Below are 72,089 nucleotides of genomic sequence, written 5' to 3' on the forward strand. Positions count from 1 at the left end.
AGAAATAATGGAGGAAAATCGATGGGGGCCGGTTGCTGTTGCATAAACGTGAGGGAGAGGCTGCTGATGGGGAGGGAGGGGGCGGTCACTAGGAGGGAATAGGGTTAGGGTTTGCTAGGGTAGGATTTAAATAAATAAAACATGCACTAATGGGCTTAATCTAAATTTTAAAAAGATAAAAAAGGGTTTTGAGCCAAATAAGCATTAAAACAAACCCATCAAGTCAAAAAACGCTCCCGAAAAATATTTCGTTCAAGTAAGTTTTTGAAAAATATTGCCCGAGCCCTCAAAAAGTCCTCCAAATCGTTAAAATTTGCGTACTGATAAAAAATGACCCGACGAGTAAAAATACCCACCAAGGCCCAATTTTCAAAAAATACCCTTAAAACACTTCAAATTAATTAATTAAACTTAATCATTCAATAAAAATATTTTCTTGTTAATCCCCTGTCTCCGTACCTCGTTCGAGAGCGAAATACAATTTTAAACCCTAATACATGAAACTTTAAAATAATCGTAAAATAAACCCTAATCATGCAATAATTATGCATTAAATACATAAAATTAATAAACACATTATTTAAATAAAAACCCTATATTGCATTCATTCAGGTTACACAGTTTAAATTTCCTGGACTTTTCATTAAGTTTACTCGTATATTACATCAATAATAAAACACTATTCATTACTTTAAAACAACTTTTTTGTGTTCACAATCACCAACAATTGCACAATTGTGGGTATGAGTACATTTTCAATTGTCAAATTGGATTACTATTCATTTAGAATTAGGTACAATTACATTAAAATTTAGTAATATTTGTTTTAAATAGGGTACTATGAATTCATTCATATAGATCACGTCATTTGAAGGTTTGAGTCAAAAGTTATACACTTTCTACCAAAATATGTAAGTGCAAGAATGACGCTAAACACATCACATTTCGGGGTGATTTTAGCCATGTTTCCTAATGGATTTGGACAAAACTCAAAACATAAAAGTTGTAGCTGTACTCCTTGGTTTTCTAATGAACTTGGCCTCTTATATCATTGTTATTCATAGTCAGATCATAATGCAAAAAACCGTAAGAATTGTCATATTTTTCATTTAATTTCCTGCATTTCATTACCAAATTTAATTACACTATTTTATCTACACATCTTACTATCAGTGTTTAGACACATATTCATTCTCAATACACAATGGACAATATAGAAACCATATTCAATCTCAATATCTATCTCTTAATCGATGTCAGTAGGCCCATATGCTTAATACAAGGAGAAATAGCGATATCATTCATGTAAATCATACTGAATTAGGTATACGCATAACAAACGACATAAACACATTAATCATTCGTACGAGTAATCGGGCATTACGTAAAATCTTGTACAGGATGTCCTAGATCACATTGTCCAAGTTAGCTTTTCTTTTGTCTTCAGAGGTCCACTCATCTCGTGGCTTCTCTATTCTGTGTGGTGCTCCATCAGTCAGAGCAACAACTGTATTTGTTTTCATGAGTTTCATCGGTCCAGTTGTGATGACATACCACATATCATCATCTTCAGCAGCTAGATAAGCCTGCATTCTTATCTTCCAATCATCGAATTCTTCTCTTGAGAACATGAGAATTTTAATGAAATAAGACATGGTGATCTATATCAGTTTGAGCGTTTGAGAGTATTCAAAACAAGTTTAAGAGCTCTGATACCACTTGTTAGGATTGATTAGGGTATCTAAGGTGTTTAGAAGGGAGGATTGAATAAACACTTTGGCTTTTTGAATTCTTTCTAAAATGTGAATCAGTTCTTTAAGGAACTGATCTTAGAATCTTGTTGTCGATATATATGAGTCAACTGAAAGTAGTGCAGAACAAGACTGAGTATGAGTTTAAATTTCAATTGTGAAATTGGGTTAGTATTCATTTATAATTAGGTATTATTATATTAAAATTTTGTAATATAAGTTTTAAATAGGGCACTATGAGTTCATTCATAATTGTAGATACTTAAGTTTATGATAATTCAAAAACTTAATGAATAATATTACAACAATAACATGATATAATCACTACTTCAAAACAATCTTTTGTGTTCATAATCACCAACAATAGATTGTGAGTATGATTAGGTTACCATTCGAATATAATTATGTACTATTAGAGTAAAATTAAGCAACAATAAATTAATCAAAATTTTTATAAATGATTGACATCGTTTCAACATAAAACTGTAAAATCATCCATGTCAAGAAAAATTAAAAGATATATTACACATTTTTTAAGCTGTTGCATTATATAATTACATCTATGTAATACAAATTTCCCTTGCAAAATGATTAATCCAAAAATACCATAAATATAATAAAAGAGAAAAAATAGAACATCAACATTAGAAATCTAATCATAACATAAATGATTCATATCGAGAAAATTTGTATAGTTATAGTACACAATTATATACATATAATATTGGAATCAGAGCCGTACCTTAAGCAAGGCCAAAGAGGCCACCGCCTCGAGGTCCGGCCTGGGAGGGGACACAAAATTATTATTATAATTATTTTATTATAATAATTATATGTTGAATTGATATCATAGTAAAAAAAAATCTAACTCAATATAAATAAAAAGACCAATCTCAATATTTCTGTTAATAATTGATTAAACTCGATTTTTTCTCAAGTTCGGTTTGAGCAATTTAATGAAAATCAATTAAGTTCTGGGTTTTGTTGAATCTTTTAAAAAATAAAAGAATTAGCATTTAACTAGTTTGATGAAGTAATATATAGAACTTCAATAATCTTGAGTCACAATGGACATTTATAGATTAACTACGGTGAGTTGTGATCAAAATTGATGGTCATAAGATGTTTTTAACAAATTAATAAACCAAGTGATATAGTACAATGTGTTATGACATTACATTATTTATCCACAAATACTTGTGCTTGTTTGATGACACAAAATGATTTATTCTCAAATAATTATTTTGTTCATAAGATTTTGTTACCCATACAATTTACAACTCATCAGCAGAAAATAAGTTTCTCGAAATTGAAGTTAATAAAAAAAAATTTGTGATCAACAACGTCATATGACAGACTAATGGGCGTGTAGTGTTGTAGAATGACAAAGAAATTATCCGACAACTAAACTATACCGATTTGATAAATATTTTCATGTTTAAACAAATAGACAAATATTATTTATGTAATTATTTCAAATATTAATTTACTTATTATTAATGTAATACATTGTTTCACTCATACGGTGTATTTATGTATTTCTCATTATATTTGTTATTTGCGAACTTTTATAATTATTTTCCACAATAGGAGGGCATTTTTTACTTTTATCTTAGGCCCCATCAAACACGAATACGACTTTGATTGAAATCATATTAAAATGATACACAAAAACAGATCATTTCCAAAATATAACAAAATCAAATAAACAAAAATTATAGTACCGATATTCGACAATACCATAAAATATCCAAACATAGGAGTTGCCGCTTAAATCCCTACAATAAAATACTACTTCGTAATTGAAGTTTAAGATTTTAGTACACAATATAATACATTAAAATGCAATGAAACTATAAACCATCATAACTTAAAAGTTTCAAATTTTAATTATCTCAATCAATATTTGTTGCATGTCTATGCATCTTCCATGCACTGTCCAAAAAACCAGCACACGTGAACCCCATGCATAATTATAAAATTTAATTTAATTAATTAATTATTTAAATGATGTATGATTAAATTATTTTAAATGTTTATATGCAATGTTTATGTAATTTAAGATATTTTTGGTGAGTTTTAGCTTTTTCAGACGAATATTCGATGTTGGACCAGGGAAGGGGACCAGAGACGATTAAGGTGAAAAAATAGAATGTTATATTTTATTTTAAGCCAAGAAAATTAATTATTTTAAATGATTTATGAATTTTAATATTTTAAAGTCTAAATTAATTTAGTAGGCGATTTAAACTTTTAAAATGTTAATTATAAAAATTAAGGATTTATTCCTTAAATTTGGGGTAAAATATTTTATAATGATTTTTATTTCATAATTAATTTTTTTAATTAGTATTTAAGTTGGATTAGGATTTCAAGTATTTTATTTAAAAAATTTTAAAAATAGGAGATTTAATCTTCTTTAAATTTAATATTTTTAAATTAAAGGGTGATATTTTTATTATCTAGTGTGTTAGGATCGATTCGGGTGGCTAAGGTGTTTAGAAGAGGAGGTTGAATAAACATTGTGGTTTTTTGAATTCTTTTCTGAACTGTGAATCGGTTCTTTAAGGAACTGATCCTAGAATATCATTGTCGATATATATCAGTCAACTGAAATTAGTGCGGAATAAGACTGAAATACAGATTGAATACATAGTATAAACTGAAATGATAACAGAAATAGACACATAATTTTTCTGGATATTCGGAGACTTCAACTGCTCCTACGTCACCCTTTCTATCACTATGATAGGATTCCACTAAAAGACTTTGATATATAACAGCAAATTGTAATAATCCACTTCAATTGGTCTTACACACTGCTAAACTGAAACTCTATGTCTAACAATTCTTAAACAGTTATAAAATTGAAAGATGCCCTAATTGTAGCCCGAATGCTACTGATAATTACAATGATTTTAGAGCTTAAATATGTGATCTCTAAACTTGAGAATCTTCCCGTGAATTGTATCGCAATTGATTGGTTTGATTGCTTCATCTGTTCGCTTGTTCTTAGTCACTAGCTTTCTTCAACTGATTCGATCAGCTATATATTGTCTTCTATATCAACATATTGAACGCATTTAATGACAACTTAATGATAAATATCCGTTGAACCGTCGTGTAGTAGATTTATCTGACAGTAGTACACGATATCAGACTGTGCTGTTCTGATACAACTGTTCTGCTTTGGTATGACCCGTCACCTGTAACTGATGTCCTATCGGTTATGAAAACTTCAGTTGATAAGGTTTTTCAGTTCAGCTCAAAACAAAGTCTTCAGTTGCATTTGTTCGATTAGTTAGATTCTTCAGTTCTTTTAAGGATTAATTTGTCAAACTGTGAAATCTATAATATTCAAACAATTTCCCCCTCTTCGATTTGACAAAACTTAGATTTCTTGAACTGATGATAGAGAATAAAACTGATTGTAGATAAAATAATGTATAGATTCGTACATATTCAGCAATAAATTTTTTTTATTTAATTTGAAAGAGGTAAGTACAAATTTGTACGAACATTTCAAATAAAAACTAAACCTCCAGACTATTCAACTGATTTAGGACACTTAGAAATTATTTCTTCGACTTCTTCTCAACTGGTCCTTTATCAGTTGGCTTGTCTTGTTAAGTTCTCTTCTTGATGTGCTAGCTCCCGCTCTTGAAGACTTTGCTTTCTGTTCTTCACCTTTTTTGTCAACACCCGCCACTTTTGTGAAGAGGAGGAATGTTGAACTAACTTAAGCAGATACCTCAGCCAGTTGATGATGCATAGAGTCAATCTTTGTGGAAAGACTTGTGTGAACAAAATCAATCCGGTTGTTGAATTGTTATCGTGAGGAGAACAGAGTAGGAATTGTAACTGATCCTCTTTTAATCTTTTCGACTGAATCGAAAAGAGCTACTCCATCCTTGGCCAGCTTCTTTAAGTCCTACATGGTATGTTATTTTAAAGTGTCCAGACTTAAGGAATGCAGTAGCTGAGTAGATTTAATTTGACAGATTTTTTAATCAAGATTGTTCAATTCTGAAAGAATCGAATCCAGCATAAGATCAGCAGCTTGTGGCATTTCAAGGGAGAATTCTTCAGTAGGAACTTTTTCTCTCCCCTTTCTTTTTTGAGAAAAATTCACCACAGCAAGTTGACCTGGAGCAACATCTTGATGAATATCAGGTGCACATTCTTCTATTGTCGCTTGTTGAACTGACTTACTGCGAGGCTGATCCTGATGATCAGTTGAGGAGCTGGATGCCTTGGAAGTCTTCTGAGCAGCAAATAACTGAAGAGTTGCATCTGTAATAAATAAAGTCTCAGGAAACAACTGATCGATTGATGTCAAAGTAGTTGCAACTGTTGGATCCTGGACCAAGGGAACCGCTTCAGTTTGTAATTCTGCCTCTATTAATGATATCATAACTTGAATTTCAACGTGTTCAACAACGTTATCATCAGCGGAGTCATCTTTGAACTCCATTCGAATATCTAGGGAAACTGATTGCAACAGATCATCTACATTTGGGAGTGACAAATCTTATTCAGAATATGTAGATTATTGACAGCAGGCTCAGAGATCGGTAGGATAATCAATGTTGTAGATGATGATGGTTGTTCATTGATTGAGAGAAAAGAAGTGATTTCTGAAATTAGTTCAAGTGGTTGAACCACAACTGACTTTGTTTCAGATGGAGCCATAAGCTGCTCCAATGTTGTTTTAGTTTGAAAGTTCTCAGCAGCTGACTCAGTTGGAATTTCTTCCTCAACTGCTTTTGAACCACTGGTCTGTAATGGAATATGTAATTGTTGGTCTATCTCCCAATTCTTCACTTTCATCTGAAGGGAGATGAGATCAGAGTCCAGTTGTTGAAAAACCTCTATGTCTTCATAAGCAGTAGGACCACCTGGATCATAATTGGACTTCAGTTCAGCTGTCACTACAGCCAACCTTTTGATTCTCATAAGATCAAAGAGATATGATCTTCTCTCCATGGATTGGGAGACTGTAATAGCTTTGACAGCATTCATGACAGCTGATTCCAAGGAGATGAACTTCTTCAAAACCTGTTTCTTCCTCAGCTTTTTGGCAAGGGTGACTTTTCAGAAGTTCACCCATTCATCAAAGTATTCAAGCTTGATTTCAGCATTCTCATTGATATATTGCATAATAAGATCAATTTGCATCTAAATGGCATTGATGGGTCTTGGTTCCTAAATCATCTTTGCCTTGCCCTTTGGATCAGTTAGGGCATGAGGCAAGTCCAGTGCTGAACCAGTTGTGTCCACAGCTTCACTGATAATTACGCCTTTTGAGCGTACTGGAGGTAGTACTATGGGACGAACAACAGTTGTAAGATGAGTGGGGAATACTGTCAGTTTCAGCTTTTCTCCAAAATCAGCCAGTTGTTGGTATTCTGGCTTCAGCTCTTTCTTCAGGTAAGATATTTGATCTTTCCCCAGTTGCAGACATAGTAGTCTGAATTTATTCAATGGCAGCAGATGAGATCTCCAAGAAACTCGAGAGGCCTTCAGTTGGAATTTGAAACAAATTTGTGAAGTAGTTTTCATCCACAACCAGATGTGGCCATTCACAATCATATAAATCTTCCCATCATCATTACCTGAGCTCGATTCATAGATGGAGATGATTTCAACAGAGTAAATTTTCTTGGTTGTCAACCCTAGAAAGGTGCGAATTCCAGATGCTTCGATTTTCACAAACATGCTGCGAACAGATTCTGCAAAATGTGCAAAGATATATTCGAACTCAATTGCAATAGCATTGGGGAGATAAGCATGTGTCTGAGATGCCATTTGATTGATTTATGCTGAAAAGAGAAAATAATACAAGTGGTTTGCTCTAAAAATACGAGAGTTGAAGCTTTAGAAAAGATGAGACATTTTCTGATAGGCAGTTTCTATTTATATCCGTGACTGTTCAAATTCTGGACATGTGGCATTCCGTGAGAGGTTTTGACCAAATAAGTAAAATATTCAACCGTTGGATATTTAAATTTAGTTACTGGTTTAAGTAGTTAGATAAAAACGGAAACACGTTTGAAATTCAAATCTAAATAGGTAAATTGTACTTGGTCACGTATTTAATGAAGGAACTTAAAGTGAATTAAAGTTAGTCAATGTATGGAATAAGATCAGTTTATTCAGATACTAATTGACCAGTTCGAAGCTGATTAAGTTCATTTTATGAACAACTGATTGATGTCTTATCAGTTGACCTACTGAAATTCAAAATCCCCCCCAAAATTAAGCATACTACAAAGTAAAATGAACTTAACCTTGGAGAATGATCAGTCGGCGAGTGGCAGAGGTCTCTTCACATTCTCCTGTCAATCTAACATACATTATAATGATTGCGACCTTTCACATGGTCTAAGTGAGTCTATAAATAGAAGCAAACAAGTTAGAGATGAAATAACTTAAAGCTTTTTTAAAGACGAATAAAATAAAATCAAAACAAGAGATGGACAATGCTAGCAATTCTTCGGTGCCGGATCTTGCAGAAGAGTTCTAGAGAACCATAATGGCCAATCAAAAGAAAAAGTATGAAGACAATGCTTTGGAGAAGACGCTGTCAACCTGGTCCAAGCTCCAGGATCTCCAGTTCTATATGGAGATAGGTCTCCCTTGTGGAGGACTTGTTGCCACAAGGAAACTGGTGGCATGGGAGAAGAAATACCAACGGCATCTCGGTGTCCCCCGAGCTGCAGAGATCTTCAGGGGTGAAGGTGTCTACCTTCTAATGCTCTACAAAGAGCAGAAGGTCTTGAGAAGGATTGCCTTCTCAGATGACTTTGAGAGGTCTTGCACAAGTGGAATGGGCACGTGTATGGCTGTGTGGAGGGCAACTATATATAGGAAAATAGATAGTGTGCAAGCCTGATTTTATGAATAAAATTTAGATTATTCGTTCTTATTAGGACTAAGCTGCGGAATCATCCATTTCACCAACCACGATGGTGCAAAGAGATTTTTCAAGAAAATTAAGAGAAGCATTCTAGTAGTTTATTTTCTACTGTAATATAGAACACTAGAGTTGATTCTCATCATATGTACTAGTCGCAGAAGCCTGATTTAATGAGCAAAATTTTATTTTGTTTATTACTTGTTTCGTGTTTAAGTTTTCTGTTATCCTTTCCAACACTTAATTCCGGAAATAATCAACATACTAATATGTAAAAAGAATCAGGATAAATCAACTAATTCAAGATTATTTGAGAAAAAAGAAACATATCATCCGTAAGAGGCTTGGTAAAGATATCTGCTGCTTGTTGTTCAGTTGACATATACTCCAGTCTGATGTCCTTCTTGAGAGCATGGTCTCTGATGAAATGATGTCTGACATCAATGTGCTTGATTCTGGAATGAGGACCAGGATTGTATGTAATCGCAATGGAGCTTGTGTCGTCACAGAAGATCGGTGACTCTGCAGTTACTACTATATAATCTTTTAGTTGTTGCTCAATCCAGAGCAGTTGAGCACATCAACTTCTAGCAGCTAAGTATTCAACTTCAGTTGTGGAAGTAGCAATGAATGTTTGCTTTTTGCTCAACAATGAGATCAGTCAATCTCCTAGAAACTGACATGATCCACTAGTACTTTTGCGATCAAGCTTACATCCTGGAAAGTCTGCATCTGAATAACCAAATAAATTGAAAGATGAGTACTTATCATACCATAAACCCACTTTTGTTGTGCCTTTTTAGATATTTCAATGTACGTTTGGTAGCTATGAAATGCGATTGTTTAGTATTAGCCTAAAATCTAGCACATAAGAAGACAACAAACATAATATCATGACGGATAGCAGTTATTGTAATGCCCCAGATTCGACGACTGAACTCACTGTACCAAGACGAGTCTTTCTAGCGTGCTTCTGTCCTCACTTCACACGCACCCTATGAAACTTCCTTGGGGGTCACCCATCCCAAAATTGCCCCAAGTCAAGCACGCTTAACTTTGGAGTTCTTATGTGATGAGCTACCAAAAAGAATATGCAACTTTTTTATATGAGTAGTACATATCAAATCTTTTAATCTCCCCTCAACTGCACAAGTCTCATACCTGAATAGTTTAAGAATCCCTCTCCTTCCGGTGTAAGATCGGTTCATTCATGTTCCCTCCGCCTAGAAGCCTGCCAGGAGCATCTCATTGTCCATGCAACCTCATGGCACCGACAATCACTCTCGCCCTCTTCAGACCTGAGACTCACCAGTCCACCAGCTTCCGCTTGGTTCGTCCTCGAACCACACCGTACTAGGAGAGGTTGGCTCTGATACCAACTGTAATGCCCCATATTCGACGACTGTCCTCACTGTAACAATATGAGTTTTTTCAGCGTGCTTATGTCCTCACTCAAATGCACCATAGGAAACTTCCCAGGGGATCATCCATCTCAGAATTGACCAAGTAAAACACGCTTAACTATTTAGTTCTTATGTGATGAGCTACCGAAAAGAAGATGCATCTTCTTGATATGAGTAGTACATATCAAATCTTTTAAGCCCTCCTCAACTTCACAGTCCCATACATGAATAGTTTCGTAATCCCTCTCCTTCCGGTGAAGGATCGGTTTATTCATGTTCTCTCTGCCTAGAACCCTACCAGGAGTCGCTCATTGTCTTTTTAACTTCATGGCACCGGCGATCAAACCTGCCCTCTTCAGCCTCGGGTCTCACATCATGGGCCATTAAGCTGAACCAACATGGGCCTCGGCCCATACCCATGCACCTCAAATGATCATGGGTCGTTAGGATGGTCCAGCATGAGCCTTAGCCCATGCCCATGCACCATCACTTATAGAATATCCCACCCCTGGAAAGTGGTTTTTTTCGCCTCCTTAAACACTTGAACCAAGGACCTCTATAATTAAGTACATAGATTCTTAAAGTGTTGGTACCAGTTGAGCTACTTGCCCAACTGGTACCAACACTTTATGAATCTAGGTACTTATACCTGGAGGTCATGGGTTCAAGTGTTGGGTGAGACGAAAGAAACCACTTTTCAGGAGTGGGATATTCTATTAGTGACGGTGCATGGGAATTGGCTAGGGCTCATGCTGGACCATCCTAACAACCCATGACCAGTAGTGGTGCATGGGTATGGGCCGAGGCCCATTTTAGTTCAGCTTAATGGCCCATGATCATTACAGTTATGTATAATAAAGGACCTATTAAACTTCTGTATAGTGCCATATCAACTGAAATTCTCCCTTGATCTTTGTCTAGTTTAACTGATGAGCTCATGGGAGTGGATGCATCTGAACATTTTTCCATGCCAAATTTCTTTAGCAATTCCTTCGTATATTTGATTTTACTGATAAAAATACCAGTCTCAGTTGCTTCACGTGCAAGCCTAAGAAGAATGTCAGTTCACCCATGATGCTCATCTCGAATTTCTCCTGCATCAGCTTAGCAAACGTATCACATAATTCGGGATACAATGTGGCCCAACAATGCCAATATGTCAAGCCAGAATTCGCACTTACTGAACTTGGCATACAGCCGTATGTCCTGTAAAGTCGGCAGTACGGTCCTCAGATGCTGATTGTGCTCCTCTCTGCTCTTCGAATAGATCAGGATGTCGTCAATAAAAACTATAATGATCTGATCCAAATATGGCTGAAACACGAGATTCATGAGATCCATGAGATCCATGAAGATCACTGCCGCCTTAGTCAGACCGAAGGGCATCACCAAAAACTCATAGTGCCCATAACGCGTCCTGAATGTTGTCTTATACACGTCAGACTCTCTTACTTTCAGCTGATGGATCCGAATCGGAGATCTATCTTTGAGAATGCTGATGCTCCCTATAGTTGATCAAATAAATCCTCGATCTTGGGTAATGGATACTTGTTCCTGCCATCCTTCTTCTTAAAAAATAGTACCGATGCGCACCATGGAGCAAATCTAGGGCAAATGAAACCCTTATCTAGCAATTCCAGAATCTGATCCTTCAGTTCCTTCATCTCTGCACGTGTTAAACGATAGGGCGCCATAGAAATAGGCACGGTACCTGGCATGAGCTCAATATAAAAGTCCACCTCTCTGCTTGTGGAATGCCTGTAACATCGTCAGGGAAAACACTTCTCTAACCACTTCGACCTCTTCTAGCCTCTCGCTGATTGGCTCAGTCACTGTCACAATACTGGCCAAAAATGCCTGGCAGCCTCTCCTAATGAGCTTCATAGTACAGATGCAAGAAATGATTTGGGGCATCTGCTAGTGTCTGGCTTCCTCAAATATAACCACTGGGGGATCGGAAAGATACTAACCTCCGAAATCTATGACAGCTCTGTTCGAAGATAGCCACTTCATACCCAATCAAAAATCTGGAATTTTTATCAAAAAAATTTTGGAATTTGCAATTTGGCCCTTAAAGTTTCGAATTCCTTTCGATTTGGCCCTACCGTTTCTTGAAAATTGCACTTTCGTCCCCAACAGATTTCGAATTTAGCCCAAAATAATTCTTTAAAAATTTCAAAATTTTATATTTGATCCCCCAAAAATTCCAAAAATTTGACAAAAACTCTTAAAATTTCGATTTTTGCAATTACGTCCTTAAAATTTCTAACTCATTTATTTCAATTACTAAGTCTAACTGGGTAGAGCATGTAACCTAATTTATTCTAGGTTCTCCATTACAAAGTAACTCAACCACCAACATAATAAATAATTCATGCATTTGAGGCAGTAAATAAATGAACTTTTAAACTGTAAAGGTTACCGGTGATCAACGTAGAGTCTGGCTCGACTTTTTCCTCCTCGGCATGCATCATGTAGGCCCTGCCAGTAGTGGGGCCCTGATTCCTCGAGCAGTCAGCTGCATTATGGCCTTCTTCTTTTCATATGAAGCACCTGAAAGTCACCCACATACACTTGCCATAGTGAAGTTTGTTGCACTGCTTGCACGGCAGTCCTTCCTTCGGCTTAGGAGCCCCTGGTGCTTGAGGTGGCCGCTGCTGCCCCGGCCTCTTGAACTGACCCTAGGGCTTCCGCTACCTCTGTGGCCCTGAATATTGCTTCTTCTGTGGCTGTGTACTAGCCTGAGTCTGATGCCTCTTTCTCTGCATCTTCAAATTGATATCTCTCAGAGCTTGCTCCGCCTGAAATGCACAAGCGGTGGCCTCATCATAGCTCGCCTGCCTCATCAGCATCACATCCCGACGTAAACTAGGTCAGAGGCCACGCATGAAATGCCTCAGCTTCTGTGCAGCGTCTCTCGCAATAAAGGGCACAAAGTGACATCCCCTGTCGAACATCCGGATGAATTCTGCCACCGACGAGTCCCCTTGTCGGAGACTCATAAACTCCCTCGTCAAGCGGCCCCTGACATCTGCTTGGAAATACTTGTTGAAGAAGATCTCCCTGAACTGGCATCAAGTGAGGGTAGTCAAATCCACCCCATGTGCGGCTCCCTCCCACCATAGGGATGCGTCATCCCTCAGCATATATGTGGCGTACCTGACCCGCCCGCGATCCCTCATATCCAAGTACTGAAAGTGTAGCTCCAAGGATCGAATCTAACCCTCCGTCACAAAAGGATCCGTGGTGCCCCCGAACTCCTTTGGGTTAAGCCGTCTGAACTGCTCATAGATGTCGGTCTAGGGTCGAGGAGCCTGCTGCACCTGCTCCATAAGCCTGGCAATACCCTCTAGTACACAAGTAGCTGCATCCCCTGGTGGTGGTGGTGGAGGTGGAGGTGGGCCTCTGCCGCCTCTCCTGAAGTATCATCTTGATGGTTTGCATTGGGGGCGCGTCTGGGAGGCATGATATCTGAATACAGTTCAAATTCTAAACGTAACACATCATGCATTTTAATCTAGTTTTCAAAACATTTAAATCCCTAAATCATGAAAGCATCTAAACATGTACTGTAAATCACTGTAAAACATGTATCATGTAAACATGCAGGTGATAGCATTAAAACATTTAAAATCATACAAAATTACAGACTTGAGGCTTGAAAACTGAGCTGCCGGAGCTGGCGGTGGCACAACCCTACACATGACCCTTGCTCTGATACCAACTGAAACGTCTACTTTTTAAAATACTACTAGAAAATTTAATTTAAATTTTTTTTAAAGATAATTCTCGAAAATGAACATTTACAAGCATGCATGCAATAACTGCAGAAACTCACACATTTTTAAATAAGAGGAATTCCATACGGAAAAATTACTGTAGTTAGAATATTTCCAAAACTCCTATCAGACCATCAACATATAAAAGACAAAATATGGAAATGTCCAAAACACTCCAATCTCATAACCATGATGTATGGAATAAATAAGGTCCTCGGGTTAGCGTGGGCACATCCATCCCCGCCTACTCAGTCTTCGGCGCCTCCAGTCTCATCATCGATATGCTCACCTGTATCATTCACACCTAGTGACTCTAAAGACTCAACACACCTGTAATGCTATAGCAAGTACATATACATAACAAGCAACAGTTAAAAGTACTATAATGTAAATACATTTCATGATCGTAAAAATCGCATGCATAATAAAACATTTCAAAACATAAATATTTTAATAACATATTACATCATATCATCATATTCGTGTTTGTTTTTCTTAATTTGAATTATGTTAATTAGTTGTGACTTTCGTATCATCGTGTCAGTCGATGGACCCATTTACATGTAACAGTGATACCCGATGGCTGGGACATCAGGGACAACATTACCCATCCGTTGAGCCTTGGCCTTATCTGTCATCGTGTCATCGTATTAGTCACAACCAACTCTCATCCTTCAAACATGTCATCATATTCATCACTTAATAAAATCATGCATATATGTAAGTTTTTCTTATAATCAAGCATGCAACGTATTTGTTTCTTAATTACATGAAAAATCATATGTGTGATAACATAAACATTTAAAACATGAAGCTAGTTTTAAGAGCGCTGCCAGGACTACTAACTCAACCCGAAGATGACCACGCTTAAATCATAATTCAAAGATTCCTAATCAAGCTCCACATGACCTAATCTAACCCTCACTAAGCTCGGTCATAACCACGTATTAATACCAAAACGAGGCAATAAAACTTAAACTAAGAGCTCGTAAAACTCTGGACGAGTTCCTAGGCGCTAACACTATGGCGCTGCGGCGCTTGATTGGCGTCTAGGCGCCACGACATCAGCACTGCATGTTCAAAGACCAAGTGTTGCGGCTGCCTAAAGGGCAGCACCGCAGCGCTAACCCTACAATAGAAAAACATCCAAGCCCTTCTATGCCACCTTCTACCCTACTCCCAACCAACCCGAGCCAGCATTGAAGTAACAGTTCCTAGACCACCCTAGGACCCTCACTACAAGAAAATATGCCTTCAACAACACTCAAAAGACAACGGTTTTTTTGAAAAATCATTGTCTTTTACTTTTTAACAACGGTTTTAGTGAAAACCGTTGTTAAAAAGAACTTTTTTTAAGCAAAGACAACGGTCTTCTAATAATCGTTGTCTTTGACCCCCAAAAAAACGCTAAAAGACAACGGTTTTAGAAACGGTTGTCTATTAGCGTCTTCTTTTGCACAAACGACAACGGTTGTCTAAAATCATTGTTGATTAGCGTGTTTTTTGGACAAACAACAACGGTTTTGGTAAAACAATTGCAATATTTAGCGACGGTTTTGCTTAACCATCGCTATATTTAGAGACAGTTTTATTAAAATCATCGCAAATTTAAAAATATCGACGGTTTAAACAAGAACTGTCGCAACATCTAAAATAGCGACGATTTATACAAAAACTGTCGCTAATTGCAACGGTTTTGGATCAGCGACGATTTAAGATTAGCGACGGTTTAGTGAAAAACAGTCGTTAATAGCGACGATTTTTTATAAAACCGTCGCAAGCTGTCTATAAATATTCGCGTTTTCGGTCCATTTTCCTCCACAACGCTTCGCATCTACGATAAATGTTTCTCTCTTAGATGATTTTAGTTTCGATTTATGGTAAGTTTTTTCGTTTTAATTCTTGATAAATTTTTAAGTGTTTGTTAAGATCATGAATATTATTAGCTTAGTCAGCTTATAAGTTTTATGGTACATTTATTAAATTATAAAAGTAATTTTTTTATTTTATTTAGAAAATTACCGAAGGATTATATCTAAATCGTCGCTAATTAGCAACGTTTTTTAGATAAACAATGTCGCTAATTAGCGACAGTGTTCGCTAATTAGCGACGTTGTTTCTCTAAAATGTCGCTAATTAGAGACAGTTTAGTCAAAAACAGGTCGTTAATTTTAGCGACGATATATCTTAAACCGTGGCTAATGAGCGACGGCTTTCTCAAAACTCGTCGCTAATTTATCGACGGTTTTTTCCGTCCTCAATTTTAAAAACCGTCGCAAATGGTAGCTACGACAACGGTTTAAAACCGTTGTCGTTTAGCTTTTTTGTTGTAGTGCCTCCTGGACCGACCTAACCCAAGCTCACAGCCCCATGCACGCCGTTAGGTGCAAACACTCGCTAGCCCTCAAACACGCATAACCGTGACACCTTCTTCTCTTGTTTCCCTTGTACGGCCCTAAGGTTAAGACCAAGGATGCTCGAGCTCTTCTAGGCCATGACTCAGACCCACCAGAGTCTGGTCCAAGGCCTGGAGTCACCATCGCACCGTCGGCTTCCCCACCTATTATGCGATCTACCCGACAACTTGAGCAAAGCTATCGATCCGGACGATTCCCTCGTAAGCTCGACAACTCGAGACTCCAGCACCTAACATATCTTGATCCTTGACATGAGCAGCCCTTTTAGGTCATAATACTTGCATCCCTTTGCACCATAGTCTTAAAATGTTAGTTGAATGCATAAGCATGTGGATTTCATGAACAAATCGAAATCATAAACGTAAAACCGTGCAAGGGTCAAGCATTATACATATAAAGCACACATATCAACCTAAATACAATATGAATGATGCAAAAATAAAGATACATGGCGTGCCTTGATGATTATGCGCTTGAAAGCCATAAAAACTACGCGCGGGACGTGAATCGGAGAGGCGGGAAGGAAGCTTTCTTTGAAACCTGAAGGGGCCGAGGGTTTGCTGTGGTTTTGCTGCTGAAAACTCAAGGGGTGGCTGCTGATGGGGGGGGGGGGGGGGGGGGGAGGGATGGCTGCTTGGGTGTTATTAGGTTTAGGGTATGTTTAGGGTAGTGTTTAAATAAAATACCAAACACTAATGGGCCCAAAATTGAATTTTAAAAGGATTAAAAGAGTTTTGAGCCCATTAAGCAATAATACAAACCCAAAAAGTCCAATAATACTCCTGAAAAATATTTCTTTTGGTACATTTTTAAAAATATTGCTCGAACCCTCAAAAAGTCCCCTGATTCGCTAAAATTTCCTTACTAGTTAAAAATATAGCCCGACGAGTAAAAATACCCAAACAACGCTCATTTTCAAAAATCATATTTAAAATACCTCATATTAAATAATTAAAATTAATTATTTAATAAAAATATTTTTCTGGTTGTCCCTGGTCTCCGTTACCCGTTCGAGCGCGAAATACAACTTAAAACCCTAATGCATGAAGCTTTAAAATACCCATGCAACAACACCTAACCATGCAGTATTCATGCATTAAATGCATAAAAATCATTAAACACATATTTTAAATAAAACCCAGATCAGTTTTATCTCCAACTGGTTTATGTAAACCCTGCATTTCATTCAGTATAACTGACGACTTGCCCGAAGCGTGAATTACTTCAGCCAGTTTAGATTTTTCAGCTCTTAGCTGGTGATAAACAAATCGCTTTCATCTCTTTTAGCTTTCAGCTCAGCAATCTTCTCTTTGATATTTAATCTTTCAACTTATTTAATACTATCAACTGTGTCAGTTGAGGGGTCATCTTTCTTTGCTTTAGCTTCCTCAAAGGAGATTGCCATTTTGCGGTACTCATTTACCATGTCGTACAATGTAGAAATAAGCTCTTCTCTGGTAAAATTAATTGATCTAAAGTCAAATACCTGATCACTGCTGGACTCCAGCTCAGCATCATCAGCCATGAGGCATTTCACCTCTTGTTCATCATTTGAGCTGCTAGAACTTTCAGTTTCTGATGCTTCGATATCTGAGTCAGCTCATTTTGACTTGTTTTCTTCTGCTACCAAAGCTTCATGCTTCTTCTTAGATGACTTCTTTTCATCCCGGAACGTTCTTATGTGCTCGAAGGGATTTTTACCCTTCTCAACTGATCTCCTACTATCTTTTTTGGGATTTGGATAGTCAACAATAAAGTGACCAGTTTGTCCACTGTTGAAGCATGCATTCGGTTCCTCCTTGGGTTCATCCCTATGATAGTTTCTTTGATAGGAGCCTTGGTTCTTTCTCATGAACTTCCCAAATTTTCTTATAAACAATGACATTGCATCACTACTTAACTGTTCTGCTGACTTTTCAGTTGAAACTGATGGTTCCAGTTTCATTGCACTTGAAGCAGTTGTAACTGGTGGAACAGTTGGCTCGCCTTCTCTGGTCTGCATTTCAAATTCGTAGGCTTTCAGATGTGCAAATATCATGTAATTCCACCCTGTTCAAATCCTTGGATCCCCTAATAGTCATGATCTTAACATCTCATTCCTTGGGAAGACCACGCATAATTTTCAATGAAATCTCTTTATTTGAGTGCACTCTTCCAAGTGAATTCAGTTCATTTATTATGCAACTGATTCTTTCATCAAATTCACTTATCGACTCACCAGCTTTCATTTTGATATTGTCAAATTTCAGAACAGGAACTAAAAGCTTGTTTTTCTTTGTCTGCTCATTTTTTTCGCATAACTGAATCAGCTTCTCCCATATTTCTTTGGCTGATTTGCACATTTTGATCTTGCTAATATGTTTTTATCTAGAGTGTAACACTTTTATTCTATTCTTGACGTGAATAAAGATAATTATGCTCATAACTAAAATAGAGTTTGATAAATATACATATATCATGGAACAATCCAACCTATGGACACTAATTTGATGGTTTATAAAAATTTGACATGATGTCCCTATATTTCGGACGATAATCCAAGCAATAGTTAAATTCATATAACATTTATTCTACAACTTACTTACAAACATAAACACATCTACATTAACATTATCACAAGACAAATATTTCGTCTATAGTTTTTCTCAATCCATTCTATATACGAACATACACCATCACCGTTATAAATATAGACATAGACAACGTAAAAATTATTTCAAACCCTAACGTAAAATAAACTATAATACATATATGCAGAAGCCATGACAATAGCATGTCTAGGTTCGTGTCAAGGTAAGACACTTCACAAGCATCCATTGGTGAACCGGCATTCTACTCACCTTCATTACTTGATCCTGTAATACATGAGCTACGTGAGTTTATAAAACTCAGCAAGTTGGCACTTATAACATCAATATGCATAAAAGGAACGTACATATCATAGTCGTGATCAACAATCAATTATTAAATCATTTCATATCATAAATTCATCAATAACATGCAAACATGTTCTTTTTTGTACTTGAGCCCCATTATTTGACCTTTACTACCGTTCTTGCTTTATTATATATACTGTTGTGATGACCACTGGGTGCCCATAACAAACCCACAATCCATGAACATATATTGGCCAATAGAGTTGGTGGACTTAAAACCACCCATAATGTCAACGAACTCATATATATATATATCATATAATAACCTGTTGCATTCATTTCGTACCATTTTCATGTTCATGACGTAGCACATCTCTTGAACATTCATGATCTTTCATCTCTAATACACAACAATGGTATATGGTCTTATGTTTTCATCAATAAACGTACTAACAAAGTACATATAATAATAATCAATAGGAAACATTTGAAACTCATAATATTACTCATGTATTATTTCAAGAACATGTCAACTTACTTTCAAAGCGTAAGAACACTTGTGGAATAAAGTTCCTTGGTCCTAAGTTGTAAAATACATCAATAATTCAATCACTACTTTTATATTTAAGCATATGGTTGAAAGTCACCATATATGGTCTTCTATATATTAAAACAAACATTCAATAGATGAATACTTACAACCCTAAGATGCTCTTGTGGTGGAGAATTCAATTCTACCTTCAATTTGAAGAAGAAAAAGAGGTGGAGAATCCATTGACGGAAGAATTTGACAAATCCTTGTTTTCTTCATTGTTCCTACCTTGATTTTTTTATTGTGAAATGGTGAAAATGGCCGAAGCAATCGGTCCTTAGCCATTTAAATAACAAAAATCGTGTTTCAAACTCACACTTTCTCATAGGAGCGCTAGGGGGGTATAAAAGGACCGCCCGAGCATGAGCCTTTCTGTTAAAATACCTAAACTTTGGTACAGGGGAACTAGGGCGGTTGAACTCGACCGCTGGGGCGCGCCCTGCACACAGCCTCATCGGTGTTTTCTAAAAATAGACATCTTTCCATCATAATTTGAAATAATGATCAACATGAAAGTTGTAGCTCTACGTCATGGATTTTATTTTCAATTCTTAACGTCATTTGAAGGTCTGAATCAAAATTTATACTATTTCTACCAAAATATTTCAGTGCAGAAATGACGCTACACACAACATATTTCGAGGCGATTTTAGCCTTGTTTCTCAATGGATTTGAACAAAACTCAAAACATAAAATATGTAGCTATACTCCTTGATTTTCTAATGAACTTAGCCTCCTATCAATGTGATTCACAGTCAGATCATTATGCAAAAAACCGTAAGAACTGTCATATTTTTCATCTCATTTCTTGCATTTCAATACAAACTTCGATTACACTACTTTATCTACACATCTTACTATCACTATTTTGACACATATTCATTTTCAACACACCATGGACAATATAGAAACCATATCCAATCTCAATATCAATATCTCAATCGATGTCAATAGGTCCATATGCATAATACAAGGAGCAATAGCGGCATCGTTCGTGTAAGTCATACTGAATTAGGTAAGCACATGACAAACGACATAAACAAATTAATTAGTCCCTTTAATTTTCCATGTTCTACGATTTGATCCATATAATTTATTGTTCAAAAGAAGTCAATTCCTTAAACCCTAGAATTTTGAACATGCAATTCTAAGTCATCAAGTTCCATGCACCTCAATTCAATTCTAGCAGTCATGCTTATTATTTCAAGAGATTAGGCTGTTTTAAGTACTTGAATAGTCGGATTAGCTTTAATAAGTGTTGTGTCTGGCTCCGCTTGCTCAGGTTGCAACACATAAGCCCTTTCAGTCGTGGGTTGCTTGAGCTTTGGGTAATCACCAGCCTTATGCCTCATTTCTCCGCACTTGAAGCACTTGTAGGTGCCCCACATGCACTTTTCATAATGATGGCGATCACAGTCCTTGCACAGTGGCTTTTCAGTAGTCTTCAGTACATTTTCTTTTATTGGTTGTCCTTGTGGTTCCAACTATCCCGGACGCTTCGGTGGCCCTGTATAAGGCTTCTTATTATGCTGACTAGCTTCCTAGGCGCGATTTGTCTTATGCTGCATCTCCCAATCAATATCCTTCAGTGACTACTCGGCTCAAAAGCTTTGGTAGCAGCAGTAATATAATCGACAGGATCTGTGAGCATCACATCACGACGGATCGTGGGCCTCAATCCATCAAGGAAGTGTCGTAATTTCTCCGTCGCATCATTAGAAATCAAGGGCGTAAATGACAGCTCTATCAAACTTCTGCACAAACTCGGCAATAGATAACTCCCCCTGGTGGAGACTCATGAACTCCCTCTTAAGCCTAGAACGGACATTAGAAGTGAATTATTTATCATAGAACACCTTCTTGAAATCCTCCTAGGTCAATGTTGCTAGATTCACCCCTAGCTCCGCTCACTCCCATCATAAAGGAATCGTCGCCTTTCAGCAGATAGATGGTACAACGAACTCTGTCAGCGTCTAACATATCCATGTAATGAAAAATAGCTTCCAAAAATCGAATTCATCCCTCAGCAGCGAATGGATCCGTAGTACCAGAAAAATCCTTGGGATTCATCTTCCTAAAACGCTCATAAACTGCTTCCATTCGAACCCTCGCAGCATTTCCAACAGTGTTGCTCTAGTAAATGTGCCATGCCCGCTAATACACGAGCGCTAGCGTCCTGATTAGGAAAAGGCTGTGGAATCTCCTCCTTATGTCTACCCTCATTACCACTACGAAGAACTCATCTAGGAGACATCTCTGTACAAGTCGTCCCAACTACGTAACCAACATGCACTTAATATTTAAAATATCATATACATAGCCTCTATATCATGCATCATGAAAGTTTAAAAAGAATTTTAGAAAATGAAATAAAAAGCAGTAAAAACTAACATACTTGAGGCGTGACTCCTTGAGTTTCTCGGAGTGGCGGTAACACAACCTTTTGGGGATCCTTTGCTCTGATACCAATTGAAACGTCTTTAAAATCCGACTTTTTTTTATAAACATTATTTCAAAAATTAATAATTAAAACCATTTAGCCTTTCCATAAATCAAATTAATTTAATATTTGAAATCTCAAGTGTATAAAAATCCCTAAATCGTTAATTAACAAAATTCAACATCCACCTCTTAACATGATCGACACTATCCTCAAAATATAGCATAAAAATTTATAATAAATCATTAACAAAAATATTTTAAAACTCTAACTATCAAGCTAATGCGGAAAATAAATATCCCCCGGGAGTGTACTATCAGACCCGATCCACTCAAGCGTCAGCGCCTCCCTCGATAACATCATCACTTGCAGCATTCAAACCTAATGAGTCTAATGACTCGACATTTTCGAAACATGAGTATCAAATAATACATATACAAGCACATGCATTAAGATCATATATTTATTCAAAATAAATTTGTAAGCATAAATAAATAGTAAATCGTCAAATCATAAAGCTTTCAATCATTTATCATTTTGGGTGAAGTTAGATTCTTGAAAGTGACTAGCCTTTTATCCTCTGGTCGATAGATCAATCTTAGCTCACCATTTACGCATGGGTACGGACAATAAGCACCGAAGTAAAGTGGAAATATGGTCGTCGGGCTCCCTTTAGGGACTTTCCCGTATTTGGGCTCCCTCTGGGGCCTTTTCTCTCACGATATTCTCAAAAATCACATATCATATCCTCTTTGTCACAGTCAATTCACATACTTCAAAAAAATTTTCCTTTCCATTTTAAATCATAAAATATCACGACTTTCCAAAAATAGAATTTTTACAGTAAAAATTGCACAGATCATAAATCATAAAATTTCATATTTTCTTCAAAATCATCATAATACATCATTTAACATGCATTATGACACTCCGGGACGTTGCAAACCTTTTCGTACTACCTAGATGTAAAATGACCGTTTTGCCTTTGGACGTAAAATTTCTCGATTTTGACTTTTTCTTACTTTCATTGACTCTAGACCATCCCAAATAATTATTTAAACTTAAATTTAATTTTTAATATTTTTATTTAACGTAAATTCGAGAGTTTTCGATTTAATTTTTTATTTACTAATTCGTGAAGCCTTTAATTCTCGAATTAATTCAACTTTCATATTTTCTTCCCAAATTTTAAACATAGACTTTTCATTCTTAAAATACCCTCGTGAACCATGAACCAACCCCCATGTACCATGGTTCGAACCCCTTTCCTTTCCTAACCAATTTTGAACCCTAATATTTCTAGGTCACATTTTATTCCCACAACCTTCGAACCATCCTCGAGCCGCCTAAGACCAGACAACGTCCAACCCCTCCTAGACCTCTCTGAACCATCTTGGACCAGTGCACCTAGCCCCTAGCCCAGCCATCACCAAATCTGAACCCTTTACTTCCCAAGAACCATTCGCCTCCCTAAAATCTCGAGCCACCACTGAACCACCCTGGACCTAACCTTGACCAGACCCACCTGGACTCTACCTGAACTCTTCTTGACCAACACCGAGCCAGCCCAAGTCCTAAGCCAAACCCGCGAGCCATCTCTTCTCTTCTCCAAGTCACGACCCCAACCTTACTCGAGCCACCATGAACCCTGGCTGCACCAGGCCATGTCCCAACACCGATCCCTCTTCCCTAGACCATACTGGACCAGCCTAGACCCCTACACCAGCTGCAAGCCTCCCCTCTCCTGGACCTAGACACGCGCGCACATGTGGAGAGCCCTATGGTTGTGGACTCTCCCATCTCCTGCAGCAGCCTGGTCCAGCCCTCCATGAACCTTTCCACGACTGCATCAGACCTTGATGAGCCAGCCCCGACAGTCCTAGCCCTCACACGTAGCGGCTCGCTCAAACTCCTCCATTGTCGAGCCTCGTATCTCAAGGAAATCCTAGGTTCGACACTCCTTTACCAAGCTCGACACCAGCCCTCGTGTTGTCCCTTAACGACTATTTTCCCAGCCCTTAAATTTCTCATATTTGCCAGCGTGTCCTTAGGAATCATAACATTTTTCCAACAAGCTTAAAATCATCACAACTTTGAAAATATTTATTCTATCATTGAACGGTTCATGCTTCAATATTTTTCATGATAAAATAATTAAAACAAACATAATATGATTTGAATGTTGCGTCAAAGAAGTTCAGAAGCATGCCTTTGCTTTTTAGAACTGCTCGAATATGCGATTGTTGGCGTGGGGTGTGAGGAAAAACGAACAGGCGACGAAGAATCCTTGTTTTTATTTCTCCTAGGTTTTTTCAAAATTTAGCGTGTGTTGTGTTCGGATGATATGGTGCAAAAAGAACTAGGTTGTCTATTTTATCGATTTTAATTTGAATGATAATAGACTTGGGTTTTGGGTTTTTAAGTGTAGGAGCAATTGAAACTACTCATCCTAGGTAAATTAGGTACAATAACACCTATTTATTTGAAAAATAAAAGTTTATAAAAATTTGTTTTCAAAAATAGTGCATTTGAAATTTTAAAAGTCCCTCGTTTGCCCAAAACCGGTTCCCGGATAAAATCGTTCTCGTTTCGTAAAATAATTTGAACTCTATAATTTTTAGAAAAATGTAATCACTTTCAATCATATTAAGAAGCCTGAAAATATTTATTGAAAAATATTCATTTTGTCTTGATCGTCTCCGCTCTCCTTTCCCCAGCTTATTATCGAATATTTCGATAAAATCTTTAATTTCAGAAAATCATGCAATTAGAACCTTAATCATATAATATGCATCATGCAAGCATTTAAAATCAATTAAATAAAATAATTATGCAATTTAATTTATTTGCATGCATGTGGTTTACGTAGGTTGACTTTTTGGATGTTACACATTTGTACGAATAACCGGGCATTACATAGAGTCTTGTACAGGATGTCCTTGGTCACATTGTCCAAGTTAGATTTTCTTTTGTCTTCAGAGTTCAACCCATCTCGTGGCTTCTCTATTCTTTGTGGTGCTCCATCAGTCAGAGCAACAGCATGTATTTGCTTTCATGAATTTCATCGATTCATCTGTGATGACATACCACATATCATTATCTTGCGCAGCTAGATGAGCTTGCATTCTTATCTTCCAATCATCAAATTATTCTCTGGAGAACATGGGGATTTTATTAAAAGAATACATGGTGATCTGTATTAGTTTGAGCATTTGAGAGTATTCAAAACAAGATTAACCGCTCTGATACTACTTGTTAGGATTGATTAGGCCAGGGGCGCTAAGGTGTTTAGAAGAGGAGGTCAAATAAACACTTTGGCTTTTTGAATTCTTTCCTGAAATGTGAATTAGTTCTTTAAGAAAATGATCCTAGAATGTTGTTGTCGATATATACGAGTCAACTTAAAGTAGCGCAGAATAAGATTGAGTATGAGTTTACATTCTCAATCGTCAAATTGGGTTACTATTCATTTATAACTAGGTATTATTATATTAAAATTTAGTAATATTAGTTTTAAACAGGGCACTATGAGTTCATAGATAGTTGAAGATACTTAAGTTTATGATAATTCAAAAACTTAATGGAAAATATTACAAAAATCAACATGTAATATTCACTACTTCAAAACAATCTTTTGTGTTCATAATCACCAAGAAGTGATTGTGAGTATGATTAATTAGGTTGTCATTCGAATATAATTATGTACTATTAGAATAAAATTAAGCTAAAATAAATTGCATAAAAATTTTAATAAATTATTGTCGTTGTTTCGACATAAAACTGTAAAAACATCCACGTCAAGAAAGATTAAAAGATATATTACACATGTTTCAACCTGTTGCATTATATAATTACAACTATATAATACAGGAAAATGTTCAGATGGTACCAAAAAAATTGAAATCCCAGATCAAATCCCTTGCAAATGATTAATCCAAAAATACCATGAATCTAATAAAAGAGAAAAAAATAGAACATCAACATTAGAAATCTAATCATACCATAAAAGATTCGTATGGAGAATAGTTAAATAGTTGTAGTACACAATTACATACATATAATATTGGAATCATATTAAAATGATACACAAAAAGTGATCATTTCCAAAATACAAAAAAATAAAATAAAACAAAAATTATAGTACCATAAAATATCCAAACATAGGAGTTGCCGCTCAAATCCCAACAACAAAATACAACTTCGTAATTGAAGTTTAAGATTTTAATACACAATATAATAGTTAAAATGCAATTAAACCATAAACCATCATAACTTAAAAGTTTCAAATTTTAAATATATCAATCAATATTTGTTAGCATGTCTATGCATCTTCCATGCAGTGTCCAAAAAACTAGTACACGTAAACCTCATATATAATTTTAAACTTTAATTTAATTAATTAATGATTTAAATGGTGCATGATTAAATTATTTTAAATGTTTATATGATCATGTTTATGCAATTTAAAATGTTTTCACGAGTTTTAGCTTTTTAGATGAATATTCAATGTCGAATTGGAGAAAGGAGACCCGAGACGATTAAGCTGCAAAAATGGAAGGTTATATTTTATTTAAGTCAAGAAAATTAATTATTTTAAATGATTTACTAATTTTAGTATTTTAAAATCTAAATTAATTTAGTAGGAGATTTATAATATTTTAAACTTTTAAAATGTTAATTTTAAAAATTAAGGATTTATTCCTTAAATTTGGGGTAAAATATTTTATAATGATTTTTATGCCATAATTAATTTATTTAATTAGTATTTAAGTTGGATTAGAATTTTAAATATTTTATTTAACAAATTTCAAAAATATGAGATTTAATCTTGTTCAAATTTGGCACTTAATCTTTTTAAATTAAAGGGTGAGATTTTTATTATCTAGTGTGTTAGGATCGATAGGGTGTCTAAGGTGTTTAGAAGGGGGGTTGAATAAATACTTTTTTCTTGAATTATTTTCTGAAATGTGAAGTAAGTTCTTTAAGGAACTGATCCTAGAATCTTGTTGTAGATATATATTAGTCAACTGAAAGGAGTGAGGAATAAGACTAAAATACAAATTGAATACTTAGTATAAATTGAAAGGATAACTTAAATAGACAGAGAATTTTTCTAAATGTTCGGAGACTTCAAGTGCTCCTTTTCAACCCTTCTATCACTAGGATATGATTTCACTAAAAGGCTTTGATATATTACAAAAAATTATAATAATCCACTCCAGTTGGTTTTACACACTGCCAAACTAAAACTCTGTAATGACCCGAATCTTTTTTTGAATAAATATAAATTAAGAGATAATGCTAATTAAGTATTATTAAAGAATTGATAATTTGAGATCAAGCTGCTGGGATCCACCGAATTTAAAAAAGGATAACCCGATCTACTTCAGATTACATTATCCCGAAAAATCCAACTAGACAAATGAGATTCTGACACGTGGGCAGATAAGATTGGTTCGGATTTTCTGAACTAGTCCGGATGCAGCCTATAGATGGAAGCTGATTTCTAGCCAGTTTCTAGGGCACTGTGGTGTCGGGGGGTTTCGGACCTAGTGTCGACTCGAGGAGGGGTCGGTGAACTGAGATCGAGACATCATCAACGCACTTTGGTGTCGGGAAGTTTCGGAGCTAGTGTTGACTCGAGGAGGGGTCGGTGAACTGAGATCGAGACATCATCAGCAGGCTGACGACGGACGCAGGTATAATCCTAAAGCCTTAAATAGTGATTTACAGATCATTAGGGAGAACAGATCGAGACATCATCAGCAGGCTGACGACGAACGCATGTATAATCCTAAAGCCTTAAATAGTGATTTACGGATCATTAGGGAGAAGCTTGTAGCATATTTGATATGGTTTGATAGTGATTTAATTATGTTGGTTTTTTCTAGGTTCAAAGCTCTCTGTCAGATTGTTTTAGTGAGGTACATGATGTACTGACTGAGATATCCAAGCGTATTATACACAGTTATTTGCTGCATATTTATATGTTGCATGATACATGTTTTACTACTTTGGCATATTATGGATGAAATATCATGTTGAGCCTGATATCTTTTGATATATATCTCGTTTTTTGGGGCCGCTCAGCCCTATTTTGTATTGTGGATGATGAGGCATGGAGAGCTACAATGTACAACAGGACCCGCGGGCTCTAATGACTGGACATTGTAGGTCCACGTCTTGATGATGAGTGTCGGAGCCAAAACATGCATAGGACAGATCAGAGAATACACACTGAGACGCCTCTAGACTGAGCATGAGATTCTTTACTTGATCCTTTATATCCGAGCATATTGCATTTCGCATGCATCATATCAGTTTGTATACTCGTACATTCTCTTATTGGGCGATTGTCGCTCACGTCCTTGTTTTCATCTTGGGCACCCCATTCCATGGGGCAGGTCTTAGGTTGAACGGTTTGGATGACCAGGGCAGTGGCTAGAGAGGTTGGGTTTTCGGTGGTGATCTAGTGGAGGTTTTATGTGGTTTATTGTTTTCTCGTTCAGAATTATGTTTTCGTTATGGTTGTATTAATCTATAAGACTGTTGTTATTGTTCTATTTTCGTTTGGGTTGTAAGATTATTAAGTTTTTTGTTTCTGCTGTTTAATTGTTGTTATTAAGTTTAATGTACATGTTTATTAGTCAGTTTATTAGTGGCTCGGGTAAGGGCGCTACATTTGGTGGTATCAGAGCATGCAAAGATTTTTGGGGCATTAGTATTTTTGTTTTGAGGATTTAGCGGGTATTTTGGTTTCCTTGCAGATGTCAGGAGTTGGAAAGCAGTCACGGAACTGTGGGACATAGCCGTTATGGCGAAGATGAGGCTGGCCGAGAACATCGTTGTAGAGATCGTGTCGGAAGGCGTCACCGAGATCATGATGAAAGGAGACGTAGGAACCGTGTCAACATTATGGATTTCATGAAGATTGGACCTCCATCGTTGATCGGAGATGAGAATGCTGATGTTGCTTAAGCTTTGGTCGATATCATGGAGCAGTGTTTTCGAGTGCTGCACTATGACGAGGATGAGAAGATGGAGGTAGCCGATTTCATGATCCAAGGAAAAGCTCGGAAATGGTGGAAACTTGTATTTACCATTCTAGTTCAGCATCATGAGTGGATTCGTTGGGAACATTTTTGTCAGGCCTTCATAAATCATCACTTTCCGCCAACTCTTTTTCAGGCAAAGAAGATGGAACTGTTTACCATTAAGCAAGGAGATTCGAGCATTGAGGATTATCATAAGCGTTTTACGGATCTGTTGCCGTACGCTCCTCAAATCAGTGAGAATTCTGCAGCAAAATATTCTCACTTTTTGAATGGTTTGAACTAGGAGATTTTTTATCGGGTTTCTGTCTGTGACGATCCTACTTCGTACGAAGTATTATTGAATCATTGTCGTCAAGCTGAGATCAGTATTGCTAAGAGGAAGGCTATGCAAGCTAGCAAAAGTTCTAGTTCGTTGAGACCGAGGGGTCAGTCTTTCAAGAAATTTGTACCTTCTTCTTCTTCCGGTTCTGGAGGGGTTCACAGCTTTGGTAGGAAAAAGCTGCAATGTGACCACTGCAGAGGCAATAACTAGACGGAGAATTATCGAAAAGTAATAGGTGCTTGTTTCAATTGTTGTGGCTTTGGTCACATGAAGAGGGATTGCCCGAATTTGGAGAATTAGAGTGGAGGTAGAGGTTCTATGACAGGGTCTTACAGTGGAAAACCGTCTAAGACCACTGTGCAACAGAAAGGTTTTTCTGCTCAAGGTTCTCGTCTTGGTGGAATATGACAGGGATCTCAGCAACGGCCACGAGTTCAGGGGCAAGTGTTTGCCCTAAACCAAGAACAAGCTGAGGAGAAAAACGAGAGAGTCATTGCAAGTAATTTTCTTTTATGTGCTATTCCTGCATATGTATTAATTGACACTGGGCATCACATTCATTCATAACATCAATGTTTGTTAAGAAGCATAAACTACTCTACGTGTCATTAGATTTCTTGATGTCAGTGTCTACACCGATGGGACAGGAGGTTTTAGCTAAGCGACTTATAGTAGACTGTTTGTTAGAGTGAGGGAAAATACTTGTCTTCCAATTTGATGATATTGGCTATGGAAGATTTCGATTGTATTATGGGAATCGACCTATTTACTAATTATAGAGCGACTGTAGATTGTTATCAACTTCTCGTTCAATTTCGTCCAGAAGGAGACGAGAATTGGTTCTTCTTCGGTGAGGGAGATTGACCTCCAATGCCAGTAGTGTCTGCTGTAAAGGCACAACGGGCTTTAGCTAAAGGAGGAGACGGATACCTCATTTATATTGTTGAGGTATCAAGGGATGTAATCGACGGGAAGAACATTACAGTTGTCAATGAATTTGCTGATGTTTTCCCCGATGAAATTCTTGGATTTCTTCCGGAGGGGGAAATGGAAGCGGAGATACAGTTGGTACTAGGAACCGCACCTATCTCCAGAGCGCCTTATAGATTGGCACCAACGGAGATGAAAGATTTGAAACAACAGTTACAAGATCTTCTTGACAAGGGGTACATTAGACCCAGTGTGTCACCTTAGGGAGCACCAGTGTTGTTCGTTAAAAATAAGGATGGTTCTACGCGACTTTGCATAGAATATCGACAGTTGAATCGAGTAACAGTTAAGAATAAATATCAGTTACCACAGATCGATTATTTTTTGATCAACTGCAAGGGACTTTAGTGTACTCGAAGAACGATTTACGGTCTGGGTATCATCAACTTCGAGTTCATCAATGTGATATCCCTAAGACTGCATTTCGAACAAGGTATGGGCATTACAAGTTTCTAGTGATTCCGTTTGGTTTGACGAATGCTCCAACAATATTTATGGATTTGATGAACCGAGTATTCCAGGAGTATCTTGACAAGTTTGTCATTGTCTTTATTGATGAAATACCGGTATACTTTCTTTGCCTTAAAGAACATTCACAACATTTAAGGATTGTGTTGCTAACCTTAAGGAATCACAAACTGTATGCTAAGTTGAACAAGTGCAAGTTTTGGCTTGACAGAGTTGTCTTCTTGGAACATGTTATATCCAAAGATGGGATATCAGTGGATCCTAGCAAGATTGAAGCAGTGTTGATTTGGGCACGACCGGAATCAGCTCAAGAGATGAGAAATTTTCTAGGTTTTGGCAGGTTATTACCGGAGATTTATCTCAGGATTTTCAAACCATTGACACAACTGACGTGTAAGAATGTGCAGTTCAAATTGACACATGATTGTGAAAATAGTTTCAATGAACTACTTCAACGTTTGACAACTGCACCAGTTTTAGCTCTGTCCTCTGGATCAGGAGGGTACATTGTGTACACTGATGCATCACTTCAAGGACTTGGGTATTTTTTAACCCAGAATGGTCATGTGATTGCATATGCATCGAGACAGTTGAAGAAGAATGAAGAGAATTATCATGTTCATGATTTGGAATTGGCAACGATTGTGTTTGCTTTGAAGATCTGGCGACATTATCTCTACGGAGAGAGATTTGAGATTTTTACATATCACAAAGGTTTGAAGTATATCTTCACTCAAGCAGAGTTGAATATGCGCCAAAGAAGATGGATGTATGTGTTAAAGGATTATGATTGCGAAATCAAGTATCATCCAGGATCAGCGAATCTTACAGATGATGCTCTTAGTCGCAAGGTGAGATTATCTGTACTTCAGAAAAGTTTCATATCAAGTGTAATCCAAGATTGTTGTTCTCTGGGATTTCACTTTTGTCATAAGAAAGGAATGGAACACATTCGAATAACGAGCATTTTATCTGAACCGACGTTGTATGCCAAAATCAGAGAAGCTCAGTTTTCTGATCTGAAGGTGAAATATTTATCAAGGTTAGCTAACGGAGACAACACATCTAGCTTTGCGTTCCAAATAGATGGAACCTTGTGTCTGTCAGGAAGAATCGTAGTTCTAGAAGATTCTAAATTAAGAGACGAGATTTTATCTCAAGCCCATAGGAGTAAGTTGAGTATCCACCCTATAAGCATGAAAATGTATAAGAATTTGAAGACCAAGTTTTGGTGGAAAGGTATGAAGAAAAGCGTTTACCAGTTTGTAGCCAAGTGTTTGGTTTGTCAGCAAGTGAAAGCTGAACATCGACGACCAGGAGGATTACTTCAGAGTCTTCCTATTCCTGAGTGGAATTGGGAGCATGTGACGATGGATTTTGTCATTCACTTGCCATTGTCTTCCAAGAATTGTGATGCCATTTTGGTTGTTGTGGACCGACTGACTAAGTCAGCACATTTCATTCTGTATAGTCTAGAATATAGCTTCGATCGCATGGCAAGAATATACATCCAAGATATTCTTAAATATCATGGTGTGCCAACAAGTATAATTAGTGACAGAGATCCACGCTTTACCTCAAGGTTCTGGGGAATATTTCAAAAAGCGTTGGGAACGACATTGAGTCTGAGTACTGCCTATCATCCTGAGACTGATGGTCAGTCTAGAGGACTATTCAGACACTCGAGGACATGTTGTGTTCTTGTGCTTTGGATTTTGGACCAGCATGGCATGATCATTGTTGCGACTTTGATTGTTGCACTCCCAAGAGCAGGTTGTCAACAAGTAGTATAATTCGGTGAGTCCGAATATCGTATCCACAGGGAAGCTAAGGTAATTACAAGTCCACTATAATGTCTTTTTGTTTTTTTTTTCCTTTTAATGGTTTGAATCTTTAATTGGTAATTTTTAACTGTTCATATTTTAATTTAAGTAGTTGAGATTAAAGGATCCACTGTTCGTATTTTAATAAAGTTAACATTCATGAACATTATTGAAATCACTTAATAAAATGGTTCCAATATATATTTAATAATCATATTTTTATTTTGTTATATATTATTATCTTATAAATATATAATATATACTAAAACTTGTAAATGTTTTCAAGTATTTATTGTGCTATATATATATTTGTAAACACTAAATCGAGATTCCCACTTTAAATGGTTGGTAAAACCAAACAAACATTTAAATGGTACCAAGAAATTAATATTATGATATTAATATATAATAAATCAAGGCATCCACTTTAAATGGTTGGTAAAACCAAACAAACATTTAAATGGTACCAAGAAATTAATATTATGATATATTCATATATAATAAATCAAAGCATCCACTTTAAATGGTTGGTAACCCCAAACTAATATTTAAATGGTTACAAGAATTTAGTGTAACATATAGCAACAATAAATCAAAACTCCCACTTATAAGTAGGGTATAATAATACTTAAAAAATAAATATAACATAAACAATAAATAATGATTAAATAATATAAAACATAGATTCTTACCTTTTAATAACCTTATTATCATGCCAAGAGTTTCACCTTTTCATCTCAACTTTGGGAAGTTAGCTACTCATTATTCAAAGTGTAAAACTTTGAATATGAATTTATCATGCTATTATATTTAAATGAAGAAATAAAGGAAAAACAAAGAGAGAAATATTATGAATTCAAATGTTTGTTCATAAAATGATGGATATCTCAATACATTACAATGCACCCCTATTCATAGCCAAATTTGGGGAAACATCCTCAAATAAAATATTATTTTTTACACATAAGTCTTCATTGGTGTTCCAAGAAATTAATATTTTAATACACATCACTTTTGAAAATCTTCTCATCTGAATTTTCTTCTCCACATAAAATAAAACATGTAGATATCTGAGTTGTTTGAATTGTGGTATTTTTTTTTAACCATTTGACCAAGTAATTTGAGAGATATGGTCAAAATACTAGAGCATGGTAAAACTGCCACTTCTTTGGTAACTTTAATTGTTGCTTAATTTGATCCCACTTGTGAGAAGATTTTTATCTCATGCTTGCCACCAATATTGTAGTTATTAACATCAACTTTCTACAGGTCCAAGAATCATCTTAATCCCATTTGCAACGCCAAGTTTATTCTTGTTTTATCGAACCTGTAAAAAAAAGTAAAAACTTATAATTACACAACAACTTATATTTTATACAATTTATTATAAAACATATAATATTTAAACATTTAATAAAACAAAAACTATATATTTATATTATAAAATATTTAATTAATATACAATTTTTTATCTTTATCACACTCCCCAACTAGCTTATTGTTAGTTCCTAGCAATTTAAGCGTTAATAGCAACACAAAACATATTGATTAATTTAAACAGAAATGTAATCAGAACTATCCAAGTGTTTAAATTAAATTTGAAAACTGTCAAAGTAATATCAAGATCATTATAATTATAATTTATGAAATAATATGAACTGATCAATTCAAAGCTTATTTTCAGCTAGTTAAATGTACATGGCCTTCAGAAATTCCTACTAAGAGTCTCAACTTCATATTCTCACCGGTTAATAAGTGTTTCAATTTATGGGAATGATTTCTCTCATGGAGTTGGAATACAGATAAATGCTCAGAAAAATGGTTTACAGAATGCAGACAGACAAACGAACCAAACTAATCAAAAGATAGGAAATCCATAGATTCAAAATCCAGTTGTTCTTATTATATATTTTTTTCCTGATTTTTTTTACATCATGGAATCAGACTAAGTTTATGCTTCTTGACCACATATTTATTTAATTTGTACAATGTATTTCTCTCTTTCTTTCTTTCTTTTTTTTCCTTTTTTTATTTGTATTTTTATGAGAGATAAATGGGTCGCAGCATAAAACTTAGAAATTACATAAATCTTCAACATCTTTCTTTTTTTTTTCTTTTTTTTCAGGAAATATCAATTTTTTTTTTTCAAAATAAGAACACAAGATCTAAACAATAGATAGTCCTCTCTGATGATCAATAAAGGCTCGCAAGCTGTTTTCTCAATCCTCTCCACTCACTCACAAAATATGTGTGAGTTTAAAAATTTTAGGCACTCTTATCAGGTATATCTTGGGCTATATACTTTAATAACTGATTTTATCACAATGGTTAATCATTCAAAAAAATTTCATAAATCATATTTTTATAGTGATCAAAATATTAAAATTGACTTTTTTTTTCAAATAAAAATTTAAACATCCTTAGATAGATTATTACAATTTCTAATCTAAACCTTTCAAACATGTAATGTATGATATTTTAGCAAAAATTACTAAGATACGAATAATAAACATTTTTTAATTTTAAAATAATTTTTTTTTATTTTTTTTTTTAAATTTTAAAGTTTGTTCTCCCCCCAATCAGAATATGACATTGTCCCTAATATCAAAATAACTATTAATAAAGAGTACATAATGAAAGAGATATCACCTGGAATTTTATTGAAGATAACAAACTGAAACAAACGCAAACCAATCCACGATTTTTGAATCAATGATCCAACTTTATTTTCTTACTGCTTGATTGCGACCAATTGATATTTTTTATCATCGGATCAGGCTTATGAACAAAAGCTTCCAAATCATCAATTAATTGGTCGGCAGTCAAAGCACAGATGAGCATCTGTCGTGAATTTTCTGAAATGAAATTCTGTTCCACAGCTTTAGCAAGAAATGTCAACAAACTATCATAATAATTATTGATATTCAACAAGCCCACAGGTTTATTATGGATATTAAGTTTTGCCCAAGAAACAGTGTGAAAAATTTCTTCTAATGTACCAAAACCACCTGGTAGTGCGATAAAAGCATCAGAATTGTCAATCATTTTGGTGATTCTTTCATACATAGAAGAAACTTTTAATTCCTCCCCAATCGTAACACCTGTAATATATCCTACAGCTAAAGCTGTAGGAATAATACCTAAAACCTGACTACCTCCAAGATGAGCAGATGTTGAAACAGATCCCATTAACCCAATATTACCTCCCCCATATACCAAGTGAATTTTTCTCTCAGCCAATATCTTTCCAAGTTTATTCGCTTCTTCTACAAATACTTCATTTTTTTCAGAACTCGACCCACAAAATACACAAATATTTTTCAATTTTTGTGAAGAGGATCCAACCATGTTTTTAATTTCTTTTTGGTCGGCGAAAATAGAGAGAAAGATGAGAAATTTTATCGGGGTAATATGTTATCATGACAAAACTATGGGTCATAGCTGTAAGCAGAATAAATAGTAAAAATAATAATGACACACATGCATATAAACAGTAGTGTGATTGTAGCTCACAATTTTCCTCTGATTTTACGTCCAGAAACGGCTTCAACGCCTTCTATGAGTCGACGATATGCTTCCCATCCAATTTTCTTATAAATTGGCAAACATGGTCTTTTTTAGTCGGATTCCCAAGACTATGACGCTCATCTTGAAATTGTTTCCATAAATGGAGAAGTTCAATTTGCACATGTCCACTAGAATGCGTCTCAAGAGTCAATAAGATGTTATCTAAAGACTCCTTACTCAGCCCATTCTTAATGAAACCAATTTTATCTTCTCTGTTATCGGAAACACACCCCAAAGATCTGCATCATTAGTCACAAGTCCATCTTGCACACTTATGACAAACCCCTAACCTTTTGGCTCTTCGTTTTTTCGCATAAGTGCTTTTTCCTAATCCAGGCAAATACCGAATGAGCAATGATTGTGGAACTTCTCCTCCTAATCGGACCTTAGCTTCTATTACAAGACGAATATCTTCTGGAATCCTTTTTGCATTAACAATCTCAATCTTTCACACCTACCTGCATAAATTTTTCTTAGAACATTTTCAGAAATAGAGGGAAAATATTTACAAATTTTTGAGAGATTTTCATCCATTTTGAAAAGAAAAGAAATGATTTTTTTATTTTTGTATCAGCAATTGTGGGAAAGTGATTTAACCGACTATGAGAGTCACGGAGTACCGTTATCCGCCATTTAACCGGGAAAATAAAAAGATTAAGGAAACCTGAAATAAAAACAAACAAAATTAAATGCAACATAAAAATTTAAGGATCAGAAAGGGAAATAAACTCTTTTTGAAAGATTTCATTTTCCAAAAATGGTTTAAGACTTTGTCCATTCACTTTAAAAACATCATCATTTTTAGGATTTTCAATATCCAAAGCTCAATAAGGATACACATGCTTTACAACATATAGGCCTGTCCATCTTGATCGTAATTTTCTTGGGAATATGTGAAGTCGAGAATTATAAAGCAAAAATTTTTTACCAATCTCAAAAGATTTTCTAAGAATTGTTTTATCATGAAATGATTTGATTTTTGCTTTATAAATCCTTGAATTCTCATACGCATCATTTCTGAGTTCATCAAGTTCATTAAGTTGCAAGTTGCGCAATTTGTTGCAATCATCCATGCTTGAATTAAAATTTTTGATCGCCCAATAAGCTTTATGTTCCAATTCCACAGGCAAATGGAAATGTTTTCCGTAAACCAACCTATAGGGAGACATATTCAATGATGTTTTAAAAGCTGTTCGATATGCCCAAAGTGCATCATTAAGTCGCAGAGACCAATATTTTCTATTTGAGTTAACAGTTTTTCCAAAATTTTATTTATCTCCCTATTTGCTAATTCAACTTGTCTATTTGTTTGAGGATGATAAAGAGTAGTTACTTTGTGAGTAATACCATATTTTTTCATTTATGAAGCAAATGATTTATTAACAAAGTGAGTTCCCCCATCACTTATCATGGCTCGAGGAATTCCAAATCTACTAAAAATATTTTCTTTCAAAAATTTTATGACGATTTTATGATCATTTGTTCGACATGGAATTGCCTCTATCCATTTGGAAACATAATCAACCGCAACTAAAATATACAAGTATCCAAACGACGGTAGAAAAGGTCCCATAAAATCAATTCCCCAACAGTCAAAGATTTCAATTTCAATGATAGGATTCAAAGGCATCATGTTTCTTTTTGAAATCGCACTCAATTTTTGACAATTTTCACAGATCTTACAGATTTCGTGGGTGTCTTTAAACAAAGTGGGCCAATAAAATCCACACTACAAGATTTTTGCAGCCGTTTTCTTTGAAGAAAAATGTCCTCCGCATGCTTCTGAATGACAAAATTTAATGACACTACTTACCTCATTGTCGGGTATGCAACATCGAAAAATTTGATCTGCACAATACTTGAACAGATACGGATCATCCCAATAAAAGTTTTTTTACCTCATTCAAAAATTTTCTTTTATCTTGGGAACTCCATTGCGGTGGCATTTTTCCTGTCACAAGAAAATTTACTATGTTAGCAAACCAAGGTGTAGTAGTAACTGAAAATAGATGTTCATCAGGAAAATTATCGTTAATTGGTGTCATTTCACAAGATGATCCTGTTACTAGTCTCGATAAATGATCGGCTACGACATTCTCGGTTCCTTTTTTATCTTTGATCACAATGTCAAATTCTTGGAGCAACAAAATCCATCGTATCAGTCGTGGCTTTGCATCCTGTTTGGTCAACAAATATCTAATAGAAGAATGATCAGTAAACACAATAGTCGTTGATCCAATCAAATAAGAACGAAATTTATCTAATGCAAATATTACAGCAAGTAGTTCTTTTTAAGTTGTGGAGTAATTCATTTGACCATTGTTTAAAATTCTACTTGCATAATATATCACGTAAGGCTTACTGTTTCTTCGTTGACCCAGTACTGCACCGACTGCATAATCACTCGTATCGCACATGATTTCAAATGGTAAAGATCAATCAGGAGGTTGCCTGATAGGAGCTGATGTTAAATGTCGAATGATTTTATCAAAAGCATTTTGACATTCTTGAGTCCACTCAAATGCAGTGTCTTTTGTTAAGAGGTTACAAATGTGTTTAGAAATTGAACTAAAGTCCTTTATAAACCTCCAATAAAATCCAGCATGTCCCAAAAATGAGCGAATTTCTTTAATGGTTTTTGTAGGGGGTAAATTGGCAATGACATCAACTTTGACTTTATCAACTTCAATTCCATGAGATGACACGACATGTCCCAAAACAATCCCAGAAGTAATCATGTAATGACATTTTTCCCAATTTAAAATAAGACATTTTTCCCAATTTAAAATAAGACATTTTTCCTCGCATCTTTTTAAAACTTTTTCCAAAATTTTCAAGACAATTCTCAAATGTATTTCCAAAAACAGTTAAATCATCCATGAAAATCTCTAAACAATTTTCAACCATGTCGCTAAAAATGCTTAGCATACATCTTTGAAATGTTGCTGGGGCATTGCATAATCCAAATGGCATCCTTCTAAATGCAAATGTTCCAAAAGGACATGTGAATGTAGTTTTATCTTGATCTTTGAGTGCAATGGAAATTTGATAATAACCTGAATATCCATCAAGAAAACAGTAGTATGGATGACCTACTACTCTTTCTAAAATTTGATCCAAAAATGGTAATGAAAAATGATCTTTTCTAGTGGCGTCATTTAATTTTCTATAATCAATACACATCCGCCAACTAGAGGGGACTCGACTTGTTATCAATTCACCTTTTTTATTTTTTATCTCTGTGATGCCAGATTTTTTTGGCACTACTTGTGTTAGGCTTACCCACTTACTGTCAGAAATAGGGTAGATAATCCCAACATCAAGTAGTTTGAGAACTTCAGTTTTCACAACATCTTTCATGTGTGGATTTAATCTCCTTTGTGGTTGTTGAGATGTTTTTGCATTTTCTTCTGAGTAAACTTTGTGAGTGCAAATTAGTGGATTAATGCCCTTGAGATCTTTTAGTGTCCAACCAATTGCATTTTTATGTCTTTTAAGCATATCAACTAATTTACCTTCTTGATCACTTGCTAGTTTGGAAGAAATTACCATCGGATATGTTTCATCTTCTCCAAGAAATGCATACTTCAATTCTTCTAGCAAGGGTTTTAACTCCAATATGAGTGGTTCGTCTTTGTTCTCATATTTTGCCTCAAATTCTTTCTCTGATCCTGGTAACGAGTGATACCTGATAAAATCATCAAGATCAATTTCAATATTTTCTTTAACAGTTTCAATTGAACAAATATCTAATTGATCACGAGTACTCCCTTCTTGAATGTTTTCTTCCACAAGAGTTTCAATAAGATTTTCATCTTCACTTTCATCTCCTTTGTCATGTGGTTGCTTACAAAGATTAAAAACATTGAGCTCCAAGGTCATGTTACCAAATGACAACTTCATTATTCCATTCCTGCAATTTATAAGAGCATTAGAAGTTGCTAAAAATGGTCGACCCAGAATTACAGGAATTGCATTACAAGCTTTGATAGGTTGTGTATCTAAAACTATGAAATCGACAGGATATACAAAGTTATCAACTTGGACCAACACGTCTTCTACCATACCTCTTGGCACTTTAACATATCTATCAGCAAGTAAAAGTGTTACCGAAGTAGATTTTAACTCGCCTAGATTGAGTTCTTGATAAACTAAATATGGAAGTAAATTCATACTAGCTCCAAGATCAAGCAAGGCTTTTTTAATCTTTCGTTCTCCAATAATACATGAAATAGTAGGACAACCAGGGTCTTTGTATTTCAAAGTATTATTATTTTGAATGATTGCACTTACTTGTTCGGCTAAAAATGCTTTCTTTTTCACATTCAATTTTCTTTTCACATTGCACAAGTCTTTCAAAAATTTGGCATATGATGGTACCTGTTTTATTGCATCTAATAAAGGAATATTAACTTTTACTTGTTTAAAAATATCATATATATCAGAATTCAAATTTGATTTTTTTGTATTTTTCAATGCATGAGGGAATGGTGGTGACATTGTCTGTTGAACCTCCTCTTCGCAAGTTGTGGGTTCCACATCCTTATCCTTTGGAGTTGATTTATCATCATCTTCACAAGGTTCAGGAATGGATTTTTCCACAACCTTACCACTTCGAAGGGTAATAACAGATTTTACCTGATCCATCGATTGAGTTCCAGAAGTTCCAGTTTGTGAATGATGATCCTTGGGATTAGGCTGTGGTTGTGAAGGAAATTTACCTTTTTCATGAACATTAAGTGCAAATGCAAATTTAGCAAGAGTATCTTTCAAATCTGTCATGGTTTGAGCAGTTTGAGTATTGATAGACTCTTGCTTTGCAATGAAAGAATTCAATAAATCTTCCAAATTCCTTTTAGGTGGAGGAACATAAGGTGCATAATTTTGAAAATTTTGTTGATTTTGAAAATGTTGTTGCGAAAATTGTGCAGCATTATCATTTCTCCAACTAAAATTTGGATGATTTCGCCAACCTGGATTGTAATTTTGAGAAAATGGTTCAAAATTTGGCCTTTTGAAATTGTTCAATACATTGACTTGTTCATGGAGACATTCTTTAAAAAAGGGCAAAGTGGGACAATCTTTTGTAGAATGATCACTTGTATCATAGATGTGACACGCAATTTCTTGAATAGCTTTTAATTGACCATTTTTTTTCAATTCAAGTGCCTCAACTTTTCTTACCAAAGATGTAAATTTAGCTTGGAGATCATGTTCATCTTTGAGGGTGTACATACCTCCACCAAATGTGGGAGATTGAATCTTGTTTGATGGTTCGATTGTACCTATAGTGTCCCAATTTTGAGCATTTTCAGCTAATAAATCGAGATACTCAATTGCTTCATTTGGATCTTTATCTTCAAATGTTCCATTACACATAAATTCAACCATTTGCCTATCTTTAGGTGTTAAGCCTTCATAAAATTGAGAAACAACTCTCCAAATTTCAAAACCATGATGTGGACAAAGATTAAGCAATTCTTTGTATCTATCCCAACACTGATAAAAAGTTTCTCATTGTTTTTTATTGAAAGTGATGATTTTCCTTTTGAAAGAATTTGTTCTATGAGATGGAAAAAACTTTTTCAAAAATTGTTGTTGCAATTCATCCCAAGTTCGAATGGATCCCGATCTAAGATTTTGTAGTCAAGTTTTAGCTTTATCTTTTAAAGAAAAAGAAAAAAGCTTAAGTCGAATGGTATTCATGCTACAATTTAGATCATTATATGTGTTGCACACTTCTTCAAACTCTCATAAATGCATGTATGGATTTTCAGAATCTAAGCCATGAAAATTGGGTAAAATTTGGATAATACCAGGCTTAAAATTGAAATGAGATGCATCAGGGGGAAAAACTAGACATGAAAGTGCACTAGTACGTGTAGGATTCATGTGATCTCTAAGTGTTCTTCGTCTATCATGATCATGTTGAGATTGAATTTCATCTTCATTTTCTTGGATGGGTTCTTCCGCCATGTTTTGTAAAAATAAAAGGTTATTTCGAATGAGTCGACCACTAAGTGTACGTGACCAAATGCTCATGCAAATGCAAATGCAAAAGAATAAAAACATACAAAAGCAATAAAAATTCAAATAAAAAAATAAACTATAAACAAAATTAAATAGACTTGAAATTAAATTATACTTTTCCGGCAACGGCGCCAAAAACTTGTTGCGACTTTGATTGTTGCACTCCCAAGAGCAGGTTGTCAACAAGTAGTATAATTCGGTGAGTCCGAATATCGTATCCACAGGGAAGCTAAGGTAATTACAAGTCCACTACAATGTCTTTTTATTTTTTTTTTCCTTTTAATGGTTTGAATCTTTAATTGGTAATTTTTAACTGTTCATATTTTAATTTAAGTAGTTGAGATTAAAGGATCCACTGTTGGTAATTTAATAAAGTTAACATTCATGAACATTATTGAAATCACTTAATAAAATGGTTCCAATATATATTTAATAATCATATTTTTATTTTGTTATATATTATTATCTTATAAATATATAATATATACTAAAACTTGTAAATGTTTTCAAGTATTTATTGTGCTATATATATATTTGTAAACACTAAATCGAGATTCCCACTTTAAATGGTTGGTAAAACCAAACAAACATTTAAATGGTACCAAGAAATTAATATTATGATATTAATATATAATAAATCAAGGCATCCACTTTAAATGATTGGTAAAACCAAACAAACATTTAAATGGTACCAAGAAATTAATATTATGATATATTCATATATAATAAATCAAGGCATCTACTTTAAATGGTTGGTAACCCCAAACTAACATTTAAATGGTTACAAGAATTTAGTGTAACATATAGCAACAATAAATCAAACTCCCACTTATAAGTAGGGTATAATAATACTTCAAAAATAAATATAACATAAACAATAAATAATGATTAAATAATATAAAACATAGATTCTTACCTTTTAATAACCTTATTATCATGCCAAGAGTTTCACCTTTTCATCTCAACTTTGGGAAGTTAGCTACTCATTATTCAAAGTGTAGAACTTTGAATATGAATTTAACATGCTAATTATATTTAAATGAAGAAATAAAGGAAAAACAAAGAGAGAAATATTATGAACTCAAAGGTTTGTTCATAAAATGAGAGATATCTCAATACATTACAATGCACCCCTATTTATAGCCAAATTTGGGGAGACATCCACAAATAAAATATTATTTTTTACACATAAGTCTTCATTGGTGTTCCAAGAAATTAATATTTTAATACACATCACTTTTGAAAATCTTCCCATCTGAATTTTCTTCTCCACATAAAGTAAAACATGTAGATATTCGAGTTGTTTGAATTGTGGTATTTTTTTAACCATTTGACCAAGTAATTTGAGAGATATGGTCAAAATACTAGAGCATGGTAAAACTGCCAGTTCTTTGGTAACTTTAATTGTTGCTTAATTTGATCCCACTTGTGAGAAGATTTTTATCTCATACTTGCCACCAATATTGTAGATATTAACATCAACTTTCTACAGGTCCAAGAATCATCTTAATCCCATTTGCAACGCCAAGTTTATTCTTGTTTTATCGAACCTGTAAAAAAAAGTAAAAATTTATAATTACACAACAACTTATATTTTATACAATTTATTATAAAACATATAATATTTAAACATTTAATAAAACAAAAACTATATATTTATATTATAAAAAATTTAATTAATATACAATTTTTTATCTTTATCAATCATCTGCCGCTTGTGGAGTTTGCATATAACAATAACTACCACAACAGCATATTTATGGCACCGTTCGAAGCATTATATGGTAGACGTTGTCGTACTCCATTGTTTTGGGACAAAGTAGCAGAACGACAAGTGCAAGGACCTGAATTAGTGCAACAAGTGATCGATCAAGTGGAATTGATTAAGAAGAGAATTAAGACGCCACAAGATCGTCAATCGAGTTACGCGAATACCAAGCGTAGACATCTACAGTTTCAGTCAGGGGAAAAAGTTTTCCTTAAAGTTTCACCACTCCGCAGGGTGATGAGACTTGGACTCAAGGGAAAATTAGCCCAAGATTCATCGGACCTTTCGAGATCTTGGAATGTGTTGGAAAATAGGCATATCGATTGGTTGCCGCCGTATCTGTCCAGCATTCATAGTTTCTTTCATGTATCGTTGCTACGACGGTATGTAGCAGATGAATCGCACGTTCTTGGTCCGACAGATGTTCAACTTGAAGAAGACTTCACTTATGTCAAGCAACAGCTTTAATCCTGGGTAGGAAAGAGAAAAAGCTCAGAAACAAGACCATTCCACTTGTTCTAGTGCAATGGCAATGCTGAGGTACAACAGAAGCGACTTAGGAGTTAGAGAGTCGTATGCGCTCAGAGTATCCACATTTTTTTTGAGTTGTATCTTTGTAATCATGAGTTGTATTTTATTCAGTTGTATTGTTCTTCAGTTCTTATTTCGAGGAATCTTTGTAAGGAGAGGAGAATGTAATGACCCGAATCTTTATTTTGAATTAAGTATAAATTAAGAAATAATTAAAGAGTTGTTAATTAAGTATTATTAATGAATTGATAATTCAGGATCAAGCTGTTGGGATCCACCGAATTTAAAAAGGGATAACTCGATGTACTCCAAATTACATTATCCCGAGAAATCCAACTAGACAAATGAGAATCTGACACGTGGCAGATAAGATTGATTCGGATTTTCTGAACTAGCCCGGATGCATCCTATAAATGGAAGATGATTTCTTTTGTTTCCTACACCGCATTCTTCAGAGAGAGTTCTAGCCATATACCTTAGGTTTTCTAGCTAGTTTCTAGGGCACTTTGGTGTCAGGAAGTTTCGGAGCTACTGTCGACTCGAGGAGGGGTCGTTGAATTGAGATTAAGACATCATCAACGGGCTGACGACGGACGCAGGTATAATCCTAAAGCGTTAAATAGTGATTTAAGGATCATTAGGGAGAACCTTATAGCATGTTTGATCTGGTTTGATAGTTATTTCATTATGTTGGTATTGTCTAGGTTCAGAGCTCTCTGTCAGATTGTTTTAGTGAGATACGTAATGTACTGACTAGATATCCAAGCCTAGTATACAAACTTATATGCTGCATATTTATCTGTTGCATGATAAATGTTTTACTGATTTGGCATATTATGCATGAAATATCATGTTGAGCCTGATATCTTTTGAGATATACCTCGTTTTTTGGCGCCGCTAAGGCCTATTTTGTATTGTGGACAATGGGACATCGAGAGCTACAGTGTCCGACGGGACCCGTGGGCTCTAATGACCTGGACATTGTAGGTCCACGTCTTGATGTTGCGTGTGGGAGCCAAAATATGCTTATGGCATTTCAGAGACTACACACTCAGGCGCCTCTTGACATGAGATTCTTGACTTGATCCTTGATATCCAAGCATATTGCATTTCGCATGCATCATATCAGTTTGTATACTCGTACATTCTCGTATTGGGCGATTGTCGCTCACGTCTTTGTCTTCATCTTGGCACCCCATTCCACGGGGCAGGTCTTCAGTTCCTTTAAGGATTAATTTGAAAAACTCTAAAATATATAATATTCCAACATAGTGCTTGTTTAAATTTATTGATGAAAGTTTTAATCTACCTAAATAACCCTCAAACTCACGTAATTTTACAACTCTCGAATAACCACATATCTCACACCACTTTACACCTAGAACAGACACAAGCTACAGACACAAATCAGCCGTGAACTTTTCAAGCTTTGGATACTAGGATTTTTACATTTTTTTCTTTTGCCTATCAACACTGATCACTCACCCACACATAGCGCGGTTGACTCACATCCATTTTACATAAGAAAAACAACTGAAACGTCATTTTGATTGCCCACCGACTTCCCCGCGGTGATATTCGATGATTCGAGCGTTTAAAAACGTAAAGGCATGTTTTAATCCTTCTTTACACATAGATCTTGTTATATTATTTATTTTGGTACAAATTATGCATGAAAATTCATTGGTTAAATGAAAATTTGGTTCTAAACAATTCGAAACCGTTTCTGAAAACTTGAAGCATGGAACTCACGTATTCTTCCAAATTTGGTGGTGTGTGCTTCAGCTGTACTCATGGGATGTTGCTGTCATGTATGGCTATGATAGGGGATGTTTTTAGAAATAATTAAGTGATCTGGTAAGGGTTAGAAGTGGCCTTTGTATAGTAAGAAGCCGTAAGGATCACAGCTGCGTGCAGATGCTGGTTCTGGGCTTCAGGTGTTTCAGATCTGGGCATGACTAGGTTAGGGCATGTGGCTATTGCTTAGACAGTCTCTAGGGTCCTAAGATGAGACTAGTTAGGGTGGATCATGGGCTGGTTGGTCAGGTAGAAGGCTGGAACCAGAAACATTAAAGCTGCGCTGAAGGAGAGTCATGCATAGGGAGGCTCACGGCTTTGGCATGTTTGGGGACTTGGGCTGCGGGTCTGAGCTATAAATGGCTTAACACGGGTCCTATAGGATGTTTAAGGGTCGAGTCTAGGGCCTGGTCCGGGTCCGGTTCGTGTTGGTTTAGGCGTGGAGTCGTGAGAAGCATATATGTGTCATATTGTGTTTCCTTAGGCTATTTCTTCAATAGGCTATTAATCACGTTTTTTTTTTTTCGTTTTGGTCATGGTTCGGGCTGGTTTATGGTCTTGGACAATAGGTTAGGATGTTGGCTATGTATGGTTTGAGTCTCGAGTCGTTCGGTAGGTCGTAAGCTATTTTATTTAACTTGAGAATCGTAAGTGTCCGAGTGCATCTATGGGTCTAGTTTGGTTATTTAAATTATGAGGTTCGGGACAGCATGTCCAGGGCGATCCAACGAAGTCCACGATGTTTGTAAGTATGTATCATGTGCAAAATAATTACTTTTGAGCTATGTGATTTGTCTTGTGGCCAAATTATGTGACAGGTTTGGAAGACGGTGAATGTGTTCGGGGACCTCTCCGATTCCTTAAGGAGATTATGTTATTGTTGGGTGCAATAATTGTCCGTGCTTAGTAGATCGGTCGAACCGTGGTGCTTGAGCTGCTGTGCGGTTTAAAAGATTTGAGTTACACCATTACCACCAGCTATAGTGTATGGTAAAACGATAAACACTCGATCCTAAAATTGGTATCAGAGCCAAGGTCACGGTTTTGATTCACATTGATTGCAAGGAGTGCAATTATTGGGAGGGAGATTGTAATGTACACTAATTGTCCCTGCTTGGTAGAAGATCGAACTGCGGTGCTTGAGCTGCTGTGCGGTTTAAAATATTTGAGTTGCCCCATTACCACCAGCTATTGAAACGTCCACTACTCGTTTTTCTTTCAAATGTACTAGAAAAATATTTTTTCCTATTCTATTCATTCAGCCGAATCCATACTTATATATATAAATATAATTTAAATACTTTGGCACCATTTAAAAATAAACCAGCCAACTATTTATTTGAAAATCCAAAAAAAAAAAAGAAATTCAAAGCTTAAAATCTTAAATCGTCAACCTAGCCTAATTTTAACATTTTCAAAACTAACTTAACTCTAACATCCTCTCAAAAACCTCTCAAAATCATCATAAGTCATAAAATCTTAAAAGTAACTCAAATCATTTAGCATAAGTCGTAAACGAATTGCGGAAAAACTAGCGCTGGTTCTCGGGTTGTGTACACCTTCAGTCCAGCAAGATCAACTATCAAGTCCCTCATTAACATCAACATCATGCTCACCTGAATCAATTACACCTATTGAGTCTATCGACTCAGCAAAATTTAGCCATGACAACAAGTAATACATATACAATCACATGCAACAGTGAAAATACTTTTACTTAAAATAGCTTTTCATGAACATGCATAAACTTAAACAATTTTTCCTTTCATCATATCATTTCATATTTCCTTTCATCATATACATATACTTTTTTCTTTTATTGAATTTGGATCGATAATTGTGACTTTCGTATCAGCGGAAGGTCGATGAATCAATCTACGTAAAACCATGTTACCAGGAGGCAGGGACATCAGCGACACTCTCACCCGTCAACTGAGCATTGGCTTATCATATCATGTCGATGGAAATACGATCGTCGGGCTCTATCTGGGGCCTTCTCCCGTTAACCGGCTCCTTGTGGGGCCTTTTCTCTCACGATATCTCCAATCATATCATCATATCATCGTATTAGTCACAATCACTTCACCTCCTTCAACTTTTCATATTTTCATCACTTACAAAAATTCATGCATATATAAATCATTTTTCTTTTAGACCAGGCAAGCAACATGTCTTTTAACATTAACATTTCATCATAAAATTCAAAGAACATTTAAAATAAACATATTAACATTACTTACAGCATTCAAGGCACTGTTAGGACGTCTAATATTTTTTAGGTGTAAAATGACCGTTTTACACTTGAACTTAGAATTTCTTGATTTTGACTTTCTTACTTTCATTGACTCTAGACCATCCCAAATAATTATTTAAGCTTAAATTAAATTTCTAATATTTTTATTTAGCTTAAATTTGCGGCTTTCGCTATAATTTCCTATTTATTAATTCGTAAACCGTTTAATTCCCGGATTAACTCAAACTTTAATATTTTAATCCCAAACTTTTATCATGAACTTTTTATACCTAAATTACCCTTGTGACCCATGAATAGACCCCCGTGGACCATGGTTCAACCCTTAAACCATTCACTTCAAAAACACGAACCCTAGCTAGTTTCCCTTCGAGCCATATTATGTTTTCTTCGAACCACTCCCGAGCCATCTCGAGCGATCCCTTGACCAGACCACCTAGGGACACTCCTGACCAGCACTGACTCGTTAAACCAGCACCTAGCCCACGCTGGAGCCTCTTGCTCGAGGTGAGAGCCGCGCGAGTTCCTTTCTTGTGCTCCTAGGATTCTACAATCGACGAGGACCCTTCTACCCGAGACCTCACCCTCCTGACCCTCACTGGACCCTGTTCCAACCCTTGCCCTCCAGCCTAAGCCAGCACTGACCCCCCTGCAGTTGTGCAAAGCCGCCTGCATGTCCATGGAAAGAGCCCTACCCCTACGGGGCTCATCCTCGGTTACTATCCAAGAGTCCTAGCCGTGCTAGGACTCTTCCAAAATCCAAGCCATGACCAGCACGATCCCTGGTCGGACCCTAATATAAGCTGGAATTCGTGTCTATCAAGGAAGCCATGCTCGAACTCTAAGACATGCAAATTCATAATTTTTGTGCAAGCTCCATCCCAACCCGTGCATCCCTTGTCTAAGCTTACATGGAACCTTATTACAATGGAAAAGCGTCCCTCCTAAGTGTCCTACCACGACAGCCCCTTCATGCAATAATATCATAGGCTTCGGATCATGAAATAATAAATTCTTGATATGGCATAGCATAAAAACGAAAATAATTTCAAGGGAAACATATTTTTCATGCAAATTGTTAGGATTGGTTGGGAGTGAAAAAGTGTTTAGAAGGAGGGTTGAATAAACAATTGACAATTTTCACAAAATTTTCGAATAATGAATCATTTTAGTGATAAACTGAATTCAAGAATATTGTTTTCGATGTTAATCAGTTAACCAATGAAAGTGTGGAAATAGACTGAGTGACATATAGAATAAAACTGAAATTAAGGGACTCTAGATTTGTGGATGTTCGGATATTTCAAACACTCCTACGTCACCCCTTATATCTTGAAGATAGGATATTTATTAAAAGATTTTGATCTATACAAATATTTGTACAAACCCACTTCAGTTTGGACTAAACAATGCCAAAACTGAAACTCTTAGTTTCAATACAATTTATCAGTACTCAACTGATGTGTAACTTCTTAGCACAACTGATCTTTAGAAGATCGAATAATACAACAATGATTGTTTGTGCTTTTATGCTCAAAGCATAGCCTGAAAGCTATGAATGTGTATAAGAAGCGTGAGCTTTTCATAGCTTTTAAACTTGAAAGAATATGCACAGAGTTCTGCTTGATAACTTGAACACTTTTGTAGCTTGATTCCCCAAATTTTTATTACTTTACTTCATTTGTTCTTCTCGGCTATTTATAGGCTTTGCTTCAAACGGTAACAGTGAATGCATTTTGAATCTTTATATCTATTGTATACCCATGTCAACATTCTTCTGACAATCGTACACTGTAGCTTTTCTGAAATGCGGAGTTCCCACTAAACATTACAGTCTGATCTTGTACAATTGTCGGTTGAAAGTTACGTTCCTTAACTGATGACTTGTCAGGACTGATTTATCAGTTGACATAGCCGCTTAACTGATTGCTCTCAACTGACTGTAGTTTAACTGATCAGTTTCAATTGATCACTCAATTGACTACAAAATTCAATTAGCTTAGTTCAGTTGCATCTGATTATATTCACACTAATTTTTAGTTCAAGAAACTAATCAGTTTACGAATTTTAAGATCAGTTACTTCAGTCTTCTTGATCAGTTATTCAATCTTTTCACGCTTAATTTGTCAAACTCCGAAAATAAATTTCGAACAATTTCCCCATTTTAGGTGTTTGACAAAACATAAAATATACGAACTGATCAAACTAAACTATTCATAGATAAAATAATCTTTTATTGACAACTCTTTCAATGTACAAATTCGTACAAAGAATGAAAGAATAAAAGAATCTTCTACTGACTAAAAATCTACCAAATTTCTCAACTGAATATAAAGACTGTTTTCTAACTGATCTGGATTTATTATTTCTTTGCTCTTTTATCAGATGATTCTTGATCAGTCGTTTGACTAGGTCTCTTCTTAGATAGCTTATGCTGTTCTTCTATCTCTTCCCCCTTTTTGTCAAACTCACCAAACCTGCTGGATAATGCACGAACTTCCGAGGTGACATTAGATATTGCATTCATTATTGTTCTTGCATCAGATCCATTCTCTTGGTCACTACTGTTTTCAAAAATGCAATGCGATTTTTGAACATGTCTTGAGTCTGGAAATGTGCTTGAACCGTCACTCGGTCTTTCTTTAATTGATCTAGTTGAAGAAATAAGGAATAGATATCCTTTGTAACCTGATGTAGGTTCTTCATAGTATTCTCCTTCATAGAATCAATCTTCATTGTGTGCAGCAGTTGGGTTGACTTGATTTAAGAAACAGATGAAATCAAATGGAGAAGGTTGGACTGAATGTCTTCTATTATGGAATCAGTAGCCATTGGTATCTAAGGAGACAAATCTTCAGAGAATTCTGGTTCTTGCTCTTTGTCTTCTTCATTAAAAATTACCAAGGCCTTATCAGTTGATTCAGTCACAAGTGTAACCATTTCTAGAACAATTTTTGCAACTACTTCTTGTTGAATTTCTGGAGGAAGAGTAGAAGTCTCAATAGCAGTTGAGCTGGTAGGCTCTTCAATTGGTTTATCAGCTGATACTTTAGTCGGTTCTTCAGTGGGCACTTTATTTGGCACTTATTCAGTTGGTTTCGAGTGCAACTGAGCCATTTCAGTTTCAGCTTGAACTACATGTTCACTCGTGGCAGGAAACTGAACTGGTTCTTCAATAACCTCTGAGGCTTGTTGTTCAGTTTTGCTCGGGTCTTCAACTGATTCTCTAGTTAAAACATTCAGCATCAGTGTAGAATTGAAGACCTGCGGGAGGAGATTGAAGAGCAGAAGACTCAGTTAGTTCAGCAAATGCTTCCTGGGATGGCTCTGGCTGATTAGTTGATGGTTCAGCCTGCTCTTCTGAGGATGAAATTTGGGAATTTGTTGGAATAGGTAACTGTTTACCCATTTCCCAATATTTAATCTTAATTTGCAATGATAATAGATCTGTGTCCAACTGGTCATAAATTACTTTGTCATTGAAGGCAGTTGGACTGGAAGGATCATAGTTTTTACGTAGCTGAGCAATGACTTATGCTATCTTCTTGGCACGCATCAGATCGAAGAAATATGTCCTCCTCTCCAATGCTTGAGCAATAGTGGTAGCTTTGACTACCCTTAGGACTATAGTTTCCAATGCAATGAATTTATTTAAAGTTGACTTCTTTTGTAATCACTTGGAAAACACTTCGATCCTAAACCTGAACTATTCATTATATGTTTTCAACTTCGATTCAGAAAACTCATTTACCTCTTTCCATATTAAGTCGATATGAGTCTGAATCAGGTTGGTCGGTCGGAGCTTCTCTATCATCTTGCCCTTACCTTTTGGGTTAGTGAGGACATCAAAAATACTCAGTCTTGACATTGTTGCATCCACCTTTTCACATATCACTACTCCCTTGGTTCTGGAAAAAGGTAGTGCAGTTGGGCCGGTGATAGTGATTAGTGGTGCTTTCACTCCAGCTTGTTTTTATTTATCACCATATTCGGTGATAATCTTCTTTGATGGAGCAGTTGGAGGCGGTAACTGACTTTCATTTGATGATGCAACTGGAACTATCCTGATTGTTATGGCACTGATAGTGTAACGTCCAAAAAACCAAGCTACGTAAACCACAAGCAAGCAAAATTACTTGAATTACTTAATTGTTTTATTTAATTGATTTTAAATTCTTACTCGATGCTTATTAAATTATTAAAGGTATGATTACATGATTAAATGATTATATGACATGATTTCATGAAGTTGAAGGATTTTACCCGAATATTCGATAATAGGCGGGGGAAAGGAGACTTGGGACGACCAAGACAAGAATATTTATTTTTTATTAAATTTTTGCAAGGCTTCCTAATATGATTAAAAATGATTTAATTTCTATAAAATGTTAGAGTTTGAATTATTTTACGAGTCGAGCTCGATTATTCCCGGGAAGCCGATTTTGGACAAACAAGTAGTTTTTAAAAGATCAAAAATATTATTTTTGGATAATTTTGTAAATTTTTATGTTTTAATTAAATAAGAGTTATTGGACCCAATTTAATTAAATTGGGTAGGCTCAATTGCTCATATACTTGGAGGCCCAAAACTAAAATCCATTAACTTGCAATTAAATCTATAAATATGATATCTAAGCTTCCCAAGAACCCTTATTCAGCCGATTTTCACACAATACACACAACATATTTTCAAAAATAGGAGAAGGAAGAAAAGCTAGTATTCTTCGTCATCTGATCGTCCATCTTCTCACCCTCGCCAACGATTGAATATTCGAGCGTTTTAAACGCAAAGGCACGTTTTCTAAACCCTTTGACGCATCATTAAAATCATAATATTCATGTTTTAATTTTTTATGCATGAAAAATACGTTTCTACTATTGGTTCATCATTTTGTCAAATATTTTCAAAAGTTTTCAACATTTTTACGTATATGTGGTCATGGCATGATTCCCAAGGAGTACGCTGCCAATGTAGGATGAAATATAAACGGAATATGAATAAAATTAAAAGAAAACAAGGCTAGAAACCAAGGGATAACAAGGGAGAGGAGTCCTAGGGTTTTCAAGTCAATCCATGTGCACTAGGAGGGTCATGGGGTCGGCTAGCTTGCATGTGTTGTTGGGGCTCGGCCACTGCTGGTTCAGGGGCCGTGATGGCTTTGTTCTATGGCTAGGTTGGGTACTAGGGTTGCTAGGGTTCGAGGGAGTGGCTAGGGGAGAGTCCTAGTGAACTAGGACTCTCCCCACACTCACGCAAGGGCAGCAGCGGCCAAGGTGAGGGGGGTTCGAAGATGGCTAGGGCTGGCTAAGCTGGTCCATTAGAGTCTAGGGAAGGTGGTTCAGGGTTGAGGCTGGGCCTGGTTCAAAAAGGAGTCGAGGCGGCTCGAAGGGAAGCAAGGTAGAAGGTCGCGATCTAGGGGCAGCACATGCATGGGTGTATGCGGCTTGGATCAAGGCTGGGGGTTAGGTGCTGGTCTAGGCTAGGTCGGTGAGGGTCCAGGGGTGTTTAGGAGGTTGTTGGCTAGGTGGTTGATAGGCTAGGAGAGTCCTAGCTCGACTAGGACTCCAACAATTCAAGGGGATGGGAGTCACGTGTGTCATGGTTGTGCGCAGGGTGATTTGCGTGGTTAGGGGCTGGTTCGAGGGCTTGGGCTAGTGTGGGACGAGGCTGAGCATGGTCCAGGAAGTGAGGGGCAGTGCTGGTTGTGGATTAAGGAGTTGGTTGAGTCCTAAGCTAACTAGGAGTCCTAGTGAACCTAGGAGACTTTCGCACCAATCGGGCTTAGGGGAAAGAGGCTTCTCGATCGGCCCAGGGATGGTTCCATGGATTGGGCTCGGTCAGTTGGTTCCTAGATGAGTTTGCTCGTGTTTGGCTCGAGGTGACTCGGGCGTGGCTCGAGTAAATTGAGAGATGGCTCGGTGGATTCTAATAAGGGTTATATTTCAAAATTTATGAATAAAAAATGGAACCATGGGTCCATTGGGGTGGTTCATGGCTCACAAGGGTAGTTTAGGTAATAAAAAAATTGTGGTTAAAGTTTGGAAGGAAAATATTAAAGTTTGAATTTAATCGGGAATTAATCGCCTCACGAATTGTTAATTAAAGAATTAATTAGAAAGACTCGTTTTAAGCTGAATAATATTATGAAAAATTAGATTTAAGCTTAAATAATTATTTAGGATAAGTCTGTATCATTAAAAGTAAGAAAAAGTCAAAATCGAGAATTTTTACATCTAGGGGCAAAACGGTCATTTTACACTTGGGTAATTTCGTAAAAGCTTGGTAGCGTCTCGAAGGGATCATAACGCATGTTAAATGATTTAAAATGATGATCTTGATGAAATTATGATATTTTATGATTTATGATAAAGCTGTGCAATTTTTATTGTTAAAAATGTTATTTTTGGAAAGTTATGATGTTTTAAAAGAAAAGGAAAAATATTTTGAGGGACGTTAATTGACTGTGACAAATGATATATGATATTTGTGGGGACCCGGCTTCTGACTCACTTGTCCTTGGGATTAATTGGATCTTTGCTAGAAAATGTTGGTCAAAATTTTGCTTTTAATATAAAAAACAACTGTATATAAATCATACATCCAGGTTAACTCTATTTTATTTCAACAAACGTAAGTACATGTCTTGTTCTATTTAGTTTATACAAACCAGTGTTATTAACAACTTACATAGTACATGTAGAACATCTAGTTGTCTTCTACGCCCGAAATCACCACGTTTTCTCGATCTCTCATCTTTGTCTCGACCCCGATCCTGTCCCATCTGTTGTCATGCACACATACAGACACAACAACAGCCGGAAACTCCGGTGAGAACAAATCCCAGTATAAAACATGTACACATGCATATACACAATATAAATCATGAATATACAATCATGAATGTAATCAATAGCACGACGTCCCATAGTCTATGAAACATAATCAATATAAGGCACGCAACTTAAATCATACTCATATCTTTGACTCGACTCGTATCTAAGTCTAGGGATCACGGTGTGAATAAGACGTAACAAGTCTCCCATCTACTCTCCCAATCGGGGTGGCGGTACATCTTATTCCTAGACTTTGGCCCTGTCTATATCGAATATCTACAATCGGAGTCGATCTTCTCCTATGCCTCGATACCACCGAACGTCTAGAAACTTGGCATATCTGCCAATGACTCTCCTATCTCAATGCTTGTATATAAATCAATATAAAGCACAATCATAGCAAGGTATAGAAATCTAGTATGTGATTTGTGGGAAACTCAAACCGGATCTGATTCGAGTTATATTTCCCCAATCAAACATTGAATTATACCTTTCGTTGTTCAGTCTTTGTCGATGTCGAAATCTCGATGTTGAAGTTTGTCAAGACCAATCTAAAATGCCATATTCAAAATGCATTCTATCAATCTCTAACTCAATTCAATACACATATGTATCAATATTCATTCCTGGTACATTTCGACGGCATAACGGCATAATCTCGCGATACCGATCAACTCAAACATCAATAATCAATAACAATAACTCATAATTCTCATCATAACCCCATCTACCATGCTGAAATTTGCATTATCTCATACACATATATGCTGGAAAATCGTAATAATCGCATACGGTAATATTTCTTCGATCCGGTTTCGGTTCTACTTATCTCGACATATTAAGAACACATAATAGAAATCAAATCTGATTTCTCTCAACATCTCAACTTCAAAACATGCTGAAATGTAGCAATACTTACTTTCTTTTGTATCTTGTAACAAGAGGAGTACGGAACCGAAGTCAGATCGAAATTCGGGTGGTTAGATCTTGTACAAACTAATTTCTAAGCCAGGAACATTCTTGAGGTTTTCATGGAGGTTTTATCTCGTTCCTGTATGTGCAATGGTGAAGAAATGAAGACTCAACACTTATATTGCATGGCAACGGACACATGGCTTATTTTTCATTCTACACGTATCAGCGCGGGTGTGCTCGCTCTGCACCGCGGGTGCACTGATCATACTGGATTACATCCAACAATTCAGAAGACACGACCGCGGGTGCGCTATATCTTGTACTGCGAGTGCGCTGACTCTACTGTACCAACACCGCAGGTGCGGTCATGTTTCTGGTGCGGGTGCGGTGTCTCTTTGCCACCAAAACTCGAATTGCAACGTCGCTTCTCCATGTCTGTTCTTCCATTCCCTTATTCATAATATAGGATAACTCAAAAGTATCAAACTACAATCTCGGGCATTACATTTCTCCCCCTCTTAGATATGAGTTCGTCCTCGAACTCGCAGGTAATCACTCATAGCATGTAAAAGAAGCAATATAATCAAAAGCTGAATAAATACTCACGTCATGGAAACAACTCTGGATATCTCTGTCTCATCTCCGATTCTGTCTCCCAAGTCGCTTCTTCAGTGTCATGACGACTCCATTGGACTTTTACGAGCGGAATAGTCTTCGTTCTGAGCTGTTTTTTTTTCCAATCAAGAATCTGAATTGGATGTTCAATTTAACTCAAGGTGTCGTCAAGCTCTGCTTCATCAAGCTGAATGACATGAGAAACATCAGGCATATATCTACGCAGCAGCATTGATACATGAAAGACATCATGTATCCCAGATAGAGAAGGAGGAAGAGCAAGTCGATATGCACGATCACCAATCTTCTCAAGAATCTCGTACGGACCGATGTATCTAGGAGACAATTTCCCACGTTTGCCAAATCTGACAATACCTCTTAATGGAGAAATCTTCAAAAATACTATGTCTCCCTATTCAAATACTAACGGTCGATGACGTACATTTGCGTACTTGGCTTGCCTATCCTGCGCTGTCTTCATTCTTTTCTGGATCACTTTAACTTTCTCAGTCATTTCTTGGATCATATCAGGTCCAAGTTCTGGTACTTCAGATATATCATCCCAATACAGAGGAGATATGCACTTCTTGCCATATAATGCTTCAAACGGTACCATCTCAATGCTTATCTAATAGCTGTTGTTGTACGAGAATTCACAAAGAGGTAGTGAATCTTGCCAACTAGTGTCAAAATCTAGCACTACAGCTCTCAGCATATCCTCCAATGTCTGGATAGTCCGCTCTGACTGTCCGTCAGTCTGAGAATGATATGTAGTACTCAGGTGCAATGTCGTACTTAAAGCCTGCTGCAAACTGTGCCAGAAATGTGAAGTAAATCGGGGATCATGATCTGATACGATAGATTTCGGCACACCATGCAATCTGACCACTTCTCTGACATATATCTATGCCATCTGATCATGTCGGTACGTCATTCAGTACGGAATAAAGCATGCTGATTTGGTTAATCTGTCAATCACGACCCAAATCGCATCGCAGCCCCGGGATGATCGTGGTAACTTCGTAACAAAATCCATGGAAATGTTATCTCATTTCCATTCAGGAATAGATAGACTCTGAATTAAACCTCTGGGTTTCTTCCGCTCAGCTTTCACCTGTTGGCAATTCAAGCACTTAGATACAAACTCTGCAATGTCTGATTTCATCTTTTTCCACCAAAACTGTATCTTTAGATCGTTGTACATCTTTCTGCTACCAGGATGAATACTGAACTGACTACAGTGCGCTTCTGATAAAATCTGTTGTCTCAAATCTGAAACATCTAGCACTACAAGATGGTTATTCACATACAAAACATGATCATGTACCTGATACTCTGATTGATGTCCGGTTCTGACCATCTCAATCGACTTCTGAACATTCTGATCATTTTTCTGTGTTTCTTTAATGCGAACAATCAAATCTGGTTCCACTTGAAACGTAGCAATTCTCAATGGTCTACTATCTGTATCAAATGCTAATCCAGACAAATAGCACTCTTCAATCAAATTCGAAATACCTATCGTTGACAAAGATAGAGCACATACCTTTCGTTTCAAGGCATCCACTGCTGCATTCGTTAAACCAAAAGGCATGACGATAAACTCATAATGTCCATACCTGGTTCGGAACGCTGTCTTCGGTATATCAACATCTCGGACTCTCAGCTGGTGATATCCGAATCTCATATCGATCTTGGAATAGACAGGATCCTTGCTACTGATCAAATAAATCGTCGATACGAGGCAAGGGATATTTGTTCTTTACTGTCGCTTTATTCAATTGTCGATAATTGATGCAAAGTCTCATCGAACTGTCTTTCTTCCGAACAAACAGAACCGTAGCACCCCAAGGAGACACACTCGGTCTGATGTAACCCTTGGACAATAAATCTTCGAGCTGTTCTTTCAATTCTTTCAATTCAATAGGTGCCACTCTATAGGGAGCTCGAGATATAGGAACGGTACCTGGTAAGAGATCAATACTGAAATCTACCTCTCGGACTGGAGGTAACCCTTGGATCTCATCTGGGAATACATCCGCAAACTCGCATACCACTGGCAGATCTGCCAATGCTGGGCTCGATTTCAGTAGATCTACTGAATATACAAGGAACCCCTCTACTCCTTTCTGCAACAATCAGCTCATAGACAACACAGATATCAAGGGAATCCGAGCTCTGGAACCCTTACCATAGAATTTCCACTCATCAGCCATCTCTGGTCTGAATCTGAAAATCTTCTGGAAACAATCTACAGTGGCTCTGTACTTGGTTAACATATCGATACCGACAATACAATCAAAATCAGACAACCCAAGCACAATGCAATCTAAGTCAATCTCGTGACCCTCAAATTTTAGCATGCAATGTCTAACCGATGTCACTGATATCACACCACTCCCCAAAGGAGAAGAAATCGATACTACGGCAGATAATGACTCGACAGGTCAAGCATGCATTAATGCAAAACGCTCAGAAATGAAGGTATGAGATGCACATGTATCTATCAATACATAAGCAGGATAACCGCAAAGAAAACAGTTACTTGCTATCACATCGTCTGGTGCATCTTGGGCCTGCTCTTCTGTCAGTACAAAGACTCGAGCCTGCTTAATGGGAGGTTGGCTCACTGTCTGGCTACCTCTGGCTTGGGGCTGGGACTGTGTAGGTGTCAGCTGAAAGGAATGAACAGATGAAGATTGCCTCTCAGGCTGAGTTACTGAACCAGATGCTCCTACACTCTGAGCTTGTTGTACCCCTTTCTGTGGATAGACCCTGGCGAAGTGTCCCTGTTGTCTATAGATATTGCAGCGACCCATCACACCCTGACACTGCTCGGTGGCATGTCTGCCTCCACAAGAACTGCAATACACACTTGTATATTCTGTACTCTGGCTAGGACCTCTCTGTCTAGATCCACTGGAGCTTGACGAACTGCTACCTGATCTCTTGAACTGTTTGCCTTTCACTTTCAATTGGTCTTTCCTCCCGCTGCTACTACCACCGCTCTCAAATCTGGGAGGGGGTTGAACTGAGGGTTGTAGCGGTCTCGAAGTCGGAGCGACATAGGAAGTGCTTCGTTGCCTAAGCAATCCAGCTTCTGCCCCCTTGGCACGGTTCAAGGCATCCGCAAAGTTGTTGGGTCTACCGATATTTACCAAAGTAAAGATTTTCGGATTCAGGCCATTGATAAACTGATCCGCAACGGCCTCGTCATTCTCTGCGAAGTGAGGAGCAAATCGGAGCAATGTCAAAAACTTTGTCACTTATTCTTCAATGTTCAACTGTCTCTGTTTCAAATTTGCAAATTCAGCACCCTTATCTTTTCGGTAGGACACGGGAAAGAAGCGTTGATAGAACTCTGCTTTAAAAACTTTCCAAGTGATCTCTGTGCCACGATGCTCCAATGCTTTCTTCGTGGTAAGCCACCAGTTCTTTGCAACTTCTTGCAGTTGATGCCCAATAAGTTTAACTCGTCGCTCGTCAGTGTAGTCAAGAGACTCAAATAGCATCTCGATGTCATCAAGCCAACTTTCACACTCAACTGAATTTTCTGTGCCCTTCAGTTTCGGTGGTCGAAACGACTGAAACCTCTTTAGCAAAGTCTCCATCGGTGTAGCGGTCACATCCATCGGATCATTGGATGTACTGCCCTGTTCTGGTGCCCGACCTGCTACTGGTTGCGGTACTCGTCGAGGAGGCATATCTGATTATCAAACGGATTAGTACACAATCTATATAATCTGTCTCAGTCCTCCTCTGATCATATACCTCCGATCCAGAATCGGTTCTGATTCAGTCTTTGCAAATACATGTTGTAATCAACTCAGATAACAATACAACATGTAATAGGGAAAGCAATAAATCATGCTAGCACAATAAAAGCAAGGAAGACGACTCTATTTCATGTCTACAGAACCTACTGCTCTGATACCACCTGTTGTGGGGACCCGGGCTCTGACTCACTTGTCTTTGGGATTAATTGGATCTTTGCTAGAAAATATGGGTCAAAATTTTGCTTTTAATATCAAAAACAACTGTATATAAATCATACATCAAGGTTAACTCTATTTTATTTCAATAAACGTAAGTACATGTCTTGTTCTATTTAGTTTATACAAACCAGTGTTATTAACAAACTACATAGTACATGTAGAACATCTAGTTGTCTTCTATGCCCGAAATCACCACGCTATCTCGATCTCTCATCTTTGTCTCGACCCCGATCCTGTCCCATCTGTTGTCATGCACACATACAGACACAACAACAGCCGGAAACTCCGATGAGAACAAATCCCAGTATAAAACATGTACACATGCATATACACAATATAAATCATGAATATACTATCATGAATGTAATCAATAGCATGACGTCCTATAGTCCTATGAAACATAATCAATATAAGGCACGCAACTTAAATCAAACTCATATCTTTGACTCGACTCGTATCTAAGTCTAGGGATCCCGGTGTGAATAAGACGTAACAAGTCTCCCACCTACTCTCCCAATCGGGGTGGCGGTACGTCTTATTCCTAGACTTCGGCCCTGTTTGTATCGTATATCTACAATCGGAGTCGATCTTCTCCTATGCCGCGATACCACCGAACGTCTAGAAACTTGGCATATCTGCCAATGACTCTCCTATCTCAATGCTTGTATATAAATCAATATAAAGCACAACCATAGCAAGGTATAGAAATCTAGGATGTGATTTGTGGGAAACTCAAACCGGATCTGATTCGAGTTATATTTCCCCCATCAAACATTGAATTATACATTTCGTTGTTCAATCTTTGTCGATGTTGAAGTTTGTCAAGACCAATCTGAAATGCCATATTCAAAATGCATTCTATCCATCTCTAACTCAATTCAATACACATACGTATCAATATTCATTTCCGGTACATTTCGACGGCATAACGGCATAATCTCGCGATACCGATCAACTCAAACATCAATAATCAATAACATTAACTCATAATTCTCATCATAACCCCATCTACCATGCTGAAATCTGCATAATCTCATACACATATATGCTGGAAAATCGTAATAATCGCATACGATAATATTTCTTTGATCCGGTTTCTGTTCTACTTATCTCGACATATTAATAACTCATAATAGAAATCAAATCTGATTTCTCTCAACATCTCAAATTCAAAACATGCTGAAATGTAGCAATACTTACTTCCTTTTGTAGCTTGTAACAAGAGGAGTACGGAACCGAATTCAGATCGAAATTCGGGTGATTAGATCTTGTACAAACTAATTTCTAAGCTAGGAACATTCTTGAGGCTTTCATGGAGGTTTATCTCGTTCCTGTATGTGCAAGGGTGAAGAAATGAAGATTCAGCACTTATATTACATGGCAAGGGACACATGGCTTATTTTTCATTCCGCACGTCTCACCGCGGGTGCGCTCGCTCTGCACCGCGGGTGCACTGATCATACTGGATTACATCCAACAATTCAGAAGACACGACCGCGGGTGCGCTATATCTTGTACTGCGAGTGCGCTGACTATACTGTACCAACACCGCAGGTGCGGTCATGTTTCTGGTGCGGGTGCGGTGTCTCTTTGCCACCAAAACTCGAATTGCAACGTCGCTTCTCCATGTTTGTTCTTCCATTCCCTTATTCATAATATAGGATAACTCAAAAGTATCAAACTACAATCTCGGGCATTACAATATTTGGGGGATCCGTTTTAAAAATGAACGGTGAACTTACAATTTTGTGGAGATGTCGTGAGGGAAAAGGCCCAGAGGGAGCCCGACGATCGTATTTCCATGGTGGAGTCAAGTGTCCGCCCCCATGAGCTATGTGCAGCTGAAGACTGATCAGTCGACCAGAGGATAAAAGCTAGTCACTTTCGAGGATCAAACTTCACTCAAAATGATAAAGGATTGAAAGCTTTACGATTAAAATGATTTTACGATTTATGATTTATTTATGCTAAAAATATATTTTAAAATAAAAGTATGATTTTTATTGCATGTGATTGTATATTTATTTTTTTCTACTCATGTTTATAGCGTCCTGAGTCATTAGACTCACTAAGTTTGAATGATGCAGGATTTGATGGTATGAAGAGGTGCTGACGCTTGAGTGGATCGAGTGCGGCAATATACTCCCTGAGGGACACTTATTTTCCGCACTAGCTTGATAGAAAAAAAAAATTAAAGATTTATTGTTAATATTAGGAATTTTTATACTTTATTTTATTTTTATTGATCTTTTTAAAGGTCTATGTAGGAATTTTTGGTTAGTTGAAGATTTAGAGATTTATTTTATGCACTTGGGATTCAAATGTTAGATTATTTTAAGTTATTTTATTTAGTAATTTTAGAGTTTATGATTTTAAAAAAAAAAAGTCGAGGTTGTTTCAGATAGGCTGTTCAACTCCAGTTTGCTTCAATCTATAAGCTGGGATAGTTTCCAAAACAGCTGCTGGTTTGATTTTCTGAGTTCTTGGCTTTTTCAGAATTTTTGGAGAAGAGATTTTCTCCGATTCAGTTTCATCTACAATCAATTTACTTTTGATTGTTTTCTTTGACTTAGCCAAGTCATTTGTTTTCTTTAAAGTTTTGTGAGCTACCTGTGTCCCGACCTCCTTCTTTATTTTCAAAAACTTCTCAGGGGAGATGTCCAGTTTTGTCTTTGGGGGCTGAACACTCTTGGCAGTGAATACTTTGAATTTGGATGATTTCTTAAAAGAATCACCCACCAAAACTTTGTTCTTCAAAAGTTAGCTGAGTGGCACAACAAAACCTTTGGACTATTTGGATGACTGAAACATGTTCTTGAGGATATTGAAAATCATAGCTGACCACTTCAGTCTCCATCCAGATGATAGCAGTCATTACATGAAACTTTTCAAGGGTTAGGGCAGCAAACGAGCCTGCCTTGGCGCGTAAACCCTTGGCCACAATATCAGCCAGTAACTGAATCTCTGGCATCAGTTCTTTCTTTGGATCGGAAAATTTGATTTTCCGCCCATCAACAGATAAAAATGTTTGCATCTACTCAACATAAGAAGTCCTCACTTTAGATAAGTGAGTCAAGCCATCAGAAGGCAGTTGGAAGAGATTGCTGAAGGAGTCTTCTTCAATGATCAGCAACTTAATGTTGACGGTTGTAGTGATTTTGCCGTCAGCAGAGATGAAGCTATTTGCATAAAGATCTTGAATCTCTTTGGGATAAATTTCTTGAGTAGATAATCCCAGAAATTTCTTCAGTCCAGCTGCTTCAAGCTTGAGAGAAAGACATCCTTGACAGCTTCGTCCTTGACAGATAAGACTGAGTCAAAGTCAATAGCCATCGCATTAAGAATGTATGCAGGAACTTGGTTTCCCATTGCTGAAAGTTTGAATATCTACGAGGAAGAAAAGCTCTGTGTATTTGATTTGCTGAGAGAGTGAAATGCTTGTAAAGAAACTGAAATGAAGCGGGATCATTTATTATGTTGGTGACTGTTCAAATTTTTGGACACGTGTTGGTCAAAAAAGAATTGATTTAAGAAATTGTGTGTGCGTCATGTGTAATCGTGAAAGAAAAGTTTTTGGATTACATGGGGCCACGTGATTGGTTACTATTCAGTGAAAAACATGCATAATTTTAACAGTTCCATCATTAATATAGAATTCTAATCGATTATCAGTTAACTTAAATGACAAGATCAGTTAGGTCAATAACTGAGTGATCAGTTGAGAACTGAATCAGTTCAGTTGAAGACCAACTGAAAAATGTCTTATCAGTTAACTAATTGATGTTCCACCTTAATAAATGCGTGTATACAAGAGAGAGTAAGAGAATCTCAGTCTGGATAAATTAATTACATTTTGTTGCCTGATGTCTCTTCGTCTTCTATTGTTTCTTCAGATAAAGTATGTCTATAAATAAGATCAGCTTCATTAGATAATAACAATTAAGCACATATGGATAGACCAAGCAGTTCCAACAATCCTAATCCTGCAACAAGACTTCCACGCGTGGAGAGTTGGAAAAGAGACATTGAAGATTATGTCTTCGAAAGAGTCATTTCCACCTGGACTAAGATACATGACTTACAGACCATCCTAGCAAGATAGATTAGTTGCCACTGAAAAACACAAGGCAACTGAGATCAAATATAAGAAGCGTCTCGACGTCATTAACACTTCAGACCTTGTAACTGATGAAGGTCTTTACTACTTGATGCTTATGAAGGAGCAGATGGTGCTGGGAAGAATTGCTAGATCAGACGGCTATGGCGGAATTTCCTGCAATGAGATGTCTAGTTGGATGTCTCTTTGGCTAGTCGCCGTTGAAAAAGAACTGAATCATGTAATAATATAAAGATATTATCAATAAAATTTCTATTCCGATTCATTGCTATTTTCTTTCTACATACTAACGGATACTAACTTAAAAGTTAATTAGTGACAGTTAAACAATTGCTAACTGACACCTCAAGCTGACATAACAATACAAATAATATTAAGACAAATCAATTAAACCAAGAATATTACGAAAGTAAGAAAACTTAGTCTCGGGTAATTACATGGTGAAGATGTCAGCTGCCTGTTGTTCAGTTGAAATGTACTCCAGCCTGATTGCCTTCTTTAGAGCATGATCTCTGATGAAATGATGTCTGACGTCAATGTGTTTGGTTCTGGAGTGAAGAACTAGATTATAGGTAATCGCAATTTTGCTTGTATTGTCACAAAAGATTGGTGATTCTTCTGCGATGACTCCACAATCCTTCAGTTTTTGCTGAATCTAGAGCAGTTTAGCGCAACAGCTTCCAGTAGCTAGATATTCCGCTTCAGTTGTGGAAGTTGATATGGATGTTTGCTTCTTGCTGAACCATGAAATCAGTCTGTCTCCTAGAAACTGACATGTTCCACTGGTGCTTTTACGATCAAGCTTACATCCTGCATAATCTGCATCTGAATAGCCAACTAAATTGAAAGATGAGTCCTTAGCATACCATAAGCCCACATTTTGTGTGCCTTTAAGATATTTCAATATGCATTTGGCAGCTGAAAAATATGATTGCTTAGGATTTACCTGAAATCTAGCACACATGCAAACAGCAAATACAATATCAGGACGACTAGAAGTTAGGTATAACAAGGAACCTATTAAACCTCTGTAGAGTTCCGTATCAACTGATATTCCCCCTTCATCTTTATCTAATTTAATCGATGAGCTCATGGGAGTACTTGCAGCTGAACATGTCTCCATGCCAAATTTCTTAAGCAGTTCCTTCGTGTATTTGGTCTGACTGATAAAAGTACCAGTTTCCAGTTGCTTCACTTGCGGACTGAGAAAGAACGTCAGTTCACCCATCATACTCGTCTCAAATTTTTCATGCATTAACTTTTTGGCAAATTTCTCACATAATTTGGAGTTAGTTGACCCAAAAATAATATCATCAACATATATTTGCACAAGGAAGATATAATCATTTTTTTGAACAGAGTCTTATCAACTGATCCAACAATAAAATCATGATCAGTTAGAAATTTTGAAATTCTTTCATACCAAGCTCTGGGAGCTTGTTTAAGACCATATAGAGCTTTGTTCAAATGATAAACATGATCAGGAAGAGAGTGATTAACAAAACCTGGTGGTTGTTCAACATATATTTCTTCCTGCAACTGACCATTTAGAAATGCACTCTTGGCATCCATTTGATAGATTCTAAAGTTTTTGAATGAGGCATAGGCAAGGAATATTCTGATTTCTTCCAGTTGTGCAACTGGTGCATTTGTATCGTCATAATCTATCTCTTCTTCTGGCCTATTTCCTTATGCTACAAGCCTCGCTTTGTTTCGCACAAATGAACCTTCTTCGTTCAGTTTTTTTCTTGTAGATCCACTTTGTACCTATAATGGTTTTAGAGATTGTTCTTTGAACTAAGTTCCAGACATTGTTATGGATAAAGTGATTTAGCTATTCTTGCATAGCATTTATCCAGTTACAGCAAGAGCTTCATCAGTTTTCTTTGGTTCCAGTTGGGAAACAAAAGTTGAATGAATAAATAGATTAATCATTTGATTCTGAGTTATTACCGGATCAGATGGATCACCTATCACCAATTTAGGTGGATGTGATTTCTTCCATCTGTATTCAACATAGGTTGGATCGATTTCAGCAACTGGTTCAATTGGTAACTGAACGTTTTCTTCCGTTTCAGTTGCTGCTGCTTTAGTTGGTAATTTAATTTCATCGTTTTGCTCCACCAACTGATGATCAGGAATAATTTCTTGTTCAATTGATTGATCTAGTATATCTGGTTCAGGTGTTTGAAGGAGATTCTTCACTATTATCCTTCAAACTTATATCTGAAAAGAGATCAACTAGCTGAATTGGATCAGTTGGCTTATCAGTTAGTACAGATTCATCAAATACAACATGAATTGACTCTTCTACATTCAAATTGCATTTTTTAAATACTCTATAAGCTTTACTAACTGATTAATATCCAGAAATATTCCTTCTGCAGATTTTGAATCAAATTCTTTCAAATGATTTTTGCCATTATAGTGAATAAAATATCTGCAGCCGAATATTATGAAGTAAGATACCTCACTTTTATGTCCATGCCAGATTTCATATGGCATTTTTAAATGATTTTTGTTAATCATTGATATGTTCTGAGTGTAACATGCAGTATTTACTGCTTCTGCCCAAAACCTTTGAGAAATACCAGAATCAGCAAGCATTGTTCTAGTAGCTTCTTTAAGGGTTCAATTTCTTCCCTCAACTACACCATTTTGCTGAGGAGTTCTTGCTGCTGAGAGCTCATACTTGATCCCATTATTTTCTAAAAAATGTGAAAGACTTTGATTGATGAATTCAGTCCCTCGATCATATCTTATTCTGTCAATACCAACTTATTTTTCATTTAATAATCTTTTGAAAAGTTTAATCAGTTAGATAGCAGTTTGGTCTTTGTTTTAAGAAATATAATCCAAGTAAATCTTGAAAAATCATCAACAATTACCAAGGTGTACTTCATTCTCCCTAAACTTATGACTGGTATTGGACCAAAAAGATCCATATGCAACAATTCTAAGCATCTGGAGGAAGATTTACTACCCTTGTTTTTAAATGAGGATCCTACTTGCTTAACAAACCGACATGCTGAACAAATTTTATATTTTGAAAAATCTATTTTAGGAAGACCAGTTACAAGATCATGGTTACTCAGATGAGCAATAGACTTAAAATTTAAGTGGTTCAACCTTTTATGCCACAACCAGTTTTTAGAGGATTTTGAAGCTATAAAACAAACTGGTGTATCAGGCTGATCAGTCCAACTAACTTTGTATGTATTCCCACAACGATTGCCGGTTAAAATGATCTCATCAGTTGAGTCTTAATTGTGCAAGTGAGTTTGTTGAACTGAAGTGAGAAATTATTGTCGCATAACTGACTAATGCTAATCAAGTTATACTTCAAATTCTCAACTAGTAAAACATATTTAATAATAAAGTTACCATGAATAAATTTACCCTTACCCACAGTTCTACCTTTAGAGTTGTCTCCAAAATGGATGTTTGGACCAGCGTATTTAATTAGTTGGGATAGAAAATTTGCATCCCCTGTCATATGTTGCGAGCAGCCACTATCCAAGTACCAAATTGATTTTTTTGTTGTACATGTCACCTGCAATCACACAAAATATATAATCTTGGTACCAATATTTATTTGGGTCCTAAACTGATTAGTAATTTAGGAACCCAGACTTCGATCAGCCTAACTGACTTACCTGTTGTTGTGTTCCAAATTATTTTTCCCGGCTTGTGTGTGTTAGGTGTGTGATGCGTGGATGAAACAGTATGATTGTTCATAGTGCTGACTTTTGTATCTGGACCGTTTAGATAACCAGCTTCGTAAATCAGTTGGACTCTCAGGGCTATATCCAATTCCAAACCGCTTAGCCTTGTTTTTATGTTCAGTCGGTTGAACAATGGGTTTACTTGGTTCAAAGATTTCATGTGCCACAGTTGATTTCACAAAAGTAACGTACTTTCCTTTATGCTCAGTCAACTTTGGCATTGTATAAATTGAAGAGGTTTCTTCAATGCTATTGAAGCCTAAACCAGTTTTATCAGTAACTGATGTTTGCAAACTCTGCATTTCATTCAGAGTTACTGGAGACTTATTCCAAGCCTGAATCAAGTCAGTTTGTTTTGAAACTCATTTCTCAACTGATGAATCAAGGATTGGTTCTCGATCATCTCAGCTTTTTACTTTGCAATCTTCCTTTATAGACTCAACAGTTCAACTGACTCATCAGTTTCTTTTTTATTGTCCTTGGGATCAGTTTGCTCAGCTTTGGCTTTTTCAAATGAGCGAGCAAGTTTGTGATACTCGTTCACTATGCCATGCAGAGTGGTAATGAGTTCTTCTCATGTAAAGTCAGTAGAGCTGAAGTCAAATACTTTTTCACTTGTTGACTCCAGTTCTGCATCGTCTGCCATTAAGCACTTAACCTCTTCTTCATCATCACTGGAGCTGCTTGAGCTCTCTGATTTGGACTTTTCACTATCAGTCTCTGCTCATTTTGATTTGTTCTCTTCAGCTAGCAGGACTTCGTGTTTCTTCTTGAATGATCTCTTATCATTTTTGTCTCTTCTTTTGTATTCAACTGATTTCTTCCCTTTTTCAGTTGAATGTTTACTATCCCTTTTTGTTATAGAACAGTCAACAATAAAGTGTCCTGGCTTGCCACAATTATAACAGGATTTTGGTTCTTCCTTGGAGTTGTTTCTCTGATATTTCCTCTGGAAGGAACCTTGGTTTCTTCTCATGAATTTCCCAAATTTCTTCACAAATAATGACATCGCTTCATTACTTAACTGATATGCAGTTTTCTTATCTGAACTAGTTGGTTCCAGTTTGACACCGCTAAGAGCAGTTGTAGCTGCTGGTGTAAAAGGTTCTCCTTCTCTTGTTTTCAATTCAAACTCATAGGCCTTTAAATCAGCAAATAAATCGTGTAGTTCGACCTTATTCAGGCCCTTTGATTCTCTCATGGCCATGGTTTTAACATCCCATTCCTTGGGAAGACCTCAGACCACCTTCAGCGCGACTTCTTTGTTTGAATACACTTTTCCAAGTGCATTAAATTCATTTATGATGCTGCTAACTCTCTCATCATATTCGTTCATAGATTCTCCAGTCTTTATTGTAATATTATCAAACTTCTGAACAGGAACTGAGAGTTTATTTTCTTTTGTTTGCTCATTGCCTTCGCATAGCTGAATTAACTTCTCCCAGATTTCTTTTGCAATCTTGCACATCTTTATCTTGCTGAAAAAAATTTTATTCAGCGTTTTGTACAAGATGTCTTTAGCCACATTGTCCAAATTGGCTTTTCTTTTGTCTTCTACTGTCCATTCTTCTCTGGGCTTTTCAATACAGTGTGGTGCACAATCATTTATGGAAACAACAGTGTTTGCTTTCAGTATTTTCATGGATCCGTCAGTGATAACGTACCACATATCATCATCTTGTGCATCTAGATGAGCCTGCATTCTAATCTTCCAATCATCAAATTATTCTCTTGAGAACATTGAAATTTTGTTGAAAGAAGACATGCTAATCAGTTTTGTAGATAGGAATATTCAGGAACAACTTAATTCAGGTCTGATACCACTTTTTAGGATCGGTTGGGAGTGAAAAAGTGTTTAGAAGGGGGGTTGAATAAACACTTGACAATTTTTGACAAACTTTTCGAATAATGAATAAGTTTAATGATAAACTGAATTCATGAATATTGTTGTCGATGTCAATCAGTTAACTAATGAAAGTGCGGAAATAAACTGAATGACAGATAGGATAAAACTGAAATTAAGGGACTCTAGATTTGTGGATGTTTGGAGATTTCAAATACTCCCACGTCACCCCTTCTTTCATAAGATAAGATATTTACTAAAAGACTTTGATCTATACAAAGATTTATACAAACTCACTTCAGTTTAGACATAACAATGTAAAAACCGAAACTCTTAGTCTCAATACAATTTATCAGTACTCAACTGATGTGTAACGTTTTAGCAAAACTGATCTCTACAAGATCGAATAATACAACAATGAGTGTTTGTACTTTTAAGCTCAAAGTATAGCCTGAAAGCCATGAATGTGTGTACTAAGAATGAGCTTTTGAGAGCTTTTAAACTGGAAAGAATATGCACAGATTTCTGCTTGATAACTTGAACATTTTTGTAGCTTGATTGCTTGATTCCCCAAATTTTTATTACTTTACTTCAGTTGTTCTTCTCGGCTATTTATAGACTTTTCTTCCAATGGTAACAGTGAATGCATTTTGAATCTTTATATCTGTTGTATAGCCACGTCAACATTCTTCTGACAATCGTACACTGTAGCTTTTCTGAAATGCAGAGTTCCCAGTTTCTCCATTCTCAAATTATCTTGTAAATGAATCCAGCTACTTAGGCTTTTATACGTTGCATTCTGCTCTTGTTCAATTGTCGGTTTAAAGCTACGTTCTTTAACTGATGACGTCTCACAAGTGATTTATCAGTTGACATAACCGAATAACTTATTGCTCTCAACTGACTGTAGTGTAACTGATCAGCACTGATCAGTTTCAACTGATCATTCAGTAAACTACAAAGTTCATTTAGCTTAGTTCAATTGCCTTTGATTATATTCGCACTAATCTTCAGTTCGGGCAACTAATCAGTTTACAAATTTTTAGATCAGTTACTTCAGTCTTCTTGATCAGTTATTCAATCTTTTCACGCTTAATTTGTCAAACTCCAAAATTAAGTTTCCAACACAAACATAATTCAGTCACGTAATATGGTGTGGTAGATGAGAAAAAGAAAATTAAGGCGTGTCTTTGCGTTTATTACGCACGAAAACGAGTTGGCGATGTAAAGAACGACGACGACGTAAGAAACCCTAGGCTGAAATCTCCT

Source organism: Primulina tabacum, chromosome 9 (genome assembly GCF_025594145.1).
Source record: "Primulina tabacum isolate GXHZ01 chromosome 9, ASM2559414v2, whole genome shotgun sequence".
Taxonomy (NCBI): domain Eukaryota; kingdom Viridiplantae; phylum Streptophyta; class Magnoliopsida; order Lamiales; family Gesneriaceae; genus Primulina; species Primulina tabacum.